Source organism: Peromyscus maniculatus, chromosome 17, assembly GCF_049852395.1.
Source record: "Peromyscus maniculatus bairdii isolate BWxNUB_F1_BW_parent chromosome 17, HU_Pman_BW_mat_3.1, whole genome shotgun sequence".
Lineage (NCBI taxonomy): Eukaryota > Metazoa > Chordata > Mammalia > Rodentia > Cricetidae > Peromyscus > Peromyscus maniculatus.
In genome coordinates, this window is record NC_134868.1 from 4,153,591 (window position 1) to 4,223,377 (window position 69,787).

The 69,787-nt window shown below is 51.4% G+C and overlaps 3 protein-coding genes across 4 annotated transcripts in view; 1 reads left to right on the forward strand and 2 right to left on the reverse strand.

Annotated features, from left to right (window-relative positions):
* Positions 1-15,104: 15,104 nt before the first annotated feature.
* On the reverse strand, positions 15,105-37,495 carry Ap1m1 (adaptor related protein complex 1 subunit mu 1). 2 transcript variants are annotated; one of them, XM_006989886.4, is made up of 12 exons: positions 37,222-37,495; positions 29,883-30,039; positions 25,845-25,912; positions 24,657-24,787; positions 24,277-24,424; positions 19,870-19,996; positions 18,641-18,783; positions 18,308-18,379; positions 17,861-18,019; positions 16,280-16,405; positions 15,954-16,029; positions 15,105-15,697 (listed from the first exon to the last, which is right to left on the reverse strand). In XM_006989886.4, the coding sequence occupies exons 1-12, from the start codon at positions 37,261-37,263 to the stop codon at positions 15,675-15,677; spliced, it is 1,272 nt and encodes a 423-aa protein (XP_006989948.1). In that variant the 5' UTR covers positions 37,264-37,495; the 3' UTR covers positions 15,105-15,674. The 2 variants fall into 2 exon arrangements, with proteins under 2 accessions (XP_006989948.1, XP_076409348.1); XM_076553233.1 differs by lacking the exon at positions 37,222-37,495 and adding an exon at positions 34,126-34,248.
* Positions 37,496-39,748: 2,253 nt separating this feature from the next.
* Positions 39,749-46,108, reverse strand: Fam32a (family with sequence similarity 32 member A). Its single transcript, XM_006989885.4, has 4 exons — positions 45,959-46,108; positions 45,738-45,879; positions 40,813-40,866; positions 39,749-40,603 (listed from the first exon to the last, which is right to left on the reverse strand). The coding sequence occupies exons 1-4, from the start codon at positions 46,030-46,032 to the stop codon at positions 40,535-40,537; spliced, it is 339 nt and encodes a 112-aa protein (XP_006989947.1). The 5' UTR covers positions 46,033-46,108; the 3' UTR covers positions 39,749-40,534.
* Positions 46,109-68,848: 22,740 nt separating this feature from the next.
* Positions 68,849-69,787, forward strand: part of Cib3 (calcium and integrin binding family member 3) — a 9,122-nt gene continuing 8,183 nt past the window's right edge. The window contains exon 1 of the mRNA XM_006989883.4: positions 68,849-68,935. Within this exon, the coding sequence (XP_006989945.2) occupies positions 68,856-68,935 (80 nt within the window). The 5' untranslated portion in view covers positions 68,849-68,855. The remainder of the gene's footprint in view (positions 68,936-69,787) is intronic.

Here is a 69,787-nt window from a genome sequence, read left to right on the forward strand (position 1 = left end):
CACACACACACACACACACACACACACACACACACGAGGCAGCGGACATTTAACCAGAGGGCACTGCAGGTCCAAGCGTCCCGCTTGTGGAGCACTCTGACCTCGGCAGCAACTTTCTCCAGCCCAAGTTTCAGAGGCGCACGCCCGGCTCCCTGGCTGGTGCGGGGCCTCGCATCCCGACACGGAGCCCAGCCCAGAGGAAGGAGCTCGGGCCTGCAGCGCTTTGGCTCTGTGGCCTCAGACGAGAGAAGGCCTGGCCCCGATTCCTCGCCAAGGCTTAAGGACATTGAGGGACACGTGGTCACACAGACTGTTCTTGGGGTACAGAAACTGAGGCCTGGCCCGGATAAGAACCCACTAAGACTCTTTGGCTCAAAGTGGCTTTTCAGGCACAGCGCCCAGAGCTGTGCTCTGGGTGGGGTCTGGCCGGTTATATCTGGCTCAGCCGTTCCCTTTGGGTGGCTGCAGCTGCCCAGGCGGGGGCCACTGTGCCCGCTCCAGCACTCGCCCTGGCAGGTGCCGGGGGCCGCTTTACATAGCCACGCTTGGCGAAGCTCGCCCCCTCTCCCCGGCTTTGAGCAGGGGCCGCACAGACGCAGACAGCTCAAGTCTCTGTCTCACTTCTACTTTTCACTTTTACTAGCCTGGGGAGAAAGCGCTTGTCAAAAGGACCTGGGAGCTGGCGTTTGTGCTCCACCTGGCTGCAGTAGTGAAGGTGGAACTGAGTTCAAATCCCAGCTCTGCTTCTGGCCGGGGTCAGCCTAGGGTGGTGGCCAAGGCTTCTGGACTGCTGTGTGGCCTCGGGCTAATGCCTTCCCTTCTCTGAGCATCCATTTGCAACTCTAGAAGATGAAGATAATTACAGCAGTGTCTTTATAATCCGCCAGTCCACTTCAGCTAGCGTTCGGTGGCCTTTTGGCCTGGAACTCACAGAGATTCCCCCGGCTTCTGCCTCCTGAGTGTGCAGGAATTAAAGGTGTTCACCACCATGCCTAGATCTTTTTCCTTCCTCTTTTTAAAAAATACTTCAGAATCACATGTGTTTATTTACTTTATGATATTGTCTTTGTATAGGTCAGTGGACAGCCTGCAGGACACAGGTCCTGGAGATCAAACTCAGGTTGTCAGTGACAAGCAGGTGCCTTTCTTCACGGATCTGTTTTGTTACCGCCTTTCTGTTGGAGGGTGTGTTTCTTTCTTTTCTGAGATAGGGTTTGTCTCTGTAGCCCAAGCTGGCCTGGATTTCACTATGTAGCCAAAGCTGGTCTCGAATGTTTTGCAATCCCCTGCCTCAGCCTCCCAAATGCTGAGATAACAGATGTCAGCCAACATACCTGTTCCTTTTTTTTTCTGTTTTCATGAAACAGTCGGATGTAGTTCCCGCTAGCCCCCAACTCTGTATGTAACTAAGGATTGCCTTGAACTCCCGATAAACCCGCTTCCACATCTGAAATGCTGGAGGTGGGATTCGGCTTTCATACACGCTAGGCGAGCGCTCTATCAGCTGAGCCATAGCACCAGGCCCTATGATTTTTATTCACTTATTTGAATTTTCAATTCTGTGTGTGTGTGTGTGTGTGTGTGTGTGTGTGTGTGCACGCAGGCACCTTCATAGGTCAGAGATGCTGGCGCCCCAGGAGCTAGAGTTACAGGTGGTTGGGAGCCCCTTGACGTTGGTTCTGAGAACCAAAATCCCTTCACACATGCTCTTGACCACTGCACCATCCCCCCACACCCCTACTTTTATTTATTTATTTTAGATTATAAATTTAGATTTAGAATTTAATTATATTATGTAATTTAATTATACAAGTCAATATATTTAGATTATATTTGTGTGTGTGTATGTATGTATTTGCTGCATGTATGTATGTGCACTGCATATACCTTCTGCCTGCACAGCTCAGAGGGCGTCAGATGCCCTGGAGCTGGAGTTACAACCTGCTTGGGTTGTCCAGTGGCCACAGAGGAGGTTTTTGCCTCCGGAGACGGTTTGTGTGATCTGGTCCTCGTGTCCCTGCAGCCTCAGGCTTGTGAGGGACGTGGAGACAGAGCCTTCCCCCCGGGAACAGTCCGGCTCGGAGCAGGAGCGGAGTCCGGCTTAAATAGTGGCTCCCAAAATATCAGGCCAAGGATAGGCTGAGCCCCGCGCGGGCGCGGTTGGCTCATGTCGTGGTTTCCTGCTTGCTAAGATGTTTCCTGCTGATAGTCCACTGGCAGCCTTATCTGTGACCCGGGGGACACTCAGGGGACAGGCTGTCCTGGCCCTGGCAGGGGCCGCGAGGATGGAGAGGGGGCAGGGCCCAGGTGGCTGTGGCTGGGCACCTGGGTGCACACATGTTTTGGGAAAAAGCACTGTATTGGGAGTCCTGCTGTCCGCCTGCTGTCCGCACGTCTCTGTTTTTACCACCTTCCAGCCCTCTGTGTCCCTCAAGGAGCTCCAATCTGGGGGGACACAGATGTCCTTGGCCATGCAGCCTCAGGGCTCTGCTGCAGGGAAGGTGAGAACACAAAAACGTCTGTCTGCAGGAGGGGCATGGCACAGGAGATGTGAAAAACATAGGAGTTCACCAGGAAGATGGCGTGGAAAGGGGGACCAGGCAAAGGGAACAGTGTGTGCAAGGCTTAGAGTCTCAGGACGAGCGTCTGCTGTCCCCGCTTCCCGGGGAGGAAATGCAGCTTACCAGATGGATAACTAAAAAGTTACTAAAAGTCTGCCTCTTTAAAGTTCTCCTCCTCCTCCTCCTCCTCCTCCTCCTCCTCCTCCTCCTCCTCCTCCTCCTCCTTCTTTTGTGTTTATATGTGTCTGTGTGAGCGTATGCCACGGTGGACATGGAGAAGACAGAGGACAACTTGGGGGAGTAGGCTCTCTCCTTCTACCATGTGGGTCCCTGGGGATCGAACTCAGGTCCCAAGGCTTGGCAGCAAGCACCTTCACCTGCTGAGCCCTCTCACCCCCTGGAAATCTGACTCTTTCTCTGCCCTCACTGACCAAGACACAGACTTCTGGAGAATTCTTTTGCTATTGTTGTGGTTGTGGTTTTAAAATAGGGTCTTGTTCTGTGGCCCAAGCTGGCGTGGAGCGCATGTCTTCTGCGGCACCTGACCTGTCACCAGGCTCAAAATACTCTTCTTTACTTTAAAGGGTTTTTATTTGGTGTGTGTGTGGGGGGGGGTTGTTTTGACACAGGGTTTCTCTATGTAACAGCCCTGGCTGTCCTGGAACTCACTCTGTAGACCAGGCTGGCCTTGAACTCACAGAGATCCGCCTGCCTCTGCCTCCCAAGTGCTGGGATTAAAGGTGTGCACCCCCACTGCCTGGTTTAAAAAGTGTTTTTATTGCAAACTTACATTTATGTTCATTTATGCAAATATGTAAATGACACCCAATACATACATCTGCCTGTACATCTATGCATGTATGTACATTTGTATGTGTGGGTGGTCAAAAAGGAAGTTTATTGCTATGAATTCACCAAAACACTGAAGTCACACACAAGTGACGTAGGGACATCCTTTACTTAGGATAAGAACATCCCATTTTCTCACCGTCCTCACCAAAATCCTGGCACCCATATACATTGCCTTCAAAACGGGACAGGACGAGGCAGGTAGGATGGCTTATTGGGTAAAGACCCTTGCCATCAAGGCTGAGGATTTGAGTGCATGGTACACACATTGTCGTTTTTAAAAATTAATAAAAAGGTAAATGTTCAGACAAGTGTGTGGTGTGTGTGGTATATGTGGTATATGCAGTATGTGTGTAGGTTCATGGCTAGCACAATGCACTCCATCTACACTGTGGAATATTACTCAGCCTTGAAAAGGGGCAGAACTCTGGCACACATTACCACAAGGACAGACCTTGAGAACAAGACCCTGAGTGAAGAGCCAGGCACAGAAGGCTGGCCCCACAGCGTGTGACCCCACCACCACACAGTATCCAAATCAAGTCAGTGGTGGTGGTGGTGGTGGTGGTGGTGGTGGCGGCGGCGGCGGCGGCGGCGGCGGCGGCGGCGGCGGCGGCAGTGCATGCTGGTAGGATTTGCTGAAGGAGGCGGAGGCAGGAGGATCACAATATCCAAATCAAACCAGTTAACTGACATAGGCCGCCAGGGGCTGGGGTAGGTGCTCTTGAGGATGGGATGGGGTTTCCTTCAGGGTAAATGGAATGTTCTGGAAGCAGATGGAAGTGATAATTGTACTACATTTACTGCTGAGCTGTACATTCTACAGATGCATGTTATGTGGATTTAAGTTCAATTAAAATGTGTTTAGGGCCTGGGGATCTATCTTGGTTGTTGGGTGCTTGGAGCTCAGTCGGCAGCCTGGTTGCCTAGCAGGCAAGAAGCTGCGGGTTCCATTCCCAGCAGAGACCAGATGTGGTGGCTGTCCACGTGGTGTCGCGTCAGCACGGGGGATGTGAAGGCGGGGAGTTCATGCCAACCTCTGCTACCCCGCAGGTTATTCTCAAAACAAAATGAAGTAAAATAAAGCTGGGTTTGGTGGTGCGCACCTGTAATTCCAGCACTCAGACACCGCGGCAACAAGATCCATTCAAGTTTGTGGCCAACCTGGGCTAGTTTGTCTCTGTTCCCCAAAACTACACACAAGTGTTTGTGTATTTCTTAGTTTATTTAAAAATCCTTTTGTGCATGCATGTGTGAGTGGTGTGTGCACACGGGAGCCACGGTCCTGCTGTGTCACATGCATGTGTGAGTGGTGTGTGCACACGGGAGCCACGGTCCTGCTGTGTCACGTGCATGTGTGAGTGGTGTGTGCACACGGGAGCCACGGCCTGCTGTGTCACGTGCAGGTGTGAGTGGTGTGTGCGCACAGGAGCCACGGTCCTGCTGTGTCGCTCTGCACCTTCCCCCCTGAGTCAGGGTCTCACCAGACCTGGGACCAGGCTGGCAGTCAGCGAGCCCAGCATCCTCCATGTCCACCCCTACAGTGCTGGGGTTACAGGCTCGCCGCCAGCTTTTCACACGGGCGCCAGGGTCCGAACTCAGATCCGCACGCTTGCGCAGAAAGTGCTCTTCCCACCGCGCCGTCCCAGGCCACCAAGTCCAGATTTCCTAGTGCGTGAGAGGGGTGAACCCGGGGCGGAATGCGACACTGTCATGGAGGGATTCTGGGGTTCTTCCTTGTCTCGAGACCTTGACCATGACACCACTGGCTCCCTGCATGCATCCCCCAACCCCACACAGACTCACCCGAGGGTCCAGGCCCTGCTGAGCCCTTTTCCCATGTGAGGCACCGAGGCTCAGATGTCGGCAAGGGTGGCATCAGGGTTGGTGGCTCCAGCGCCCTGGGGCCCAGCCCTGTGCATCACCTATGCAGCAGGTGCGGTGGGCATGGCCACGTGACAACACCCCCCCCCAACCCTTCACATGGTTCTCCTGCCGCCGCCAGGCCTGCTGGGAAGCTATCCCAGGTGCAGCCTGTTTCTCTTGGAAGCAGCTTGGGTGGGAAGCAGCTGGGTGAGTGGAGCGGAAGTGCAGTTTCTGCAGGAAAGGGCTGCCTGCTGTGTCTCCTGCTCCGCTCCCTGGACTCTGTGCTTCTGTGGGGCATGCAGCTCCAGGGCCACTGCCTGCCCACTCGGCGTCTGTGTGTGAGTGGGGGGCATGTGAGTATGTGGAGTGTGTGGAGTGTGCGTGTGTAGTATGCATGTGTGTGTGATGTGAGTGTGTGTGTGGACTGTGTGTGTGTAGTGTGCATGTGTGTGTGACATGTGGAGTGTGTGTGGTGTGTGAGTGTATGGCATGTGAATGTGTGGCATGTGAGTGTGTGTGTGTGTGGAATGTGTGTGAGTGAGTGTGTGGACTGTGTGCGTGTGTCGTGTGCATGTGTGTGTGACATGTGGAGTGTGTGTGGTGTGTGAATGTGTGGCATGTGAGTGTGTGTGGTCTATGAGTGTGTGGAGTGTGTGTGTGTGTGGCCTGTGTGTGTGGAGTGCAGCATGTGAGTGTGCTCAGATTCGTGCAACTGCGTGCACACCGAGGCCACAGAAGTACGTCAAGCATCATCCTCTATCACCCTCTGGCTTACTCCTCTGAGGCAGAGGCTCTTCCTGAACTTAGACTGTCTTTTGGTGGCTGTCATCCTACTGACCCTTTTGCCCCTCTCAGTGTTGGGGTTACAGGCATTTGTGGGGCTCCTAGCTCGTTGCATGGATGCTCAGATCAGATCTGGTGCTCACGCTCGCATAGCAAGTGTTTGTAACTGCTGACCCATCTCACCTCTCCCACCCCTTGGGAGAGACCTTTTCTCCAGTGTGCGCTGGGAGCACCTGTGTGCTCCTGTAGGCAGTCATCATGAAAGTCATGGGTGACCAAGAGGAGGAGCAGGGGGAGGAGGAGCAGGAGGAGGAGGGGGAGCAGGAGGAGGGGGAGCAGGAGGAGGAGGGGGAGCAGGAGGAGGAGGGGGAGCAGGAGGAGGAGGAGCAGGAGGAGGAGGGGGAGCAGGAGGAGGAGGAGCAGGAGGAGGAGGGGGAGCAGGAGGAGGAGGGAGAGGAAGAGGAGCAGGAGGAGGAGGGGGAGCAAGAGGAGGGGGAGGAGCAGGAGGAGGAGGGGGAGCAGGAGGAGGAGCAGGAGGAGGAGGGGGAGCAGGAGGAGGAGCAGGAAGAGGGGGAGCAGGAGGAGGAGGAGCAGGAGGAGGGGGAGCAGGAGGAGGAGGAACAGGAGGAGGAGGGGGAGCAGGAGGAGGAGGAGCAGGAGGAGGAGGAGCAGGAGGAGGAGGAGGGGGAGGAAGAGGAGCAGGAGGAGGAGGGGGAGCAGGAGGAGGGGGAGGAGCAGGAGGAGGAGGAGGGGGAGCAGGAGGAGGAGCAGGAGGAGGAGGGGGAGCAGGAGGAGGAGGAGCAGGAAGAGGGGGAGCAGGAGGAGGAGGAGCAGGAGGAGGGGGAGCAGGAGGAGGAGGAGCAGGAGGAGGAGGAGCAGGAGGAGGAGGAGCAGGAGGAGGGGGAGCAGGAGGAGGAGCAGGAGGAGCAGGAGGAGCAGGAGGAGGAGGAGGGGGAGCTGGAGGAGGAGCAGGAGGAGGAGGGGGAGCAGGAGGAGGAGGAGCAGGAAGAGGGGGAGCAGGAGGAGGAGGAGCAGGAGGAGGGGGAGCAGGAGGAGGAGGGGGAGGAGCAGGAAGAGGGGAGCAGGAGGAGGAGGAGCAGGAGGAGGGGGAGCAGGAGGAGGAGGAGGAGGAGCAGGAGGAGGAGGGGAGCAGGAGGAGGAGGAGCAGGAGGAGGAGGGGGAGCAGGAGGAGGAGGAGGAGCAGGAGGAGGGGAGCAGGAGGAGGAGGAGCAGGAGGAGGAGGGGGAGCAGGAGGAGGAGGAGGAGCAGGAGGAGCAGGAGGAGGAGGGGGAGCTGGAGGAGGAACAGGAGGAGGAGGAGCAGGAGGAGGAGGGGGAGCAGGAGGAGGAGCAGGAGGAGGGGGAGCAGGAGGGGGAGGAGGAGCAGGAGGAGGAGGGGGAGCAGGAGGAGGAGCAGGAGGGGGAGGGGGAGCAGGAGGAGGAGGGGGGAGCAGGAGGAGGAGGAGGAGCAGGAGGAGCAGGAGGAGGAGGAGGAGCAGGAGGAGGAGGAACAGGAGGAGGAGGGGGAGCAGGAGGAGGAGGGGGAGCAGGAGGAGGAGCAGGAGGAGCAGGAGGAGGAGGAGCAGGAGGAGCAGGAGGAGGAGGAGCAGGAGGAGCAGGAGGAGGAGGAGCAGGAGGAGGAGGGGGAGGAGGAGCAGGAGGAGCAGGAGGAGGAGGAGGAACAGGAGGAGGGGGAGCAGGAGGAGCAGGAGGAGCAGGAGGAGGAGGAGGAACAGGAGGAGGGGGAGCAGGAGGAGCAGGAGGAGGAGGAGGAGCAGGAGGAGGAGGAGGAGCAGGAGGAGCAGGAGGAGGAGGAGGACCAGGAGGAGGAGGAGGGGGAGCTGGAGGAGGAGGAACAGGAGGAGGAGGAGCAGGAGGAGGAGGGGGAGCAAGAGGAGGAGCAGGAGGAGGGGGAGCAGGAGGGGAAGGAGGAGCAGGAGGAGGAGGGGTAGCGGGAGGAGGAGCAGGACGGGGAGGAGGAGCAGGAGGAGGAGGGGGAGCAGGAGGAGGAGCAGGAGGAGGAGGGGGAGCAGGAGGAGGAGGGGGAGCAGGAGGGGGAGGGGGAGCAGGAGGAGCAGGAGGAGGGGAGCAGGAGGGGGAGGGGGAGCAGGAGCAGGAGGAGCAGGAGGAGGAGGAACAGGAGGAGGAGGAACAGGAGGAGGAGGGGGAGCAGGAGGAGGAGCAGGAGGAGCAGGAGGAGGAGGAGCAGGAGGAGCAGGAGGAGGAGGGGGAGCAGGAGGGGGAGGGGGAGCAGGAGGAGGAGGAGCAGGAGGAGGAGGAGCAGGAGGAGGAGGAGCAGGAGGAGGAGGAGCAGGAGGAGGAGGAGCAGGAGGAGCAGGAGGAGGAGGAGGAGCAGGAGGAGGAGGAGGAGCAGGAGGAGCAGGAGGAGCAGGAGGAGGATCAGTTGGGAAGAGAGGGGATCAGTGGGTGTCGGAGGGGGACAGGAGGGTTAATACAGTCAAATTACATCATGTGTGTGTGGAAACATAAGAATGCAATTCAATATGCATAGTTCATATATGTGAATTAAAAACTCCAGGGCACAGAGGTAAAGGGAGTTGTTGGGCCTCTGGAATTGGCATGGCTCAAAAAGGTAGATGTGGTCAGTTCCCACTGAGTTCCTGCCCTCAGGTCCGGCAGTGAGCACAGAGCCTGGATTGCAAAGTGGTTGTAACCTCCATGAGCCACTCCGGCTGGCAGGGCTGCAACCAGAGCCTGATATCACTAAGTGTTGGCATGGATACAGAGCAACTGGAACATTCTCTCTTGCTGCCGTGGAAGAAAAGAGATTTAGCAGCTCAGAAAACTTCAGCATCCATTACGCCGAGCTCAGATTTCGCCTATAATCCAAACATTCTCTCCTGGGCACTAGCCACACATCTGCCACAGTGAGACAGGCATGCTTGGAATAGCTTCATGCCTTAGAGCTCACGATGGAACAGTATGCAGTAAGGACAAAAAGGGACGAGGCCGCCGGGCGGTGGTGGCGCACCCCTTTAATCCCAGTACTCGGGAGGCAGAACCAGGCGAATGTCTGTGAGTTCCGATAAAGGCCAAATTTTCGCACAAAAGCAGTTAGGTAGAAAACAGCGACTGAAGAGTCTGCTGATATGACACCGTTCAAAGACAGAAGTCACAAGAGAAACTGGCAGCGACTGCAGACATGGATCACCAGTTAAGAGTGCATACTGCCACTGCAGAGGACCCAATGACTTCCCAGCACCCATGCAGGACAGCTCGCAACTGTCTGGAAGTCCAGCTCCAAGAATCTGACACAATCTCTTGGCCCCCCGTGGGCTCTTATGTGTATGTGTATACAAACAAATAATAAAGTAAAATCTTAAATCAACTGAAACTAACTAGTGATTTTAGTTGACATTTTTCTCTAGGAAGCAGGATGATCAATCACAAGGGCATTCAGGAAGGCTATACGAATTAGGATACACATTTAAGGTGTACTTGAGCTTGGGTGTGGCTCAGGCAGTAGAGCCTCGGCCCAGAATCCACCAGTGAGGGGCTGAAGGCGTGGCTCAGGGGTGGAGCCCCGTCTAGAATCCCCAGTGAGGGGCTGGGGGCGTGGTCAGGGTGGAGCCCCCGCCTAGAATCCCCAGTGAGGGGCTGGGGGTGTGGTCAGGGTGGAGCCCTGCCTAGAATTCCCCAGTGAGGGGCTGGGGGCGTGGCTCAGGGCGGAGCCCCGCCTAGGATCCCCAGTGAGGGGATGGGGGCGTGGCTCAGGGCGGAGCCCCGCCTAGAATCCCCAGTGAGGGGCTGGGGGCGTGGTCAGGGTGGAGCCCCTGCCTAGAATCCCCCAGTGAGGGGCTGGGGGCGTGGTCAGGGTGGAGCCCCTGCCTAGAATCCCCAGTGAGGGGCTGGGGGCGTGGCTCAGGGGTGGAGCCCCGCCTAGAATCCCCAGTGAGGGGCTGGGGGCGTGGTCAGGGTGGAGTCCCCGCCTAGAATCCCCAGTGAGGGGCTGGGGGCGTGGCTCAGGGTGGAGCCCCTGCCTAGAATCCCCCAGTGAGGGGCTGGGGGCGTGGCTCAGGGGTGGAGTCCCCGCCTGGAATCCCCCAGTGAGGGGCTGGGAGACAATGGGATTCCACTCCAGGTTGGTGGAGGATGGAGGTTGGGTAGTGTGGGGCAGTGTGCAAAGGAGGGTATGGCTGCCAAGCGCATGGAGCTGGCGCTGCAGTTCATGGCAGGTGGTAGAAGCAGCATGTGTGCCTTGCAAGAAACTTGCAAGAAATTTCAAGACACCACCTTCCTACCTTCCAAAAACAAGGGTTTTACAGAGAAAAAAATGAATTCCGCTCCTGGGAAACCCACTTAAAAGAACTGAAGGCTGATGTCCAGACTGATCTTTGTGCATAGGGTTCAAAGTGTGAGCGCAGCATCTCCAGGGGCAGCAACCCACACACCCGCCGTCAGCTGAGCAGTGAGACTGGTCCAGCTGTGTGGTATTAGTTCGTACTCAGCCACAAAAAGGAGTGAAGCAGTTACCTGCGCAGTTACGGTGAGACGAAACTGAACAGTGTTGCTGAGTGACAGCAGACGGGTACGGCCCCATAGTGTGAGAGCTCACTGACGTGCCGCATCCAGACAGGCTCATCCACACAGAGGCAGCAGATCAGGGGCTTGCATGGCTCGGGGGAAGCTCGTGGGGATGATGGTAGGAGACATGGTAGGATCAGAGGCCGCACAATATTGCCAGTGGTTTGAATGCCCCCCGAATTGCTCATTTCAAAACCCTCAGGAGCCTGGGGAGACTGCTTAGTGAATAAGTGCTTTCCATGTGACACATGACCAGAGCCTGGCCCCAGGGACCCAAGTGACAGCAGCACTGTGTCTCTAATCCTAGCACTCCTGGGGCCAGATGTGAACACAGGCAGAGCAGTCATCAGAGTGACCGAGAAACCCTGCCATGAATGGGGTGGAAGGCGAGGCCGGTTATCTCCGGTATCCATATGCACGCAACGTAATGTACATGATCCCCTAAAGCAGCCGTTCCCTTTGGCAAACCTCTGCCTCCAAAAATATTTACAGTATGATTTTTTTTAACATTTATTTATTTATTATGTATACAGCAGGCCAGAAGAGGGCACCAGATCACATTACAGACGGTTGGGAGCCACCATGTGGGTGCTGGGAATTGAACTCAGGACCTCTGGAAGAGCAGCCAGTGCCTTTAACCTCTGAGCCATCTCTCCAGCCCTACAGTATGGCTTGTAACAGTAGTAAAATTACAGTTATGTGCCAGGCGGCGGCGCACGCCTTTAATCCCAGCACTCAGGAGGCAGAGGCAGGGGAATCTCTGAGTTCGCAGCCAACCTGATCTACAGAGTGAGTTCCAGGACAGCCAGGGAAATCCTGTCTTGAAAAATCAAAAGTCAAAACAAAACGAAAACATGTCAGGCATGTCTTTCACACACTCTATTTTGAAAGAACAAACCAGGGCTAAGCTGTGCTTCACTTGGCAGAGCGTCTGCCTGGCTTGCGTGGAGCCCAGGGTTCAATTCCAAGCACTGGGTAAACTGGGTATGGTGGCACATGCCTACAGCTCCAGCCCGTGGGAGGTGGAGGCAGGAGGATCCTGAGTTCAAGGTCATTCTTGGCTACATCAAAAATTTGAGGCCAACCTGGGCTACACGAGACCCTGGCTGTTCTTGCAGTGGGTGGAGGTTGGGCGCCCAGCACCACACGATGGCTTGCACGTGATGCACAAACACACATGGAGACGGAACACTCACAAGAACATCCAACCCAGTGTGCAGGTCGCGGATCCTCAACCTGCCCTGCCCCCTTGTCTGTGGACCGCTATTTCTAACCCGTGGGAGCCCTCTAGTGGCTATAATTGGAAGAGTCTGCACATCGCAAGGATAGAGTATGCCTTTCTCCCCGGGGACAGAGCAGGGACAACCAGGCCTTGGGGACACAAGCAGGAACCGGGGGACAGCTGTGTGTGTGTGTGTGTGTGTGTCTGTGCACGCGCGCATGTGCATGCATGCATGTGTGACAAACTGGAGTGACAAGAAAGGTTGGGTACGATTTCTGCCATGCATGTGAAGACATGGCTAACAACAGAGCAGGCTGTGTCTCAGGAGCAAAGGATGGGAGGGGCAGGGGCCATGTGGGGACAGAGGGGACCAGCAGGGTGGAGAGTGAGGGTTTTCTCTGAGGGCACTGGGGAGCCATGGTAGGCTTTTGAGCAGGGGAGAGAGATCGCAATTACAATCTTACATCATTTTGTGCCTGGGGGGGGGGGGCGGTTCTCGTGTGATGTGTGATCTGGACACCTGGCCATGCTTACTGATGTTATTTTCATGGTCCTGATGCTGCAGCCCAGAGCCCTGTGCATGCTGGGTGGTGCCCACCCCAGGGCTGCCCCATTTGAGGTCAATGTCTGAGGAATGTGGTTCAACCTTTGAGGACACTTAAGTGTGTAACTGGGGTCGGGGCTTTCCCTATTTGGCTAGAAATGTCACTCAGATATCCCACCTCTTTGAAAAGCCTGTCTGTCTGGTTTTTGAAGGTCGTGTATATTTTTCTCTGGCTGCCTTAAAGATTCTTTTTTTTTTTTTTCTTTACCTTTTATCGTTTTTCTCACTTTGTGTTTTACCAAAGCGTAGCTGTAAAGATGAGTAAATAAATACATGTAGTAACTTTTTTTTTTTCCAGACAGGGTTTCTCTGTGTAGCCCTGGCTGTCCTGGAACTCACTCTGTAGACCAGGCTGGCCCTAAACTCACAGAGATCCGCCTGCCTCTGCCTCCCAGTGCTGGGGTTAAAGGTGTGCGCCACCACCACTCCTGGCTTATGTAATAACTATCTTTAAGAGAACCAAGAAGATGGTACAGTGGGTAAGGGTGTCACCTAGCCTGAACCGTGAGTTCAACCCCGGGACACACATGGTGGAGGAGAGACCGCCTCCTAAAAGCTGTCCTCTGACCTAGTCACCAAATAAATTAATAAAAAGACAAACTCCAAACCAGAGAGTGAGCCAGGTGGTGGGGTACGCCGTTAATGCCAGCACTCGGGTGCAGAGGCAGGTGGATCTACACGTAGACTGGCTTGGTTACATCTCAATATCTCAATAAACAAGGCAACCTGCTCTCCCAGTGGTTGATGACGATTCACTCACAAGGGAGCCCTCCACACAGCCCAGTCCAGACCCGGCTCCATTTCATGGCGCCGCTGTGACTGGCCACGGCAGGCTGGGCACAGGCACACCTCAGAGGCTCGAACCTTTAAACCCAGCACCCAGGAGGCAGAAGCAGGATAGCTCAGAGAAACCCTGTTTCAAAACAACCCAACCACCACCCACAAAAACAACAGAAGTCTATCTTCAGAGTTCTAGAGGCTGCCATGTTTTCTGGCACCTTCTCATGTCATCCCAGGGCACGAGGGCAAAATGAGGCAAACTCCCTCCCTTGGGAACATTTTTTTTTCTTTGTAGTGTGGCAACAGAGTCTAGAGCCTTATGTGTGCCAAACCATTTTTTTTTTTTTTTTTTTTTTGGTTTTTCGAGACAGGGTTTCTCTGTGTAGCTTTGGAGCCTTTCCTGGATCATGCTCTGTAGACCAGGCTGGCCTCGAACTCACAGAGATCTGCCTGGCTCTGCCTCCCGAGTGCTGGGATTAAAGGCATGCGCCACCACTGCCTGGCCCCAACTTTTTTTTTAAAGGATTTATTTTTATGGGTCCGGGGAGCTGGCTCAGTAGTTAAGAGCATATGCTGTTCTCACAGTGACCTGAATTTGGTTCCCAGTACCCATGCTGGCTTATAACCCCTGTAACTCCAGTTGCATGGGACATCCAGTGCCCTCTTCTGGCCTCTCTGGGCATCCATACACATATGTACTCACCACACTCACAAATAAGGAAGCACATAACAAAGATCTTTAAATCTCTGTTTTACGTTTATGGGTATGGGTGGTTTATCTGTATGTATGGATAAATGCCAAGTGCATGCAGTGCCCCCAAGGCCAGAAGAGGGCACTGGGTCCCTGTGAACTGGGGTTGTGAGCCTCCCTGTGGGTGCCAGGGTGGAACTCGGGTCCTTTGCAGGACAGCCGCCCACTTGTTATTTGCCGAGACAGGGTATTAGGATCCTCCTGCCTCAACCTCTAAAGTGCTGGAGTCATGGGCCACCATACCTGACTCAGTTGCTTTTTGTTGTGAGCATGTATGCCAGCTCACGTGGAGGTCAGAGGGCAACTTTTGGGAGTTGATCATCTCCGTCTTACATGTGAGTCCTGAGGATTGAACTTAAATCCTCAGACCAGGCAGTAAGCTGGCATTGGTCCTCACATTGGCTAGCAGGTTGCAGATCAGCGTTCCTCTGCCTCCTGGTGTCGGAGACACTGTGCTGGACCTTGCTGCCTGCTTGGAGTTGGGCATCCTGTACCCTCTGATGGATGACCCAGCCAGGCTCTCTGCCTTTCAGCTGCCGTCTCTTCTTGTTGGTGCGCAGGGTGGAACCAGAACCCTGCACACCTCTGTCCGTCACATGTGCGGGTCAGCGGTGGGTGGGTGTGGGGTGGTGGACTCGAACAGAATGCATACAGCCACGGCCTGCAGTGCTGCGGACCCGTGGAGGATGACAGGGTGGCAGACAGTCTGGACTGGGCCGGGAGCTGGCCTTGTTGCTCTGGGAGGTGAGATGCGCATGCCACACCCCAAGCAGGCGTGCAGTGACAAGAGGCAGGAGAGCAGAGGCTGCAGGGCGAGAGGGCTCTGGGAGGGCAGAGCCCTCAGACCACGGAGACACAACTTCCAAGCCCTTCGGAACTTGGTAACCAGTCTGGTGGCAGAGTCCAAGCCACCACGGGGAACGTGGGACCGTGGGCGTCTCCAACCAGACCACCAGAGGAAGGCTACCACCATCCACCAGAGACAGCAGGCTAGAGACCAGCAAGGATAACCCACCCTGTGTCCCTCAGAGGGCTCCAGCTACCCAAGGGAGGGGCCAGGAGTTCCCTCACTGCTAGGCCTATCTGCCGCAACCCAGGGTGCCCAGGCGGGCCTGACCCACAGCACAGAGAAAGGATGGGCGGCAACTGTAACAAATGGACTTTAATGTAACTGTCACACAGTGGGGGGGAGGGCAAGGTGGCTTTGTACAGTGACAGAAGCCCGTGCCTGGCCAGGGACCCTCTCGGGGAAACACTGATGCGGCCAAGGGCTGGCATGGGAGCACAGCCAGTCAGGCAACTATCCTGGACGTGGGCCAGCGTGGAGGGGCAGGTGCTCCAAGTGCTGCGTGGTGACTGCACAGGACACAGGTAGACAGGGGATGGACAGCGACAAGTGACACCATCAACATGCTCAAATGGCAACCGAACGAGTGCCTGGTGGTGGGTGAGGATGGCGCCCACAGGCGAGTGGCGGGCATGTGGCACCAGGAGCCGAGGCTCAAGCTGGCTTGTCTCTGGGGGAGGCTGGCCGGCCCTTCCTTCCGCCCTGGATCAGAATGGGACCAGGGAGGGGGTTCTGCGTGGGTCCACGCAGGACTGAGGGGAGGAGGGTTGTTGCTGTGTCCAGAGCCACCTTCCAGCTTCGGTTCCAGTGCGTGTGGCAAGTGCGTCATCCTGAGGCCGGGTGGGCTGGGCTGGTTGCAGGGGCCCCTCACTGGGTCCGGAGCTGGTAATCTAGAAACATGGGGCACCCACCCTCAGCTCCACACGGGGTCCCGGGGCACCCACCCTCAGCTCCACACGGGGTCACAGGGCACCCACCCCCAGCTCCACATGGGGTCACAGGGCACCCACCCCCAGCTCCACACGGGGTCACGGGGCACCCACCCTCAGCTCCACACGGGGTCACGGGGCACCCACCCTCAGCTCCACACAGGAAGCCCCGCCCAGAAAGACCTGTGCAGGTCCTGCCCAGCGGGCAGTGGCTCACCTCCGTTCTGGGTGATATAGCGAACCCAGGGCAGGGCCTGGTAGCCGCTCTTCTCAATGATCTTCAGGTAGCGCACCTGGACACAAAGGCCCTGAGTCTGCCGCACCCCACTATCACCCTCATCCAAGGGGGCAGGCCTGGCACAGCATGAGGGGCTGTCAGAAGTGGCCAAGACCCAGCTTTTCAGGGGACCAGAATGTGTCCCTTACCCACACACCTTCTGAGAGGCCCCAAGGAAATAGACCCCATGCCAGGATGGGGGGCTGGGTTTCTGCTGTGACTCTGGGCTCAAGCGTCCCAGGCAGCCGGCCCTGACGCACTCATACCTGGATGCCAGAGGTAGTGAAATAGGGGATCTCGAACTTGACACTGATGGGAGGCTTGCCCTCCTTGTCTTCGGCCTCCACACTGGGAAGACCAAAGTGGGCCCGCATGAGGTACTCCTTGCCACCCTGGGGAGCCAACGCAGGAGGCAGTTAGGCAGCTACCCAGCTGCCCGGCCCCAGGCTGGCCCATGGCTCCCAGGAGCCGAAGCTGGGCAGGCTGTGAAGGGCTCCACCAGCTCCTAGGGAGAGACAGGGCGCTGCCAAGCCAGAGCGGCCAGACTGGCCATGGTGGGAAAGGGAGCGGGGGGGGGGGGGGGGGGGGGGGGGGGACACGACACGGGGGAGCGTGGTGCGTTCCCTTGCACGGCCCTCCCACTTGCTCTCAGAACAGGGTAAGACAAAAGCAAAGGGTCCCAGGGGACTCTGAACAGGCAGAGTGACAGCAGAGAGCGATGGATGGGTGGGCTAGGTTTCCAGAAGCCCAGCAATAAAAGGAGGCGGTTTGAGAGTGGGGCCCATCAGGACTGGCTGGGACCCTTGCCTGCCCTGGGCAGGCCGAGCTTCAGGCCTAGGCCTGGCTGTCCTCTGTGCCTGGCACCCCGGCTCTAGCTCTATCTGGGACAACATGGCCTTTGGTCCCGAGCTCAGGCTGAGGGGTGCAGAAGTAGCTGTGAGTAGGGCCCTGCTTAGGAGCTGGGGTGCGGCAGGACTGAGCCGTGGCTCCGGCACAGGTTCTCCGCATCAGCTCCCAGCCATAAAGGACACCGTTTCATCTCCATGGGAGATGGTGAAATAACATTCTAACTCCTGGCATCCAAAAAAGTGAGGAGGAAATGGAGAGAGGATCTACCCATAGGAAAACACAGGCAGATGAGTGTAAGCTGGGTCTGGTGACATGGCATGCAGGAGACAGAGGCAGGAGGATGGTGGCAAGTTCAAGGCCAGTCTGGGATATGTGGTGAGTTTGAGGTCAGCCTGAGCTACATGGTAACTTTTGGGCCAAACTAGGATACATGATGAATTTCAGGCCAGCCTGGGCTACAGTTAGGAGGTCAGTTTGGGCTACATAGTGAGCTGCAGATCACTGAGGCTACCCAAGGAGACCCTGTTTCAAACAAAGTCCCCACCAAACAAAACTACGAAACAACTTCCATGTGAAAAGAGGATCTGTAGAAAATGCCACACATGTTGCCGTGGCTGTGCTGGAGCACCAAGAGAAAGCTCTCCTGGGATGGATCTGCGGCCCGCCCTCCCCCAGCCCTGCTGGGGTGCAGAGGGGCGCTGTACCCGTGTTCAGGATGCCACTCCCCGGGGCTGCTCCTTGCTCCCAAAAACGCCCTCCCAGAGGTGGAACAGGGGTGGTATGGGGGGGGGGTGTTTATTTTTATGTGCATCGGTGTTTTGTCTGCATGTGTCTGTGTGAGGGTGTCAGATCTTGTGAGCTGCCCTGTGGAACTGAACCTGGGTCCTCTGGAAGAGCTCTTAACTGCTCTCTCTCAGTGCTCTTAACTGCTGAGCCATCGCTCCAGCCCCATGGGGGGTGGGGCGTGTTTAGGGGCATGTGGCAAATATGGGGCTCACCGGGAAGGACTTGATGGACCACACGATCTCGCTGTTCTCAGGGACCCACTTGACACTCCCCACCGTAGTCTTGAACTTGGGCGAGTCGGCATCATTGGGGACTGGTATGTGGATCTCTACGTTGTTGGCTGTGGACCGCCGCTTGAACTGGCTCTTGGCCTGCAAGGAGGCCCCGGGTAGAGGCTCTGGAGGATGCAGGGAAGGGAGTCTAGCCACCCCCCACCCAGGCACCTACCAGGGCGACACAGTCCCTGCCTGGCAGTGGGTTCCCACTTTCTACCCCTAGGCTTTTCCAGGCAGTGCCCACACCTGACTCTCCTCCTGTCCCAGGCCTCCACGGCACCCGTCCCTCCCTCCAGGACAAGGTGAGTGTCTGCAGGACGAGTCTCTCCTGCTTCCTGTTGCTGCACCAGCACCAGGTGACAGGCTGCCCACCCTCCCACTGACCTTGATCATGTACTCGATTCGGCTGTGGGAATGCTTCTCAATCACGGACTCGATCCAGATCAAAGGCTTTACCTGTGCGGAAGGAGGAAGTGCTCACATCAAGTCCCACTTCCTGAGGGGAAACTGAGGCCTGTTCTTTTCAGGCAAGCGGTGGGGCAGCCTCCTGGGCCCCCATGAAGGAGGAGCAGCTATCACACTGCCCAGCGTCTGCCCAAGAAGTCCAGCACTGATGGTTAAGGCTTCCGCTCCCCTACAGGGCTGGAAGGTGGCCCAGAGGGTGTGCCAGAACTGACACTGAGCTTCCCTGGGAACCTGCAAGTGGGAGGCACTCACGTGGGTGTTGAGGCGGTAGGACATGAGTTCGAACTCTCCGTCGGGTGGGATGAAGGAGATGGTGCGGTCGTTCTCAAATCGCGACAGCCGCACGCACTGGTGGAACTTCACGTCCTCCAGCTCCACTGACTTGCTCTTCCCTCCTGTGTGAGGCAGGGGTGAAGCCGGCACAGGCTGAGGTCCCCGTGTCTGCTCTGGCTCCTACTGCTACGACCACCTCGGCAGACCAGAGTCTGCCCCGTGCCCACAAGACAGGCCTTTGTATACACAAGGGACCAGTTCCTAGACAACTGCCTGTCATCCTCCTGCCTCCACATCTCAGCCTGACACCGGCATGGAGTCCTGGGGTCTGGGCTCCCTGTGCCATGCTGTGTCTTCAGCAGCCACACAGCAGCTGGTCAGGACATATTTGCCAAGTGGCCGTGGGCGGCACTACGATGTCCCACCCACTTCAGAGGGCCCAGGCGGAGCTAGCAAGTCTGGGAGGCTGTGAGGGGCCAGGAACCTCAACTAGGGCCTCCGTGATGTGGCCAATGAAGGCCCACAGAAGCCTAGGCACGCCCAGCTGTGGAAGCCTCACCTTAGAAAGAGCCCGCGGACAAAGGGAAGGGGACGAGGGTGGGGCCAGGCTCTACTCCAGGCTCTGACTGTGGGGCAGGCTGGGCCTCACTGAGACGTCTGAGTACCGGACCTTAGCTCTCTGTCACCCTTGACAGTTTCACACTGTCATCCAGGCTGGCCTCGAACTCACTCTTCCCACCTCAGTTTCCTGAGTGATGGATGACAGGCACTTCCAGCACGCCAGCCTGGATCTTTGTCTTTTTGGTGCTGGTGGGTATTGAACCCAGGTCTGCTGGGTCAGTGCTGACCGCTGACTGGTCTGCAGCCCTAGTCTGAGGTTTCTGAGCAGTGTGCAGTCTCCGTTACATCTTCTTTGCTGTGTGTGGGAAGGCTGTGTGCTGCGTGGGCACTGAAGTGGGAGGACAACTTACAGGAACTGGCTCAGCTCTCCTCCAGCACACGGGCTCGAGAGATCACACTAAGGGCGTGGGGCTTGGCGGCGAGCACCTTTACCTACTGTGCCACCTCAGCGACCCAAGGCATTTTCTTAAACCTGGCACTTGAAAGCAGTGGCCCGTCCTACTGGGCAAGCATGCCCTTGGGATCAGGTGAGGCCACCTCCCCGGGGCAAGACTGATCCAGCCTCTGCACTGTTCTCGGGTACTCACGGCCTGTGTTGTCGAAGAGGACCTTGTCATTGAGGCCCAGGCGCAGCTCAGGCATGCCCGAGAGGAAGACCCGCATCTTGATGGAGCCCACAATCTCACTGCGCAGCACATTGCCATTGGCACTGACCTGGGGACAGTGGGAACCATGTAAGGTGTGACCTCCATCACTGCTGGCTCAATTGCAAACCCACTTTCTCCCTAGAGTTTGTCCTGAGAAGAACAAGCAGATGAGCTGGCTGCAGGTGTGAGGATCCCAAAGCACTGAGGGCTGGGGATACCCCACTTCCAGAGGGAGAGCACTCGCCTAAGCAGATGGGAACCCAAGCCCAGTTTTACACGCACAGCACTGACTATGTGTTTGGTGATGTCGTCGTCGTGACAGCACCACAGGGCCCCTTGAACCTGGACCAGCCACAGGCCACCAGCAGACCCCACCTCTGGGTGGCACCAAGGCATGGAGACTGCCAAGTGACAGCGCAAACACGGCCGCTGCTTCCCGGCACGTTTGCCAAAGCTGCAGCCCAATGCTGGAAGGACGGCGCAGGAAAGGTGGGTGCAGGGCACACCAGCACGACCCCAAGCATCTCGGCAGGTTTACGCCAGCATTCACTGCACTGGGTGACGACAGGGGAGCCTCAGGGACTTCCCAGGTCCTTGGCGGTCCTCGAGGGAGCACCGTCTTGAGTGTGATTCATCATCTCTAACACGCAGCTCTTGGTGCTTTGCAGAAGCCACGAAGATAAGCACAGCACGAGACAAGGGCAGAAGCACAGGAGAAACAACGGAACCCTCAGACGTCTCCGTGACCCACAGGAGAGGAGGAGGGAGAACAGGACCAGACAAGAAGGCAGAAAGCAGACCTCAGTCCAGAAACTCACAGAGCGAGGCGGTCTAAACACACCAATGACAAGTCGGAGGCGGGCCGGGAGGGTGGCGCAGTGAGTGAAGTGCTTGCCGTGCAAGCACAAGGACCTCGGTTCAAGTCCCCAGAGCCCAGGAAGCCGGCGCTTAGGTCAGCACCTGCAGTGGAGGTGGGACGCACGCCTGGGCCTCCAGGCCTGCTGTGTACAGCAACCAACAAGCAAAGGGCCACCTCAGACAGGGGGGAAGGTCAGGACTGACCCCAAAACTGTCGGCCTCTGCCCTCCACTGTAGCACTCACACACCTGCATTCACATGCACGCACGCATGCACGCACGCACGCACGCGTCAAAATGGATTGTCCTTTGGGGATGACGTCTCGCTATGGAACTCAGACTGGCCTCAACATTCTGACTTTCTTGCTTCAGTCTCCCACTTACCGGGAGAGATGGGCACTACCAGACACCATCTCAGATTAGGGTTTTAAAAATGAGGTTCCTACCAGAACTCACTCTGAATAAGCTGTAGGCAATTCAAAGCAGAAGGATTAGGTGTGGTGGTCTGACGAGAAACGCCCTGCTAGCCTGGGGCATTTGACCGTCCCCCGGTTGGTGCTGTTCGGGAGGCTCAGGAGGTGCGGCCTGGCTGGAGAACGGATGTCACTGGAGGTGGCCCTTCAGGTTTCCAAGCCTCAGGCCATTCCGTTTACTCTGTTTCACGCTTGCGGCTGGAGCTCAGCTTCCAGCTCCAGACACCGTGTCTGCCACTCGCTGCCCTGCTGTTCCTGCCATCATGGACCCTAACCCTGGAAACCATAAGCCCAATACACACTCTCTTTCGTAAGGCGCCCTGGCCATGGTGTTTACCACAGCAAGAGAAAGCAACTAACACATGGGGGAAGCCTAAGTGAGGGATGAAGAGCCGGCCAGGCGTGGGGGTGCACTGGGGAGGCTGAGGCAGGCAGACATCTGTGCGTTCAAGGACGGTACTGCTGTCTGTCTTACTGGGTGCGGGCTCACTGCACACCTAGTGCCAGACGTTCCAAGGCCAGGCCGATCCTTTACTGACTTCTCACATCTGCTCAGATCACTCACAGGAGGAAAAGACTGTCAGCACCAGAATCTAGCAGCATGTCCAATTCTTTTGCTTTGAATAAAAAGGCAGGGCCAGCTGGGCGGTGGTGGCGCACGCCTTTAATCCCAGCACTCGGGAGGCAGAGGCAGGCGGATCTCTGTGAGTTCAAGGTCAGCCTGGTCTCCAAAGCGAGTTCCAGGAAAGGCGCAAAGCTACACAGAGAAACCCTGTCTCGAAAAACCAAAAAAAAAAAAAAAAAAAGGCAGGGCCATTTTATCTAGCCCAGAGATTTCCATGAGTTCCAGGCTAGCCAGGAACTAAATAGAGAGACCTTGTATTAGAACAAAACAAAACCAAGACCAGGTATGGAGGTGCACAGCTTTAACCCCAGCACTTTGGGGGCAAAAGCAAACAGATCTCTGAGAATCCCAGGCCAGCCAGGGCTATATAGTGAGACTCTCTGACAAGAAACAAACTACAACAAACACAAACCAAACCAAAGGAAACAGGTTTTAAGAGCATATACTAGGTCTGGAGAGATGGCTCAGCGGTTAAGAGCACTGGCTGTTCTTCCATGGGACCTAGGTTCAATTCCCAGCACCACATGGTAGCTCATAGCAGTATGTAACTCTAGTTCCAGGGGATCTGACATCCTCACACAGACATATATGCAGGAAAAACACCAATGCACATAAAGTAAAAATAAATAAATAATTTTTAAAAAGAGCATACACTATGCAAAAACTAATAAAAAGCACTGGGATCTGGGTGTATGGAACACACCTGTCATCCCAGCACCTGGGAGGTGGCGTTTCTGCTCTTGGTTCCCGGCACTCATGTCAGGTGTCTCACAACTGCCTCTAACTGCAACTTCAGTGGATCCTTGTCCTTTCCCGGCCTCTGTGGGCATCTGCACTCTCAGGTACACATCCCCCAAATGCATACACACACAAATACACACGCATACACACAGATACACACATATTCACACACGTAATGAAAATTATTGCCTGATGTAACTCCGGATTATTAACCTGGCAGGCTCTAGTCACCCAGGAGACAGGCCTCTGGGCAGAGGCAGTCCAGGAGTTTCTAGATTGGGTTAACTGAGGTATGAAGACCCCCCGCCCCCAGAATGGGAGGGCCCCATCCCACGAGCTGGCGTTCTGGATGAGTGAAAAGGCGGAAGGAAGCCAGTACCACTGCAGCCGCCATGGCTCTGCTTCCTACTGTGGACACCGTGTGACAGCTGTCCACACTCCTGCCACCACGGCTTCCCAACCATGACGGGCTGTGATGTCCAGGGGACGCTTCCTCCCTTAAGATGTCAGGTATTCTGTAACAGTTAGACAAGTAACCAACACAGCCTGTGTGCAGAGGTCCTGGGGTCCACACCCACGACTACAAAACCCAAACACCAAGCAAGGAACACAGAAGCCAAAAGCTCAAGCCACCCATGATCTCAGCATTCTAGAAGAGTAGCAGTCTTGGGGGGTGCGGTCTTCTGGCGTGGCAATAAGACTCCCGGTCTCCTGGTGACAGAGCTGGCTTCCCAACGGTCTACGTTTTATGGGTTCGGTCTGTCACATGTGTGCACATGCCTATGTGTGAGCATGTGAAGGCCAGAGTTCCACGTCAGGTACCTTGCCCTCTGGTTCCCCAGCCTTTGTTTGAGGCATCCTTTGTCTCTCCTGAGCTGGACCTCTCATGTTGGCTGGGCTAATCCTCCTGGCCCCGCCCCCTCAGGGTGCACGCCACCACACCCAGCTTCCACTCATGTGTTGGGATCTGAACTTGGGTCCTCACCCTTGAACACAAGCACTCTGCTGGTATACCTATTTTTCACTATGTAGGAGTGTACATGACTGGGTCAGGGGGCCCCCACCTCTCTGGAGATCAGAAGACAACTTTGTGGTGTTCTCTCCTTTCACTTCTGAGGCCTCTGGAGTGGGACTCGGGTCATTAGGCTTGAGAAGTAACTTGGCTCACTGAGCCATTTCCTTGGCCCTGTTATTTCTTTAAATTGTAATTATTTATTATTTGTGTGTGCGTGTACGTGTGTGTGCAAGCGTATGCACAACTGCGCACACAAGGTCAGAGGATAACCTGCAGGAGTCACTTCTCTCTTCCCACCGTAGGTCCTAGCATGGACCCAGATGGGCAGGCTTTGTGGGAGCCCCTTCCTTACCTGATGAGTCATCTCGGTGCCCCTTCTATCTTTGTTTTCTGAGACAGTGTGACCCAGGAAGGTCTGGAACTTGGGGTCCCCCTACCTCACTGTCCTGAGAACCACCACAATGTTGGCCCTACAGCTTCTAAGTGAGAGGAGGGCTGGCAGAGGGAGCCCTGCGCCTGCTGCAGGCGGGTAAGGTTACCACCTACACACCCAGGGCTCTGCTGGTTGTCAGTTTCCTCTCTCACTTCCACCCTGGAAGACGGCAAGTTAGGAAAAGAAGAGAGGAGGCGGCTCACCAAGAGGTTAACGGCCTCAATGACGTCCAGGAACACTTCGTTCTTCCGGTACTTGATGCCCTCTGAGCGCCAGGACACAGCATTGGTGACGGTGGCCGGGGGCCGAGGGGCCCCCGTTTCCAGCTTGTGGCCTTCCTGAGTGATGTACCTATGGGGCCACCCGCTCAGTTACAGAGGTGACATGAAATGCTGGGCTTTGACACTGGGGTGGGGCTAGGGGACAGGGGAGCCCAACCACCGGAAGTCCCTGCATCAGCCCAGCACTGCAGAGGCAGAGGCAGAGGACCAGGACCCTGTCTCAAAATAACCAAAAAACAGCAGGGGCAGGCAGAGCAACCTGCCTGCCCTGCGGGGCTGGCAATTGAGAACACAGCACTCACTCCTGCAGGATCTTGCTGTCTGTCGTCTGTGGGTAGCCAAAGTCCATGAGCTCGTCCAGCAGCTCATAGATGATGACGAAGTTGTCTCGGATGCTCTCCTCCTCCAGCTCTTTAAAATACTCGGAGAAAACCTGGGCAGGGCGCAGCACAGCAGGCCTCAGCCCAGACCCGAGGGCCATTCTGGCCCTCCCTGTGGGTGACACTCCCCGTGTGTGATGACACATGCCCTGAACGCAAGGGTCTGAACAGGGACCACAGACACTGGCCGGAAGAGTGACCCTGTATCAGCACTGCAGCTGTGAGGCCTCTGCAGTTAATCCTGACAGTGTCTATCTGACTCAAGGCTGCTGCTCACCTCCCTAAGGTGTTGGCTGTCTGGCTACATGTAGGCAAGCATCTCCATTTTTGTGGGTAGCGGGAGGCTATGGAGGGACCCAGAGGGGCACCATAGGGACACTGTCTTCATAGGGACACTGCAGCAAGCCGGTTATAGAACAAGCGGGAAAGGCCAGCACCGGGGAAGATACAGCCCACGGCCCTGTTCACCCCAGCACCCCAATCACATCCTGCACGCCAGAGGTGGCAAAGCTAGGCTGTTCACAGTGGGCCTGCTCAGAAGGGAGCCACGTGGGGACTCTCCCAGCGGGCTCCTTGCTCCATCCTTAGCCCTCGGCTAAGAGGAGCCCAAGAAGGGAGGGAGGAGAGACAGGGAGAGGGTTCCTGACCCCCAGAGGCACTCAGTGGAAACTCAATGCCAGCCCTGGAGCCCTTGCTCAATCCCAGCAGCAATAAAGCCAGATGGCCCATAGCTCTGCTGCCTTCAGCCCAGTTGACTCAGCAGCCAGAGGCTGCTTTAAATCCAAAGGTGTCCCGGGCAAAGCTGTGCACACACCAGCATCAGACTGCACACTCCACACGTCCCCAAGGCCCAGTCCGTGCACCTAACTGACCCCAACCCCTATGTCAGGCACAGGGCCTGGATCACACTGCACACCCTCCTGTCCCTGTACATCTGCACAGCCATGATGTCTCCCCATCTTGATCACTTTCTTGGGGATGCAATGACGGCCAAAGGCCTCACCTGCAAGGAGGCTGAGGCTTCCCAGCCTAGGATCACCTGGGTATACAATGCTACAACCCCTCACTCAAAGCCCTTCCCAGGAGGAAGTCCCACTGCTGGGGCCTTACCTGCACCACCTTGTAAAGGAAGGAGAATACCAGCGACACACAAGCGTTCTTTTTTGAAGTGGCGACCACTGCATGGTGGCAGAGTCAAGGAGCCTTCTGGGGCTGGGATATCACACTATAGAACCCCCAAGTCTCCCTGCCCCAGCTGCACCCCAGCCATCCACTGGGCCCAGGATTAGGACTAAGCCCCCAGTCTGAGCCAGGCCAGGGACAAATGGTAAGCAGTCAGCAGAGCCTTGGGGGACACAGGCAGTAGAAGGTTTAAGGGGTGGCTTCTGGATGCTGCATTTAGGGGCAAGACTGGAAGAGCCCAGCTGGGTAAGGAAGCAACCAGGGTCAGGCCTGTGTCTTTCTACTGTGCAGCAACACTCTCCCTGGGGAGACACTACACAGTTCTACTCCCCCAGAGAGGGAGCTCAGGGCAGACCACAGTATGGGCCATTCCCTTCAGGTACCCTTGGAAGCTACCCACTGGTCCATATAAAGTCTGGTCACAGGGAAATCAACACAGGTTGGAAAATAGCTCCATCTGCTGGCATTCCTGAGAAATATCCTACTATTTTGTATGCTCTCTAAACACATGAGGCCTGTTCTTAAATATGGCCTGGGCAAATGGATGGGACACATACATCCATACATACATCAACCTGTCCCCTGAGAAATTGGCAGATAGATTTCACAGGGCCTATGTCTATCAGTAAGGGATGCAAATATTTCCTCACCAGTGTGGAGACAGTCACAAATCTCTTATAAGCATTTTCGTACAAGTTGAAGGGACTCTAGCCAGCCCAAGCATGGCAAACATGGCTCTGCCTTGCTAAACATCGTTCGATTACATTCCTAAAGCTGCCTCCAATGTCTATCCCCTTATTTGGCCCACTGCCTCCTCCTGAGAGTAACTATCAAGGTCCAGCTATCGAAAGTATTGAAGTCCAGCAATCAGAAGCCCCCTTTGGCTCACCTAATTAACATGCCCAATTAAAATGAAACACGCCACCCTAACACAAGGCTTCTCCCCCTTCACCTTTATAAACTGCTATTTGCCTATGTGCCACGTCCATCTCCTATCCAAAGGCACAAATACACCTTCCCCTTCTCCCCCATCCCCTCTCTCCTTTACTACAGCATCTGAGTCCATTCTATCACAGACCTCCCCTCCTATCCTCGTTAAAATTACACTGCAAGGTCATTTCCTGCTGTTTTCTGCCTGAGTCAGAAAGCGGTCCTTTTAACTTTTCTTCCCTGTTTAATAAAGGATCTCTCTGTGAAGACAGGTGTTTGAGTGTGGTTTGTACCTCATACAGGGTCCAGGAGGAAGCCCCTGCTGTGTGTGGGTCTCCTTCTCTACCTCCCTGTGACTTGCTAGCCAGGGAATCCCGAGGCCCCACAAACCATAAAGGCTATTGATATTGCTGTTGGTTGTATGCCAGAACTAGAGGAAAGACAATATTGCTTAAGACACTGCATACTTTGACTGCAGGCCATGGAGAAATAAAGTTGGGACTGAACTGGAAATCCCCACCCCGCTGGCTGGCTTTTACAAGTGCCAGAGGGGCTATGCACGATGCTGGTGAACTGTCACCAACATTCGTGCTCAGCTATGAACCCCACATGCTAAAATACCCACACGATGGGCAACACTTGCCTGACTGGGAAGTAGTGGCTTGGTGATCATGGATAAGACCAAGTCTTTCTATTGGCTTTCAGGTCTGCTCCACAAGAGGAAGTTCACATCTGATACTATCTGTCAGGACAAAAACCTGTGGCTGGGGAGGTTCCGGGTCCTAATGAGAAAGCAACTTGTACTGTTTTACCAGGTTGATGTGATGTGCCTGTCAAACTACCTTCTAAACATTTGTGTTTACCAATCACCAACATTGTCAGCCTCAACTCATACATAACTGGTGAAACTCCTTGTTAGAACTCCCGGCCACTCCCCCAGCTGCATGACTGCACATGCACAGTTCAGTAGCCAAGCAAGGGGGCTTACGTCTTACGTCATCTGTGCGCAATGTGGTCACACAATCTGCGCATGCGTGGTGTAGCTCCATAAGCCCACATGGGCATGTGCAGGGAAATCCTTAAAAAGCCAGTCACAGACTCCTCCCCTCTCTTCCTTCTCCTCATGTGTCTTTCCAACAGGCCTGGCCACACTCTCTTCTGTCCCCTACCCCCAGTAAAGCTGACACTGGGTTTTGTTGTGCCTCGTAACCTTTCCTCACAGAGTAAAAGCGCCTCATTTAAAACCAACATTCCTCACAATGGCTTAATTTTTAGCTGTAAGTGGACATTTGTAGTTATCCCTCCAATGTCAGGGACCACAGTGGAACGGGGTGGGAAGAACGTTAAAGCTGGGGGAAGGAGTGGAGTGTTGTATGCAGTTTCCATCCTGCAGGAAGCTCCTTAAGCAGTAAACAACTCCAAACAGCTTCAGGAAGTCCCTGAAACTGAGCAGATTCACTAGGCCTCTTCTTCCCAAGAGTAAACAAGCAAAGTTGCAAAGAAGACTCTGAGACCAGATCAGCTACCTGGAAGAGCAGAGCCCAGCAGAGGTAGCTGCCTGGCAGAAGTTTAGACCAGAGGCACTTGGAAGGGACACTCTAACCTGCTGAGCTGCCTGTAGACTGTGCAGGGACTCAGGTTCCCAGCTTTCTTGAGTTGTCACCTATGCTGGGGTGGGCTTTGGAGATGCATTTGTCTTTGAGTCATCTCTGCCCCTGTAAGTGACCCATAATCCTGTATGTAACTGTGGTAAACGCATTGGTTCACCAAGTTGGACTCTGCTGGTATCCATACTTTGGTGTGTCTTGAGCTACCGATGTCATGTCTCCCCAGCAGAAGGTCTGTCATACAGCACCTTCCTAGCCTTGCAGACCGCACTAGGCCAGTCACACTTTTTACAGAAACCTCCAGATCTCCCCAGCTGGCTGAGGCTGCTAGATTCACAACTGTGCCGGCGAAACGTGCCTGCCAGCCCTCAGGAGCTTCGTGCTTCCCTTTCTCATCAGCCTGAGCTATCGGGGAGGCCTGTGGCCAGTCTCCAAGTCCCTGTTTATGCCACACCCACGCCCTGGGTAGGAAGGCCCAGGAAGGAGGGGGAAGGCCCGGGAAAGAGGGGGAAGGCCGTGTCCACTTGAGCCTTGCCCCAGTTATAAGCTGGGAACTCACAGGGCCACAGTTGGGGGGGGGCAGTGGTGGGGGATGCCCCAGTGCAGTGCGTGCGTGCGTGCGTGCGTGCGTGCGTGCGTGCGTGCGTGTGTGTGTGTGTGTGTGGTGTAGCCCTCTTATGCCCCTGCTGCCACACTGTGTACTATAGTGGCAGGGACCCATCTGCTGGTCCACAAGCACCTCACCTGTTCCTGCAACTGGGTAGCCACAGCCTAGAGTGTGGCTTCAAGTGACAACCATCTTTCTCTTAGGGGTTCTAGGCCATCTATATCCTCTCCAGAGCTATCCTCAGGGCTTCTAGAGATGGGGATGTCTCTGGGACCCACCTTGGGGGGGCGCTTATCACTACAGCTAACCTGTGGCTCCAGGAGCATGCCTGGGTGGGAAGGCGGGGCAGGAGCTGCAAGGCCAGCAGTGTCCATAGGAGGGGGCAGCCTCTGCCTCTGTTGGGGGCACACACACATTTACTTACTGACCCTGAGGGGCCTGCAGCTGCAGAGCTGGTGCTCCCCACTGCTCACTGCACAGCCCAAGCCCCGAGTGGTGGTGCACTCATTTCATGCTTGGTTTGAGGCTGAAGACGGGCTGGGGATGCAGGGCACATGAGAACTCCCCACTCCTACTCCGACCCCACTTCCCTCACTTCTCCACCCCTGCCTCTGACAATCAGGCCACCCCGTCCAAAGACGAACCCTGTTAACATGACACGTCTCCAACCAAAGCCACCCTTGGGCCCGGCTGTCCCCCACTCTTGCTCAGCAGCTCTGGAATACTTAGCATTCCCTAAACTTGTGCCCTCTGGCTGCCCAGCTGTCCTGTGCCAGTGGGCAGGCATGTCACCCCCAAGCCCCTGCCCCGCAGCAGGGATACGGTACAGGTTGTTGTGCTTAATCCACATGAAGCGAACGCCGCCATGGGCCAAGATAGGTGACAGCATGCCCTCCTCCTCCTTCTCCATCAGGATTGGCATGAAGTGCTCCACCTCTGACATGTCCACATCCCCACGGTAGTTCCGGCAGATGAGTACCTGCAACAGGAAGGAAAGAAGGGGTGGCTTCCACTCTTTTTTTTTTCTCTAACACAGCAACAAGACAAAATTCATTTGGACATTAATGGTTTTATGCAATTTGAATGGAATACAGTAAAGACTGCGTATCAACAAAAGAAAGCAATGATTGGCTTCTGCAGGACCATCTCAAGGGCATTACTTGCTTTGGTGAGTTTACCATGATCCACACACACCAGGGCCTTCAGTCCTAGAAGTCTACAACCCGATCTTGCCCACGTCCTAAATTCATCCAAATTCTGGAGGTGAAATCACAGTCATTATATCATAATACTTTAGCTCTTTTAAATCTGGTATTTCATGTCCAAAAATGAATTATAAGCAGGGTGTGGTGGTGACACATGACTGGAATCCTAGCACAAACTGGTTTATGGCTTTAGTGGGTGACTTAGACATCTTAATTTTGCAGTATGGGCACCTGGTACAATGTCTCAGTTTGTAAATACGATCTCCCGGTAGCACAGTCAAATAGTGAAATGGTCCATGGGGCAGAAAATATAAGATGAGCCTTTAGCATCACAACTTCCAGGTGCAGGACACCAGCAAAAGCAGGGCAGCACTGGAAAGAGTCACGGTCTTCAGTGGGTGAAGTATTTTACAGATGCACCAAGGAAATGACGTCATACTGCAACCTGTCCAAGACTGACTTCGGCTGGGAAATCTATTTCACTACTTCTCCGGAGGAGGAGGAGGAGGGTGTGACTTCAGTCCAGCAGATGCAGGAGGAGGCGCCGAGGGGAGAGTGGTGCCACCTCCACTGGAGTCCCTTCTGGATAACCCCACCGCGGAGCCAGGACACAGTGCTTTTTTGGAGGCTTGGGGTCCCGCATATTGCCTGGTGGGAGCGTGCATCTCCCGGAGGCACCAGGTTGGTCCCCATAGGTATGACCATACCAGAGCGTCAGTTTTCTCTGGTGGGCTCTGGCAAGGCCGAGAGTGGTTTCCACTCTTGAGTGCCTGGGTCGGGGTGGGAACCATCTGTGAAGGGACAGGACCTCAGGCCAATTTGACTTCCACCCCAGGCAAGTTCCACCACAAGGCTCTCCTGCAGTCAGAGGGCAGGAGAGGGGAGGGACCGAATCCCTCAGACCCCAGGGCAAGCCCTGCTCCATGAACACTCCATGCAGACTGCTGGTGCACTTGCCTCTCCTGACAGCATCAGACACCCAATCTCCAAGGAGTCCAAGTTCATGGAACTCACTGAGGCCTGCACAAGCGTAGCCCTGCCCTGTCTTCCTCCTCACTGCCCACCGCCAAGAGACTGTGCAATGAGGACGACCATATCGCAAGGACAGTGGCTCCTCAGCAAGTGACCCCAGAGTTAAACATGACCCAGGGGCTCCTCCTGGGGACACTTACAGCAGAGAAGAAGCTATGTGTGTCAGGACATTCAAAGGAGAGCAGAATTGGACCTAATGAGCCCAGGCTAGTCTCAAATCCACTATGTAGCCAATGATGACCCTGAAATCCTGTTCCTCCTGCTGCTACCTCCTGAGTGCTGGGATGACAGGCGTGAGCTACCACCCCTAGCCCTCATATATGAGTGGCTGAATTTTAAACAGACCTGGACTAGAGGCAAGGACGTGTCTTTCAACAGATGCACAGAGCATCTGGGTCTGTAACGTTCCAAAGCACTCCACAGCTAGGTTTCAGGACCCCAGGATTCCAGAATCTGAGGGCCCTCCAATCTCTACACAGTGCCTGGGTATCTGTGGACAGCCTGCTCTGACAAGAAAGACGCCTGTAGCTTTTGCTTTGTCGAAATGATTTCACTGTGTAGCCCAGGCTAGCCTCAAACTCATGGCAATCCTGAGTGCTGAGATTATAGGCATGAGTCACCAAAGCCAGTTCACATGCAACACCTTTGTGTGTGTGTGTGTGTGTGTGTGTGTGTGTGTGTGTGTGTGTGTGTGTGTAGTACAAGAGTCTGAGTGTGGAGGCCAGGGGATGGCATGGGGTGTTTTCCTCAACCTTACATACTGAGCAGGGTCTCTCACTTGAGGTCAGAGCTTGCCACCTTGGCTAGCCAGCATGCTCCTGGGATCCTGGGGCACTGTACCCACCTGGCATTTATGTGGGTTCTGGGGATCTGAACTCAGATCATTATAGTTATACAGCAAGCACTTGCCCTGCTGAAAATACTCCGCCAACCATGGTGACACACACTTCTAATCCTAGTGCTTGGGGGCAGAGGGAGGGGATTCCTGTTAGATTACAGAGTAAGCTTCAGACCAGACAGAGTGAGGACCTGTCTTTAAAAAAATCCCAGAGTTGCTGGGTGGCGGCGGCATATGAGCCTGGAGGTGGTGGCAGCGGCGGCGGCGCACGCCTTTAATCCCAGCACTTGGGAGGCAGAGGCAGGCAGATCTCTGAGTTTGAGGGTTTGAGGCCAGTGTGATCAACAAAGTGAGTTCCAGAACAGCCAAGGCTACACAGAGAAACCCTGTCTTAGAAAAACCAAAACTAACTAACTAACTAACTAACTAACTAACTAACTAAATAAATAAATAAATAAATCCCAGGGTTGCCAGGCATAGTGGTATACTTGGAAGGCAGAGGCAGATAGATCTGTGAGTTCAAGGCCAGCCTGGTCTACAGAGTGAGTTCCAGGATAGCCAGGGTTACAACAGAGAAACCCTGTCTCAAAAAACAAGCAAACAAACAAACAAACAAACAAATCAATCCTAGAGGTTGGAGAAATAGCTCATCGCTTAGGTCCAATGCTGTTCAGAGGCCCAGGTCCAGTTCCCAGCATCTACATCAAGTAACTCACAACTGCTTATAACTCTAGCTCCAGGGGATCTGATTTCTTTTGACCTCCACAGCACCTGCACTCTTCACACCCAATCTCTCTCTCTCTCTCTCTCTCTCTCTCTCTCTCTCTCTCTCTCTCTCTCTCTCACACACACACACACACACACACACACACACACACACACACACACACACACACACAGAGTTAGCTGAGCACAGATATAGAACACGGATCCAGGCCTCGGGACTCTGAGATGCCCAGGGTCGGCTCTGCCCTCAGAGTCACTGTGCACCCTGAAAGAACAGACAGAAGTGCACCCTGGAGGACCCCGAGGAAATGGGATGGAAACGTGAGCGGCAGCTGTGGGTGAGGGCGGAGGAGGGCCTGGGTACTCAGGGTCCAGCACCCGTCTTGTCACACCGCCTGCTGTCGCATGGCCGGCCGGCTGTGGCAGTGCGGCAGCGCTCCCGAGCTGCCCTGCTGTAAGGCACCGCCCACCTCAGAAGCTGTCATTTCAGAAAACATTCTGTCTGCTGCTTACGGCCAGGGCAGTGAGGTGAAAGTGGTTCCCTTCCTAACCTGGGCCCGTGGAGACACAGCACCCACGGGTGAGCTCTGGGTCTGATGCCCTGGCCGAGGGCCTCCCCTTTGCCCACTCCTAGTCCTCTTGCTATCTCTTACAGGGTAGGCTGGTCTGACAGGGAGATGCCAGTGCCCAGAGAGGTGGAGCAGCCTGCCTGAGGTAACACAGCAGGCAGAGCAGCGTCAGGCTCTAAGTGACACCCTCACTTCCATCCACTTCCTGTGCTCACTGGGAACTGCTGTCCTGGGCAGCTCTGAGCCCACTTCCCCCAGGTGTCCAGGGACTGACGGGCCTGGTTAGAGTCAGCCAGGAGTACCTGACAGGTCACCTCACCAGGGCTGCCCAGGGGCTTGCTTGGTCAGCAAATGTGCGCCATGTGCCCATATGGTTGCTACCACCGTGGCAGCCACGGAGGACGTGGTTCCTGTAGTCACAGCTGTCTGGACATAAACATGGGGAAACCTTTCCGCTCGCCCCACCTTCTCAAAGTCTGATGAGATGGCAGGGGGTGTTAGGAGACCCCTAGGGACTCGGGGAGGGAATTCGCCTCTGAGCTGGTGTGGCACTGAGGGGGGCAGGTGAGACACTGAGGCCACAGCTCCTCTCTGCCATCCTCTCACCCCACGGTCCTTCCTCTCCCTGCTGCCTGTCCCCAGGGGAGGGGTGATGGTCACATTCCTACTATTTGCCCCGCAGCGGCACCACTTACCTCTGAGACCCATGGCCTCCAGGATGCCCTATGGCCCCATGGCAGCTGCACTCTGGACATCTTCCAGGTACACCCTGTCATTCACAGTCCCTCCCTCTCCACCAGAGCAGGTGACACGCTGTCTTTCCCATGGCTCCTCTCCTTCTTAGCACAGCACCCGTACTGAGTTCGGTCTGACAGCCTGGTTTTGCTCTGGGCATCGAAAGCCAGTGTTGAATGGGTTGGGAGTATCTGCTCTTCTCATGAATGTCCCAGGATAAGGAACAGACAGATAAACATGCTTGTGACGCAGTGAGCAGCCTGGGCCAGAAGATGAAGTGTGGTCAGGGTAGGAAGGGCTGGAACATGATCTCAGCCAGGGCAAGCAGGAAAGGCTTCCTGGAGGAAGTGCTGTTTGAGTTGAAGCCAGGCCACACAGCTCTCCACAGGACCAAGTACAAAGGCCCCAAGGCAGAAGCAGACAGATCGTCCAGGGACCTGCTTGGAGTCCCCACTGGCTGAAGTGGAATGAGCCAGGACCACGTGTACAGAAAGGCACTGTGCTGGGGGGCTATGAGAACTGGACTACAAAGGTCCTTGTGAATAACAGGGGGCAGCCTGGGGCTTTGTTTTCAGTGTCCAGAAGAACAGCATTGAGAAGGAGGGGAAACCAAGAGCTCAGCACCCCAGGCCTAGGGTCCCCAGGGCCACGCTGCCAAGCAGGGAAGCTGCAGGGCAGCTGGGGAAGCAACAAACAGCAGTCAGGCGCTCTTGGAAGACCTCCTGCTGTCCAGAGGCGGCCACGTGAGCTCCCTCGGTGATCAGGCTCAGCCTGGCACATTGTCAGGAGGTTGTCTTCATTTTTGGAAGGAGGCGGAGAGATCTACAGCCTCCCTGGGAAGCTTTCCAGAGACAGGTCTGCTCACACCACATCCTGGGGCCTCCTTCCTGGAACTGCAGTGGCCCTGGGGCCTCCTCCCATTGGAGCCCTAAGGTGCCACCACTAGTCTGTGGCTGCCTCATACCTTGCATGCTAATTGGGACACCTGTCACCTCTTCAGAACCAGCTCAGGTGCCCAGTTCTGCCTGGAAGTCTTTTGTAACTTTGTCTGATTGCCAAACAGAAGGCAAGCACCCCTTAAGCTGCTGGTCCAACTGTTTCCTGCTAGGCCACAAGAAACCTGTGGAGTCTAAATAACATGCTCTGTGGGCCTAGTGCAGCGTTAGGCCTGTCTCACCTTATAATAACCCAGATAAGACTCTTTGGACCAGCCAGGAAGGCAAAGCTCAGAGAGGTCACGGGTTTGTCTATGGTCACATACCTCAGCTGCAGAGATGGGTTGAGTCCACACATTAATCTAGCTCTATAGCTTGAGTCCAGGATGGGGCACCTGCTAGGTGCCAATGGGGTGCTGGCTAAAGGAACAAGCAAGCCCTGACAGGCAGCCCATTGTACCTCCAGGCCAGGGCAGAAGGCAGAGCATGTGCCATAGGCCTAGGGAACATTGCGCCTACCAGGTTCCCAGAAGGCTGTGGAGGAAGCCCAGATCTGGGACTCACCAGTTGTTGACCTTGGGTGGCATCCAAGGCAGGCACATACTCAAGGGACTAAGGAAAACATGGGGCACTCCACCTCTTTACTTCTGACCACCTCCAGCTCTTCCATGTGGGGTGGACACCAGTGTTCTTTCACTGATGAATGTTGGACGTGTTTACTACGGCCAGACCTGTTCTGGTAGCTTCCCAACATTAGAGGCTGGCCACCTGCCTTCGACCTTGATGGACTGAGGGAAAGTGACAGCCATTTCTGAAGGCTGAACAAACATTCCTGTAAGAGGCTTTTGTACTGAGCACACTGTGGCTCCCCGACACAGCAGTCCTTGAACAGACGTGAGGCACTGGGTTATATCCTTAGCATTACAAAACCATAAATTAGTCGTACCCAGATCCCATGTAAAAGAGTCAGGTGGTGGTGGTGGTGGTGGTGGTGGTGGTGGTGGTGGTGGTGGTGGTGGTGCACACCTTTAATTCCAGCATTCCTGAGGGAGAGCAAGCCTATCTGAGGTCAAGGCCAGCCTGGTCTACAGAGTGTGCTCAGGACAGCCTGGGCTACACAGAGAAACCTTGTCTTATAAAACCAAGGGGTGAGGGTTAGCTAGGTGCTGCTGGGAAGTACAGACAGGGAGATCCAAGTGACTTAGAAGGCCAGGCAGCCTCGATGAATCAGTCTAGAGACTGAGTTTGATAACAAGAGCCCATGTAGGGGTAGCAGGCTCTCCTTCCTCCACACACACGTGCAAACCCGCACAAACACACACAAATGAGGTTTTCTTCCACAGACACTCCTGGGGAAGATGCCCGAGTCCTGTTTCTGTCCAGGGCCTTCGTGTCTCAGCAGTCTCGTTTTCCCCCAGACAGGAAAGCTCTTTCTGACTCCCGGCTGGGGCTGCCGGTCCGTTACGAACACACGGCCTCAACAGTTATTCCTTTATCGGTGCCTTTTCAAGTGACTGAGCTTATGTGTCGGGCTCTGCCCACCCACCCACGCTGGCCCGGGGCTTAGCACCCTGCTGGCTTCTCGGACAGCATCAGCTGGAAGCAAGGACGCCTGGGGTGGGGCTTTCAGACCGCTACTTCCCAGTCATCAGGGCGACTCTGGGCAGTCGGTCTCCCCCTCGGTAAAAACCGCCTTTCTGTCGCCCTCCTCTCTAAACTCAGTGTCACAGGACGCGCAGCTGCTCTAGGAAGAGAGCGCTGGAGCCTGCAGGCTGCGGAGGGAGGGCGGCCCCGAGGACACAGTCCCCACCACGCCTCCGGCCAAGGGTCGCGCGGGGTCCTCGGCTTCCGGCCGGACCCGGGCGCACGCGGCGGGAAAGGAGCCAAGCGGGCGGTTTCCTAGCAACCACAGCCCACCAAGTTAGCCAGAGACGGGGCGGGACTCGCAAAAGACCACCGGCCGTCTCCTAGCAACAGGGCGGGCCGGCAACTGAGGCTGCCCCGCCTGCCTGACGCCCAGGCAGGGCCGGCCGGCCGGTTACCTAGCAACAGGGTGGGTCCCGACAGGGCGAGGGCTCCGCTGTTGCCTGGCAACGTGGAGGGGGGCGAGCCCTTCAGTACCTTGCCTTTCAGGTCCAGTACGTAGACGGCGCTGGCGGACATGGCGGCTTTGGAAGGCCTCGGCAATAGCCGAGGGCGGCGGCAACGGCAGGAACTGCCGGCGTTCAGCAAGGCCCGGCGCGCCCCGCGACACTTCCCCTCCACTTCCGGTCCATGAAGCAGCGCGTGGACCGTTATGTCCGGTCTGAGGGGAAAGCCGCGAGTGCGCAGGTGCGCAACGGACTAAGGGCAGGCGCAGTGCGAACTTCGCGGCAGTACTTTTCGCCCACAGCCCGAGCGGGCCGGAAGTAAGTCCCAGTGGGCGGGCCCTCCCGGTGGGCGGGGCCTGGAGGGCCTGGGCAGGGCAGCTTCCCTTCTGTGGCTGGCGACTGGCGGTGCAGGAGGGTGGACGCTTTCCAACCCGCTGCCGTGGAGAGACTCTGAAAGCGGAACCGATTTGGGTCAGCCTTGCATTCGGCAGAAGTCTAGTAAACTAATGTCCGGTCACCAGCTGTGATTCGCTGTAAGGTGGCGATTAAAGGAAGTCAGTCTCTGAATGGCAATCAAACCTTATCAGTAGTTACCTGTCACCTGTCGGTGTCACCTGTCAGTGACTGCCCCACCCCGGCTTGCCCCAATGGACCCAGGCGACTAGCACGTGTTACTTAGCCACTGTGCCTAATGTAAAGTGTGGCCGATTACCCTTCTCTGAATTCTGTCATTCTTAACCGTCCCTCCCCCATCAGATCAAACCAGCACCTCAACACCCGCCCCCATGTTTTTTTGTTTGTTTTTCCTTTCTTTGTGTCTGTGTTCCTGTACACACAGGGAGGTCATCGGACAACTTGCAGGGGTCAGTTCTCTCCTTTTACCATATGGATCCCACAGATCAAACTTAGGTCATCAGTTTTGGCAGCAGGAGCCTTTACTTGCAGGGTTTTGTTTTTTTTTTTTTGCCCCTTTTTCAGTTTTTAAAAAGTAATTTTAGGACTGGAGAGGTATTCACTCTTAACTATCAAGAGGTGGTTCCCAACAGAGAGGTCTGTTCCCAATACCCACGTGTGGTGCCTCACAACTACCTGTAACTCCAGTTCCAGGTGATCTGATGCCTCTGGACACCTGCACTCATGTACACACACCTGAACACGGACACATAACTTGTCTTTTTTTTTTTTTAAGTAGTAAGTTTTAGTGAAGGATGGTAATGTGTGCCTTCAATCCCAGCTCTTGGAAAGCAGAGGCAGGCAGATCTGTGTGTTCTAGGTCAGCCAGGGTTACATAGTAAGACCCAGTTTAAAATTTTTTAACTTACCCTTTGTCAATTTCATACATGTATATAGTTTATATTTTGATCATATTAGCCCATTTCCCTCCACTATTTTTTTTTAACATTTATTGTGTGTGTTATAATGTGGAGTTCAGGTGACACCTTGTAGAAATTGGTTCTCTCCTACCATGTGGATCCTGGGACTCAGACTGAGGTCTTCAGGCTTGGCAGCCAGACCCTTACCTGCTGCGCCATCTTGGCAGACTCCTGGTAGCACTGCAGGTTTGGGGCTATAGAACCTTGGTAAAACAATCAAAAAAAAGGGTGTGGTGGTGAACACCTTCCATCCTAGCACTCCAGAGGGAGAAGCAGAGGGATCTAACAGCCCGGTCTACATAGAGTATTTCAGGCAAGCCAGGGTTGCACAGTGAGACCCAGTCTCAACTTCTGCCCCTCATAGACCAAAAACAAAACAAAACAAAAAACAAACAAAAACTCCAAATAACTAATCTCATTTCACTGAACTGTCTCATTTTGTCTCACAAAATTCTTCAAGATTGTGTATTTTGTATACTATGTTCGAAGGAAGAAAAAATTCACATAAATGACCTTGGGCTATGTGCACAGGCACAAATAAAATAGAAATGAAATGTATGCAAACTTGTGACAATCATTGCAACATCTAATTACATATGACAAAATTAATCTGTTGCCCAAATCTGGAAAAATTCCCAAATCCAAAATGGTCCTAACAGTTGAGACAAGGCACGCACATCCCACCTGCCACCTCTCTCAGGCAGGAACACAAGTGGAATAAATGTGTCACCTGGACGATAACTCAGTGGGTGAAGGCACTTACAGCTAAGTCTCACAACCTGACTTAGATCCAATCCCCCCAGTATTCACACGGTGGAAGGAGAGAGCCAATCCTTCAAGCTGTCCTCTATACATCGTACATGTACACACACAACACATACTGTATAACACACACACACACACACACACACACACACCATTAAGAAACAAAAGCAGCCGGGCGTGGTGGCGCACGCCTTTAATCCCAGCACTCGGGAGGCAGAGCCAGGCGGATCTCTGTGAGTTCGAGGCCAGCCTGGTCTACCAAGTGAGCTCCAGGAAAGGCGCAAAGCTATACAGAGAAACCCTGTCTCGAAAAAACCAAAAAAAAAAAAAAAGAAACAAAAGCATCTGATTTCCCCGAGTAGTTTTGTGCTGTGCACTCTTCATGGGATGGACAGCATACACAGACAACTCAGACTCTAATTCATGACTGGCACTTGCTTTATTCTACATGTCAGCTCCAAGGATTCCTGGCATTCTTTCAGTATCCATGACAACAGAAGCTGCTTCTCAACAGTGTGTGCACACAGGTTCTCCACGTAGTCCACCTAGACTCTGAGATGCCGAAGCTCTGCAGCATCTGCACCAGGGCCCTCCCACCACACCAGGTCTGTTGGCACTTTGCCCTGGCATTGTCTGGCATTTGGTGTCCTTAAGCCAGCAATGGCAAGCAGGCTCATGATACATGCCATATGCTTACAGCACCAGGTGCCATCATTGAGAACTGGATTGATTAGTAATGTCTGCAATGGCAGCCACCAGGTGGACAGAATATGTGCTGAAGACCTGTGTCCCATCCTTGCTTCAGGTGGCTGTGGCTAGATGTAGGCTGTAGGCTGTGTGGTCTGATGTCCAGGTGGCCCAAAAGAAGCAGTACTATGGGAACTTCTATGGTGGTCCACAGGCAGGAGCATCGTGTCCTGGTATTGTGGTGCAGGTGAAGACAGATGCTGCAGTCGGGTAGGAAGGGTACCCTCCTTCCATGGCCTTCACCCAGAAATGACCCCAGCCTGTCAATCCACAATGTTGCAGTCCAAATAGGAAAGGGTACTACCCAGAAACCAAAACCCAGTGAAAGTACAGCCTGACTTTAATCAAGTTTCAGAAAACCTGGTCTCAGCAGATGCACCAGGCAGCTGTAGAACATTCTAGAAAACACCGAGGGGAACAACACAGCCAACCTGGCCTGTCTTTTGTACCAGGGGAGAGTTACTTGGTCCAGCTGACTTTAGGAATGTCATAGTGCTCGGTGAGTGTGTCCAGGTGTCGGTTGAAGTCCTGTGGAAGAGAGGCCACATCAGTGCGAACCAGGTGGGCAGTGCCCCCATCTGTGCCCAGCCCATCTCTCACACTCAACTACAGGTCTCACAGCACCCCAAATGAGCCTGGGGGGCACCATGCCTGAGGGTGTGCTCCAACAGTCCAAGCGGCCCTGCCCTAGGCTCTGGGCACCCCATGGCTCAGGCTCCCCACAGTGCAGGACTCACCTCCACTCTCTGCTTGTGGGTTTTGGACGCCTTCTTCAGGATTCTTTCCATTTGCTGGAGAGAGAGAAGCCTGGGGTGAGTCCCCATGCCCCACACAGCCCATAGGTACCCAAAGCAGCTGTGGACGCACAGCTGTCTCTCTCCCGCCACCCCACTCAGAAGGGGCGCCTGCTTAGTCTCCCTGCAACCCCTGCACTCCTCATGGTCAGATGCTGCCAGAAGCTGGGCATTGGCTGTGCTGCCTGGGGCCATGGTGAAAGCCTGGGGCTGGGAGGAAAGAAACCACGCCCCACCGAAGGAGAGCGCACAGAGCAAGAGGCCCCAGGGAGGAGGGGCTAAGGGGACAGGACCCAAATGAATGTTCAGTGTCCTAGTTTTCATTTGTTACCAAGACAGAATACCCAGGCAAAAAAGCAACTTGGGGAGAAGGGGTTATGTGGCTTACTGTTTCAGGTCACAGTCCACCATGGAGGGAATGTCAAGGCAGTCTTAGGGCCACGACTCGGGCAGAACATAGAGAAATGGGTATGAGCATGCTTCGTACTCAGTCTTCTCTGCTCGTACACAGCTCAAGACCCAAACCCTGGGGCTACAGAGCTTCAGCTCAGTGGTTAAGGGTACCTGCTGCTCTTTCAGAGTCAGCACCAAGTTGGTGGCTCACAATTTTCTGTAACTCCAGGTTCAGGGATACTACACCCTTTTCCAGTCTCCTTTGGCAGCATGACACATATATGCATATGTCTGTACATATATACAGGCAAACAAAACATTTGTACATATAAATAAAATTTCAAAAGTCTTACACCTAGGGATTGGTGATGCCCACAACTGGCAAGGATGGCAGGTCTTCCCATCCCAGCGCAATCAAGACAGTCCCTCACTGAGACTCTCCTCCCAAGTGATCTTAGCTTGTGTCAAGTTGTCAGTTAGGGTGCCCAGGAGGGTCACAAGACCATAGCCAGTCAGCCCATGTCTTCATTCAGTTGCAGATGCTAAAAAAGTGACTCCACTCAAGTATAGGCTAGACCAGGGAACACTACTGGCTAGGAGACAGAGAGGATGGGGCTAGCAAAGGGGCAGTGTGTCCCGAGTGTCACAGCACAGTGGAGCGACCAGAACTCGTGGATTACTACACATCCCAGAAACTCTGTGGGCCAGCTGGAGGAGTCCCAACACTAATCAATACCCTTCATCAGATGGAGATGGTGCCCTCCCAGGTTTGCTCAGCACAGTGTCACGTTATAAGACTACACCCCACAAGTTCAAAGACTGCAGGTTATTTTTTTTTTTTTTTTTTTTTTTTTTTTTTTGGTTTTTTTTCGAGACAGGGTTTCTCTGTGTAGCTTTGCGCCTTTCCTGGAACTCACTTGGTAGTCCAGGCTGGCCTCGAACTCACAGAGATCCGCCTGCCTCTGCCTCCCGAGTGCTGGGATTAAAGGCGTGCGCCACCACCGCCCGGCTGCAGGTTATTTTCAAAAAAAGAGGAAAAGAAAGACCTATGCTAGGTGTGATGGAACACACCTAGCATCCCCATACTGGGCAGGCTGAAGCAGGAGGATCAGAGGATCCCATCTCAAAGATGAGGATGAGGGCAAGGCGCTTGTGAGTTCAATCCCTGGGACCCCCCACGTGATGGGAGGGGAGAACCAACTTCTCCAAGTTGTCTTCTGATCGTCACACACAATGCATGCTTGAGCAAACAAGCACAGGGACTTGCACACGAAACAGAATGTTTTAGAAAGATGAAGACGGGGACGGGAGTGAATGCCCAGTGGTTAAAAGCACCGGCAGGTTTTCCAGAGGACCAGTTCAGTGCCCAGCACCACACAGCAGCTCAGAACCACCCGTAATTCCAGACCTAGGGTACCTGCTGCCGCCTTCTTCTGGCCTCCTTGTGCACTGCATTCACATGGTGCACTTAACCATACAATGTGTGTGTGTGTGTTTGCTGGGGGTTGTTTTTGGTTTTAGTGAAGATGAGGACCAGACTGCAGAACTGGGAACAGGGCAGAAAAGGCAGAGCCTGGGTCCCTCCACCTGATGCCCCCACTGTCTGCAGCTGACCCACTCTACCCAAAGGGGCTCTGGCAGGAGGCTGGGAGCGGTCTGGCAACCTCATCACCTTGGTCCACACCCTTCTCTCGCCTCTCGTCACAATCACCTGCAATTTGAAATAACAAGCTCCTTGCCCTGAGGTCCAATCCTCTTCAGTTTTTTGTTTATTTGTTTTGTTTTTGTTTTTTCAAGACAGGGTTTCTCTGTGTAGCCCTGGCTGTCCTGGATCTCACTCTGTAGACCAGGCTGGCCTCAAGTGAGATCTACCTGCCTCTGCCTCCCAAGAGCTGAGATTAAGGTGTGGGACACCTCCACCCAGTCGTCCTTTTCTGTTAGATCTTCATCTAACACAGGTGGCTCAGAGACTCTCCAGCACCTGTTCACCAGCCCTCCTATTCCACTTCACCCATGTCTGTCCGTCTGCGGTCTGTCCTGGTCCTATCCCCCACTTGTCCTCAGGCCCCAACACTGAATACAAATGCTTGAGTCTTGGGTTGAAGATTAAGAAGCAGACTGTGGATTGAGATGGATCAGTGGGTAAAGGTGTTTGTCACCAAAACTGACGACTGAGTTTGATTCTGGGACCCACATGGTGGAAGGAGTGAACAGATTCCCACAAGTTGTCTTCTGACCTCCACAAATATACTGTGGCATTCAAGTCCATACGCTGGTAACAATAAATAAAATTTAAAAAAAGACAGTGGTATGACTGGATCTTATAACAAAATATGTGGCAACCGATTAGTGATGTCTGAGGTAGCAACACAATGTAGATGTGTCTGGAAGGATCACATGCTGCCTGGACACCCATGTCTTCCAAAGAGCCACTGCTTTTTGCTTTTTGAAAAAGGGTCTCATCCTGCAGCCCAGACTGGCCTGGAACTCACAATGCCCACCACTCCTGGCTCAAAAACGCTTTTCCATTCCTCGTCTCCACCTTCATCTTTGTCCCCAGACAGGATCTAACCAGCCATCCTTCCTCCTCAGGCCAACTGCGGTCATTACCATCACCCTTGGCTGCATCAACTGCTCACCCTGACTGGTGGTTGAATGTCAGCCCTAGCTGTGACCTCCAGGTGACAAGGGACAGAGCAGTCACTTGTTAATTCTCATCACACCCCTGCAAGAGTGACTTCAGTCCTCCTCTTCTAACGGAAATAGGCTATCCCTCTGAGAAGCGGCAGAGACAGCACTGGACCCAGGTGTGCCCAGGTGTGCCGCAAGCACGAAGAAACTAGATCCAAGTGATAGCACACACGTTGCCCAGGGCCCCAGCACAGGTACACCAGGCGATGGAGCCGAGCCTCAGCCTGATATTCGGGGGAAATCACTTCTTTCTCTGTACGAGTGTAGCAGTGGCCTGGCCTCTTCCCCCTAGATGCTAGTGGCACTCTCTGCTTCAGAGGGGGTCCAAACACCTCAGACCCTCATCTGGGAGAGAGGGACTGCCTTCAGAGGGGAAACACAGACCTGGGAGGGGTGTGGCTCGGCTGAGGCATGCCCTGGGTCCTGGGTACAATCCCCCTACACTGCAAAAAGTAAGCCACAAACACAGGCTTACTTCCCGTCTGCAGCCTGGCAGGTGAGCCTCGGTCTCACTCAGACCTCTCCTCTGCCTCGTGATTCTAATACCGAGAGAATAACGTAAGGAGGCACTAAGACCCATGGTTAAAGCAGACAGGGTGTTGAGTACCTGTCATCCCAACCAGCAGGAAGATTACAAGCCTAAGGTCATCCTGGCTACAGAGTGAGTTTGAGGCCAGCCTGGGCTACACTGACAAATGGTACCTCAAAAACAAAAGAAAGCAAAAACACCCAAAATAACTAGCATGGCCTTGTGGGCCACAAAAGTCATTCCAGGAACCAGGAAACTGAGGCAGGAGTTCAAGGCCAACCGAAGCTAGTTACACACACACCCCGCCAAACAAAACCCATCTGAAGCTTCTGAAGCAAGTTGTTACGGAAACATACTTCGTGGTAACTTAAGAGCAATGAACGTGATTATCAACAGCAGTCGGAAGGTGGTGACACCCGCCTGTCATCCTAGCACACCGGAAGGCTAGGTTAGGCAGGACTACAAGCCCAGGCTACAGGGAGAGTCGAGGGAAGGCCTAGGCTACTCGGGGAGTTGGGGGAAAGCCTGAACTACACCGGGAGTTGGGGGAAGGCCTGGGCTACGTCGGGAGTTGGGGGAAGGCCTGGGCTACGCCGGGAGTTGGGGGAAGGCCTGGGCTACGCCGGGAGCTGGGGGGAAGGCCTGGGCTACGCCGGGAGCTGGGGGGAAGGCCTGAGCTACCCAGGGAGCTGGGGGAAGGCCTGGGCTACGCCGGGAGCTGGGGGGAAGGCCTGGGCTACGCCGGGAGCTGGGGGGAAGGCCTGGGCTACGCCGGGAGCCGGGGGAAGGCCTGGGCTACGTCGGGAGCCGGGGGAAGGCCTGGGCTACCCCGGGAGCCGGGGGAAGGCCTGGGCTACGTCGGGAGCCGGGGGAAGGCCTGGGCTACACCGGGAGCTGGGGGAAGGCCTGGGCTACCCCGGGAGCTGGGGGAAGGCCTGGGCTACCCCGGGAGCTGGGGGAAGGCCTGGGCTACCCCGGGAGCTGGGGGAAGGCCTGGGCTACCCCGGGAGCTGGGGGAAGGCCTGGGCTGCGCCGGGAGCTGGGGGAAGGCCTGGGCTACGCCGGGAGCTGGGGGAAGGCCTGGGCTACGCCGGGAGCTGGGGGAAGGCCTGGGCTACCCCGGGAGCTGGGGGAAGGCCTGGGCTACGCCGGGAGCTGGGGGAAGGCCTGGGCTACCCCGGGAGCTGGGGGAAGGCCTGGGCTACGCCGGGAGCTGGGGGAAGGCCGCCCTCCGCGGTGCCGCCCCCCGCCTCACCCGCTTCTCCTGCATCTTCTCGAAGGCCGCCTGCGCCGGCGTCCGCTTGTCCAGGCAGCGCCTCTTCTCCTCCTCGCTCTTCTTGCTCGTCCCCATGGCCTCCAGCAGCTTGGCCTTGTCTTTGTCCTTCTTCTTCTTCTTCCTGGGGGAGAAGGGGCCGGTGAGCGGGGCCGGAGCCCGGGGTCGGCCCTCGGGGACAGACCGCGGGCCCCGGGCCTCACCGCTTCGTCACGCCGAGCTCCGCGACACCTTTCAGCTTCAGGGGCCCCTTCTGGACCTGCTCGTACGCCTCCATGGTGCGCAGGACCCCGCCACACTTCCTGTTTGTAAACGGCACTTCCGCCCGACCCCCCGCCTCGCTCCCTTTTGATTGGTCGGCTAGGCGCGACCTAGGCATACGCAGGTCTCATAGCTCTAGCGCACTTCCGGTCTCACACTCGGTGGGAACGGGCCCCAGCCGTACTTCCCGTGTGGGCATCCACTTCCGGCTTTGTGGTCATCGCCTTGGCTTTGTGGCCTTTGAAGTCGTAATTATCAATTTAAAAAATTACATTTACCCAGCACTCCAGAAACAGAGGCAGGAGGATCTCTGAATTCGAGGCCAGCCTGGTTTACATAGTGACTTCCAGGACAGCCAGGGCTATGAAGAGAGACCCTGTCTCGAAATAAATAAACAGAAGAAAGGTTAAATCTTAAGAATTACATTACACGTTATTCACCTGTATGTGTGTATGTGAGGGTGTGTACACACAGAGAACACCTTGCAGGAGTCTGGTCTCGTTTTCCACCCTTTGGGTTCCCGGGAAGAGAACTATGTGGTCAGACTACCTGCTGAGATACCTCACTGGCCCACAGCTCCTGATGTTGCGTGGGTTTGAGGTCAGAGGGTCATGCTAAATGAGCCTGGTTAACCTTGGATTTGCTGCAGAGACGGACCTCTCTGGGCTCTGCCTCAGCATCTTGTGAACTGGGACTTTAGGTGTGTCCACTGCGGCTTGTTTTGTTGGTTTTTATGGAGGCCACGCTGGCCTCAAACTTACCAATGTAGCCAATGACCTTGAACTGTTTCGTTGTTGTTTTGAGACAAAGTCTCACTATGTAGCCTTGGCTCTGTAGACCAGGCTGGCTTTGAATTCAGGGAGAAACACCTGCCTCTGCCTCCCGCGTGCTGGAATTAAAGGTGTGTGCCACCACACCTAACAACCTTACTTCTCAACGACAGGCATCACAAATGTGCTGGGATTTTTTGTTTTCTTTAGCAGTGGTTTTGGAGGTTACATTTATCTGTGTGCTGTGTCAAGCAAGCAGAGGTCGGAGGGCAACTGCGGTTTCCTCCTTCCACAGTGTGTCCAGGAAATCGGCCTTCTGATGCTGCTCTGGGACAGGGTCTCCCTATGCATCCCATGATGACTAGTGACTCCTGCTTCTGCCTCCCTTAGTGCTGAGTGACAGACTGAACCCCCGTTCCCAGCCCACTGATTATGCTATGTAATGGCTATTCTTGGTTGTCAACTTGACTCCACTTAGAATTAACTAAAACCCAACTGGGCACACCTGTGAGGGATTTTTTCTTTTAATCCAGATCATTTGAGATGGAAGATCCACTTCTAATCTGGGCCACACCTTCTGCTGGCAGACTGTATAAAGCCCGTGGAAGAAAGAAGCACTGAAGGGAACCCCTGAACAGCAGGGGCTGCCTCCCGGACACCAGATTAGGCGCAAACCACACCCAAACACCTGTCTTCACAGAGAGGTTCTTTATTAAGCAGGGAAGAAGAGTTAAAGTGGCTGCTTTCTGACTCAAGCAGAAAACAGCAGCAAGTGACCTTGCAGTGTAATTTTAACGAGGATAGGAGGGGGAGGTCTGTGATAGAATGGACCCGGATGCTGTAGTAAAGGAGAGAGGGGGTGGGGGAGAAGGGGAAGGGAACAAGGGAAAGGAGGAAGGGGTATTTGTCCCAGAAGGACAAAGGACTGCCTCTGGATAGAAGGGAGACAGGTGTGGCACATAGGCAACTGGCAGTTTATAAAGGTAAAATGAGAAACCCTGCGTTAGGATGAGGTGCTTCATTTTATTTTATTTTATTTATTTATTTTTTTTTTGGTTTTTCAAGACAGGGTTTCTCTCTGTAGCTTTGCGCCTTTCCTGGAACTCACTTGGTAGCCCAGGCTGGCCTTGAACTCACGGAGATCCGCCTGCCTCTGCCTCCCGAGTGCTGGGATTAAAGGCGTGCGCCACCACCGCCCGGCTGGTGCTTCATTTTAATTGGGGATGTTAATTATGATAGCCAACGTGGGCTTCTGATTGCTGGACTTTGGTAGTCAGCCTCAGGAGAAAGAAATGGCCAAATGAGGGAATGGACTTTTGTAGTTAGCTTTAGGAATGTAATCTAACCGTTTTTAGCAAGGCAGAGGGAATGGGGAGAAGGGCAAGTGTAGCATGAATCCTAATTGGTCTGAATAATAAAAACCTGGAGCTACATATCAGGCTAAATGCTGAAAGATCAGTAAAGGAACCATCCACGAGAGAGACTTCTAACCTCTACTGAATCCTCAGCCTGAAAGGGCCGAGTTCCTGTCTCCATCCTGCCTTATCACTTCCTCTCTCCACCCAGCCATATCACTTCCTCTTTCCCCGCTCCCAAGTGCTGGGATTAAAGGTATGTGCCACCACTGCCTGGCCTCTAGTGATTAGCTCCGCACTCTGAACTCCAGGCAAGCTTTATTTGTAAGAGCACAAACAAAATACCACCACAATTTTCCTTTTTTGTCTAAAATAAAAAAGAACATTATAACTAATATAAGAAAAACTATATACAAAAAGTATAATAATATATACAATATATATATGCAATAAATCCATCAACAATATCTGGTCCATAAACATTGACAAATTCAAAGAAATACTCCATTATCTATCCTATCTTGGTGAGTCTGAAAGGTTGTACCTAATTCATTTTCTATTCTAACTTGCATTACCAAAACTATCTCTTAATGTCTCTCAACCTTATATACTTTACACCTGTTTAGTGAATTTCTTTTATGAATCTGGTAACAAGGAAAACTATAACAATAAGTATAAAGTCTTCAACTGCACCAGAGACCCAAGAAGGGAATAATATTACCCGAGTAAGCAGGAAGTGCAAGCAAACAACTTCCAAAAAATGTGAGAAATGACAGAAATAGCTGGCTGCCTGTATAATCACTCAAGTTTACTTTGTAACATTGGGGCACTCATCTTTGGCCTACAGGCCTAGCCTATCTGACAGACTTTTCTGTGAAGCAGGATATTTGAAGGGCTGTCCTACTTTGTCTTGGCAAAGTTTGGTAGTCCTTTCTTTTTGTGTCCTGTTTGTCCTATTTGCATGCTCTCAGCAGTTGAGGTAAGAGCATTTTCTTGCCCAGTGGCTAACTTTTGCCACAGAGAATGTAAACTCTATATGGAGTTTCTTCAGTGTCCATCATCTTCTCCAAAGTAGATTGGTGCTGCCAGGAGCAGACATGTCTCATTGTCATTAAAAAAAAAAAAAAAAGAACCTATGTTATTACAACATCTTAAATGTCATATTCTGTAGATCTCTGAAGTGTTTGAAAATGACTGGTTTATATAAAATATATCTCTGTTTGACCTTGAAAACACACCTAACATGACTACAATTGTGATTGTAATAGCTGACTAACTACTAACCTGCATTTCCTTATTATCCTAAATAGTTGGTGATAAGTCTATGTACTCTGAAGGCCTCTCTGCCAACTCAGCAATCCAAATTAAACTGAATCAGACCAAATTGGAAAAGCCCAGGTTTAATGGGTGAAGCATTCCTGAGTGATTCCCCAGCCCCTCAGAGAGTAGACTGAGATGAAAGACAAGAAGAACCACGTGTCTGTTATCTGGGATGCAGCTTATATGCCCTGTGGGAGTGGTCTTGAGACTCTGGGGGAGGAGCTGTGTTGGCGGGGTTTGAAGGGGCGGGTTTGGGGAGAGAGATGGGGGAGGGGAGTTGAGGTGGATCTTCAACCAGAACATTCCAGATTCTTTGGGTATAGGGATGCCAGGATGCCAGGGGTTGGGGTAGAGCTCCCACCCCAAACAGTTGGTAATAATACTTTTCAAGAACTTGAAATTGGCATTACATTGTTAAATGAGTTGTATAGGTACAATACCTCGAACAAGAGTAGAAATGTACATACAGTATGTTCTAACAAAAATAATCTCAAATTTGTATCAATATACAAAGATCCATATTAATGTAAAATATTTAAAACTAGTAGTTGCTTTTTTGGTTTAAAAGTAGATTCAATAATCTATCTTTTTATTTTATTTCTATATCCTTCCTGTTTCTTTTCAGAATAATCTACCCTTATATCCTATCATATCAATATCCCCCTTTCTTCTTTTCAAAACAAGAATCCTGAATCTAAACTCCTTTGTTCAGCTTTTTTCCTGACCATTACGAATGACAATTTGTAACCAACCACCCTAAATGATGACAAATATCCATAACCCATTGAAAGACCAAAATCTACCACCCCACCTCTTGGGAATGTGGGTGTCATGTTCTTAAGTTTACTTCCTGCTGTCTGGGGGTGATGGCATCTTTGGGGGATCCTGAAAAGAAAAATTGGGGATACTTGTCAAGTCCTGAGAGAGGTAGCTGTATCATTTGTTGTCCAGTCTCTGTGCAATGGGAAAGCGCAGGGCTTGTCTCAAGTTCTGGCTAGAGTAGTCTGTGAGGCTGTATTATCTCAGCTAGCCACCTTGAGACTGTCCTGAGCAGTTTGTAGTCCAAGCTGATCTTTGGGTGTTGTTTGCCAGCTTAGTGGCATTATCATTGTCCTGATGGGATTGTTGTTGTGGGGCTCCATTATCCTTTTGGAGACTTCAAAGGCTGCTGTTAGGTGTGGTCATGGTTCATTGCAGAAAACTAAAACATTTTAAATGTCATATGTAGCAGATCTCAAAGAGGTTAAAGGATCAATATTTGATATGTACATCCAGAGTACAAAAAATTAATTCCTAGTTACCTGATAAAGACTCAAACCTGAAATCATGTACAGGAAGCTAGATGAAGCCTTTCTCTAGAATTAATTAGTGCTCTGTATGACCATTAATATCATGACAAAAAGTTTAAAATATATGTATATATATTAATCTTTTAAGTTTTGGGATAATATTTATACTTTAAGAAAAGTTCTAAAGAGTTAAAATGAAGCCAAAGGATTATGAAATTAGTGGCAATAAAATAGTCCTTTAATTTCAGTTTTTCTTCTGTCCCATATCAGGTGGCTCTTCTGACATAAGACAAAGATTTTGGATTTTACTTTCAACAAGCATACTTGGGTTCAGAGAAGGAGAGAGCCACACTCCAACTCCAAAGCCAGCTTTAATTTTTTAGTTGGACTGGGACTACAAAAGACCATTTGCATTATGTGTCTATAGAGAATAGCAGAAATGAACTTTTGGGAAAATTTATGAAATTTCCTGTTAAAGATGTGATATACCAATAGGCCAATTTACTCTTTTTCTTGGGACATTATCTTTGGATGATTCATCCTTTTTCTTCAGATGTCTCATTTGTCCAGTGTTCTTCAGATTCCTTAGCTGGATGCCTTCATTTTCCTGAAAAGACAAAAACAAAAACCCTTTACCAACCCTAATTTTGTGGAGGTTCCTTTTTGGCAAGTTATATCTGATCAAGTGAAAAGCGTTTGTTAGTCTTAAAGTTTTAGATATAATGCTCATGCTAGTTGATGAACTATTACTTATTCTAATTAAGAGTTTGTAGATGAATTTCTAAATGGTCTTATTAAATAAAAAAAACAAGGAGCCAGATATAGGGGTTAAAGCCTGAGAGAGATCAGAGGAATAGGAACAGCCACAAGCTAACCTTACCTCACCAACTCTGCAGCTTCCAAATGTGAGATACTTCCTGTCTACCCATGCCTATATGCCTTGCTGTTCTGCCATCTGATTTGCTTTCTCGGTCCAGCTACATCACTTCCTCTTCCTGCCCAGCTCTGTCACTTCCTGTTTGACCTCCAGACTTCCATGGTTAACTAGTGTTGGAATTTAAGGCATGTGCCACCACACAGTGGCTGTTTCCAGTGTGGCTTTGAACTCACAGAGATCCAGACAGATCCCTGCCTGCCAAGTGATAGGATTAAAGGCATGTACTACTCTTGCCTGACTTCTTTGTTTACTTAGGCCTTCACCCACAAGCAGCAGGAAGCAATTTTAATAACATGACGCCCATATTCCCTAGAGGTGTGGGGTGGGTGGTTTTTTGTCTTTCAGTGGGCTTTGGATAATTGCCATTGTTTAGGATGGTTGGTTACAAATTGTTATTGTTAATGGTCAGGAAAAAGGCTAAACAAAGTGTTCCAGCCAGCGGGATCTTCAGCGGAGACCCTAGAAGGGGGAATGGCGAATAAAAGGGACAAGAGACACAAAGAATTGACAGCAAGACAGGTATTCTGATCAAGCTGCAAAACTTTATTTTTCTCAGGCAGATTTTATAGCAAGCAGACCAGAAAACTTTCTTTGGGAAAAGAGCAGGGGACTGTTGGGTTGCCAACCACAAAACATTGTTACTATTGGTCAGTGTAGCAGAAAGATAAGGACATGTTAAGTTATTTTCTAATAACTCAGGCCTTGTCCAGGCATGTCACAAGTTTCTGGTAAGTGGCTCAGTACTGGAGAACAGAAACTTAATTTAGGCAGGCAATATGGCATGGCTCTTATAATTGTCCCAGGCAACAAAGGAGATTAGATTTAAGGTTCTTGTCTGAGGAGAAAAAAAAAAGAGGATGTAGATAAGAGGTAGATTATTGAATCCACTCTGAAGAAAAAAAGATATAGAAATGATAGAATAAAGGGTTGATTATTGAATCTACTCTGAAAAGAAAAGAGAAAGGAGAGGCAGAGAGATGCCAGCCAGCTACCCAGGAAGTAAGATGCTAGCAAACTGGTAAAGCCGTGAAACATAGATTAATAGAAATGGGTTAATTTAAGATATAAGAGCTAGCTAGTGAGAAGCCATCTACAACTGATAATTAATATAAGCCTCTGAATGATTATTTTATAAGTGGTTTCGGGACCCTAGGCAGGCAGAAACTTCTGGCTACAAGAGTTCTCTCTTGTTCAAATTGAACCTTTATCAATTTTGATGGTATTCATAGCTTTTCTTTTCCTGAGGAAACAAAAACAAAACCTCTTCTCCAACATAACACATATCCTGGTTTCCATTCTGAGGTCAACACATCTTTAAAGTAAACAAGCTGACTTAATTCTATAGTTTTTTTCTATTATCCAATGTCTCCCTGCAGCTGTTGTTTCTTTCTCATTGGCATTGAGAAAATTCAAAGTTAATAGAGCATTATGTAATCTATTTCTGGGGGGTTTTGTTACCCCTTTCTGTTAGGTTAGCATATCCTTTAGAGTTTGATTTGATCTTTCTATACCTGCTTGGCCTATAGGATTATGTGGTATACCTGTAATACACTTTATATTGTAATAAGCAAAAACTGTTACATTTTAACAGAGACATATGCTGGAGCATTGTCAGTCTTAATTTGTGCAGGTATACCCATGATGGCCATAACTTCTAACAGGTGTGTAATTACAGAATCAGCCTTTTCAGAACTCAGAGCAGTTGTCTATTGAAATCCTGAATATGTATCTATGGTATGGTGTACATATTTTAATTTTCTAAATTCTACAAAATGAAACACATCCATCTGCCAGATTTTATTCCTTTGCGTACCCTTTGGGTTACTTCCTACAGGTAGTGGAGTTTGGTTATATAGAAAACAAGTAGGACATAGCAAGGATGGAAAAATCCTTTTTCAAGCCCTTGCTATTGACATGATTTTTTTTAATGAAATTTAGAGGCCTCCAGCATATTTCCTATCAATAGTTGACCAATCTCACCATTACCATGGGCTAGAAGTCCTGGCAGACCTGTATGGGATCAGATGTGTTTTATATATAAGGGATGATTCATAGTCATGATTATTTCTTATAACTGAATAAATAATAAAGTTAATCCTGATTCGTCAAGAATAAATCCAGCAGTTTCAATGTGTAAAACAACTCTTTCTGCATACTGAGAGTCAGTAACTATGTTAAGAGGTTCTGTAAAATCCATTAATACCACCAGAATAGCACATAATTCTGACTTTTGGACAGAATCATAAGGACAGAATCATGAGCCACTTTACTTAAATTTTCTGATTTTTTTTTTTTTTTTGGTTTTTCGAGACAGGGTTTCTCTGTGTAGCTTTGTGCCTTTCCTGGAACTCACTTGGTAGCCCAGGCTGGCCTTGAACTCAGAGATCCGCCTGGCTCTGCCTCCCAAGTGCTGGGATTAAAGGCGTGCGCCACCACCGCCCACAAATTTTCTGATTTGTAACCTGCCTTTCCTGATTTATTTGCATCAGTATAGAAATTAGGAGCTCCAGATATTGGTGTTCCCCATACAATGGGAGGAAGGATTCAGTGAGTTCTCTTTATAAATTGAATTCTCTTGCTTTTGGAATATTTGTTGTTAACCTCTCCCAAAAAAAATTACTGTGAACTCTTTGCCAAAGTTCACTTTTTGCCCATAATTTGTCAGTTTCATCATTAGTAAAAGGTACTACAATTCCTGCTGGGTCTATTCCTGCTAATTGATGATTTATTTCTGCTAATTTTCCTTTTAGAATCAACTCAGAGACATTTTCCACATAAGTTTTTAATTTTTTACTCTGTTTATGTGGTAAAAAGATCCATTCTAAGATAATATCTTCCCTCTGCATTAATAATCCTGTAGGAGAATGTGAACAGGGTAAAATAACCAGAATGCAATCAAGCTATGGATTCAAATGATCCACATGTGCATACTGTAATTTCTTTTCTACCAAAACCAATTCTCACAGCTTCAGCTGGTAATTCTCTTGGACTATTTAAGTTCTTGTCACAATTTAAGGTTTTGAACAAATTAATCAGTTCTTGATTTTCTACTCCAATAGTGGGCTGTGGAAATGTCTACCAGCAATCTTTGGAAGTCATTAAGAGTCCACTATCAATATTTCCTAATTTGTACCTTTTGGGGTCTAATTTTTTTGTAGACTTATTTTAGATCTTAAATAATTAATAGAATCTCCTCTTTGTATTCTTTCAGGAGCAATTTATAATCCCCCAACAGGGCAAAATTTTCTTTACTTCTTCAAACATTTTCTCTAAAGTATCCACATTTGAATCAGCTAGTAAGATGGCATCCATATAATGGTAAACTATAGATTGAGGAAATTGCTTATGTATCATTTCCAGTAGATGACTTACAAAATTTAACATTATCTGTGGGAGAACCTTCCATTGATATCTCTTAACAGGCTGAGAATTATTTTTTTATTTTTATTTATTTTATTTTATTTTTTATTTTTTTATTTTTTGTTTTTCGAGACAGGGTTTCTCTGTGTAGCTTTGTGCCTTTCCTGGAACTTGCTTTGGAGACCAGGCTGGCCTCAAACTCACAGAGATCCACCTGCCTCTGCCTCCCGAGTGCTGGGATTAAAGGCGTGCGCTACCACCGCTGGGCAGGCTGAGAATTATTAAAAGTAGGTACCATGAAGGCAAATTTTTCTGTCTTTTTCTTGTAAAGGTATTGAAAAGAAACAGTCTTTTAAATTAATAACTATAAGAGGCCATTCTTTAGGTAACAGAGAAGGCAAAGGAATTTCAGACTGTAGAGAGCCCATTGGCTGAATCATCTCACTAACAGCTCTTAGATCTGTTACCATTCTCCATTTTCCAGATTTTTTTAAAATAACAAATACAGGAGAGTTCCAAGGGCTGGTTGATTCTTTGATATGCTGAGCATTTAACTGTTCCTGTACCAGCTGTTCTAAGGCATGCAATTTCTCTGATGTTAAAGGCCATTGCTCAACTCATACAGATTTTTCCTGTTAACCATTTTAAAGGTAGGGCTGTTGGTGCCTTTGAAAGATCAGCAGCTCTTGTGCCCTGTTCTTGTACAGCCTGAATGGTCAGTGACTGTTCTTTATAATACCTTATAATATTTCCCCAGGAACATACATTAATTTTTGGTTTGTTTCTGAGATTGGAAGAATGTTAATCTAAGTATTCCATTGCTGTAACAAGTCACATCCTCATAAATTCATTGCTATGTTAGCCACATGTGGCTTTAATTTTCCTCTCTGTCCTTCTGGCCCTATATATTCACATGTCTTGCACTCTGTTTTAACTGAGATAATGTTCCCGTCCCTAAAAGCTGAACATTTACCTCCTGAAGAGGCCAGTCTGGTGCAATTATTGTTACATCCCCACCTGAGTCTACAAGACCTTCAAAGATGATGTCATTTATTAATATTTTTAATTTTGGTCTTTGTTCATTTATAGAAGTTTGCCAAAATATTCCCTTTATGGTTTCTCCTGAATTTTTTGTTCTCTCTTCTATAGCTGTTCTATCATCCAGAGCAGTATGGTTTCTTACAATGGGCATTAGGTTCTTTAATTGCTCTGGGAAGGAGTTTCCTCCAAAATGACAGGAAATGACTGAACCGGAATTTAACACGGAGGCTGCAAGAGGTCCCTCAAGGCATTTCCCAATGGCAAAAGGTTATCTTGACTGTCCCTTGTTGATCTACATTCATTAGTCCAATGTCTGCCTTTGCCACATCTTCTGCATAATCCAGAAGGGAGGGACATTCTGTTAGAATTATTCTTAGAAAAAACTGTGTTTCTAAGATGCCCTGTTTACAATCCCTTTTTAGGTGACCTTGTTTACTGCAGTTGAAACACTTGACATTTTGATTTTTCTTCAAACCACTGGAAATCATCTCTCCTATTCAAGCATCATATGGTTATGAGATTCAACATTGATCATATCTTGGATCCATTCCTCCAAGGGTACTAATCTTGCCTTTAATGGCCTAATTACCCTTTTGCATTGTGCATTAGCATTTCCAAAAGCCAGAGATTCAATTATTATTTGTCTAGCATTTGAATTTGGTATCATTCTATGCACTGATAAAGTCAATCTTTGTAAAAAAAAAAAAAACAAAAAAACAAAAAAACAAAAACAAACAAACAAAAAAACCTGTGAAGGTTTCTTTTGGGCCCTGCATAACTTTTGTAAATGACTCAGTTTCTTTCCTACTTCTTCAATTCTGTCTCAAGTATTCAAGGCTGCCACAAAGCATAAAGCCAGGGTGTGGTCATTATATAGAGATTACCTTTCTACATTAGCATAATTTCCCTCTCCAAGAAATTGGTCTTGGGAGATTTCCATACCTCTAGCCTTACTTCATTGTCCAATGGTCTTAGCCTCATCTTTCCACCAGGTCTTCCATTGTAATTGAGGACCAGTCTCCAAAACTGCTGTAACCAAGTCTCTCCTGTCTTGAGGGATAATTCTATTACAAGTTGACCACCAGTTTAACATCTGCTTCACCAAAGGTGAATGCATGCCATTTGAGACTTTCACTTCTTTGAATCTCCTCAAATCTAACATTTGCACAGGAGTCCATTCAGCTCTTATACAGCCTTGGGGATATCTATCATTTGGCAGTTCCTGTAAGGTTACTGGATAAATTAAGGGTGACTGTTTGAAATCCTTAGGCTGATCCTCTGTAACCTTATAATGCAAAGCTGAGATTGGTTCTCCTTTAAATTCCTCTGTCTGGGTCTGAATATCTCTATGATATGTTTTAATAAGTTTTTCTAAATTATTAACCAACTTTTTTATTGATAAAACAAAAATGATCAAACAGATAATATTTATAATTGACATTACATAAATCCCATCTAAATTAATTATCCTCTCATTTAATTGCTCCATTTTCAAACTGTCCAGCGTATTATCATACAGAGACCTAACTCTCTCCATTGTAATAGTGTTTCCCATTTTTTTAATGTGGGGAGAAAAAACTCTCTCTTTTAACTAATTCCTCCCTTTAAGAATTCCCTGTTGTCTCACCAGATCTGCTGACTATGATGATTCAGATGTGAGGTTGACTGCTTCTGTATAGAACAGTAGAAGCCCAAGTGGGTTTCAAGGCAGCTACCTAGTGTGGTAGCAGTCTGAAGAGGGGGTCCAGGGAGAGCCCACATCCCACCAGGAGAGAAGAAGCCAAAGAGCCGGCCGTCTGATGGGAACCCTGCGGAAGTGGCTCACTCCTGCGGTTTTCGGAGCCCCAAAGCCTAAGGAGTTTGCTGTAGATGGGCAGCAACAGAAACGTAGCCAGCGGGGTAGGGACTCCAGCCTTTGCAGCCACCGGCAGGAGGCTTTTTTGTGAATTTGTGCCTCACATGATAGACGCCAGATGTAGCACGAATTCTAAGTGGTCTTAATAACAAAATCCCAGAGCCAGATATTGGGGTAAATGCTGAAAGATCAGTAAAGGAGCCATCCACGAGAGAGACTTCTCACCTCTACTGAATCCTCGGCCTGAGAGGGATGAGCTCCTGGCTCCACCCAACCTTATCACTTCCGCTCTCTGCCCAGCCATATCACTTCCTATTTCCTCCTCCCAAGTGCTGGGATTAAAGGTGTGTGCTACCACTGCCTGGTCTCTAGCTCTGCACTCTGAACTCCAGACAAGCTTTATTTGTGAGAGCACAAACAAAATATCCACACAGGCAAGGCCTGCCCGAACCATGTTTGCCCTGCTGGGACTAGCTAGAGTCCCTCCAAGCACTCTCTTTGTCTGCCTGCCCTCTTGCAGGCAAGTCCATCCCTTCCCTGGTAACAGAGTCTAGTTCTTCAGGGTTCTGGAGTATGCTGAAGACCAGCTGAGACATCCAGCCTTGTGGACTGAACAACTACTGGATCCTTGGACTTTCAGCTGGCAGACTGCCTGCCATTCTTGGATCAGCTGGGCCACAGCCTGTGAGCTAGTCTAATAATTCCCCTTTTATATATTCATTCTATCAGTTCTGACTAGCAGGCCCCCAGATCTTAGCACAACTGACACCGTGTGAAAAGCATCATTCTGACCTTACAGCACAGACCCCAACACCTGGCAAAACAGGAACATAGTCCAGACAGAACCCACCAACCACGGGTCCACAGCCCAGGGTCCAGGAAAGCCCCTGAGTGCTGACCTTGCTGTTTCATTTCTGTCATTTTAACCGAAGTGTGTCAACCAGGGGGTGTGTTTTGGGGCATAAAAGAAAAAGAACTTGAGCCACACTTTTCATCCCATCACGGGGGAGGCAGGGGCAAGTGGAATTTACTCTGAGTTTGAGGCCAGCCTGGTCTACAGAGGGAGTTCCAGGTTAGCCAGGGCTACAACAGAGAAACCCTGTCTTGAAAAAACAAAAAACAAAACAACAGACAAAGAGCCATGAGTCTTGGGGCTGTGTAATGTGGGCAAATTTACCATGCAGGCTCTGGCCAGCAACAAAGACTTTCTTTTCAGCTTTAAGAGTGTCAGGGTTTGCCGGGCAGTGGTGGTACACGCCTTTAATCCAGGCACTTGGGAGGCAGAGTCAGGCGGATCTCTGTGAGTTTGAGGCCAGCCTGGGCTACAGAATGAGTTCCAGGACAGGCTCCAAAGCTACACAGAGAAACCCTGTCTCGAACCCCCCCCCAAAAAAGTGTCAGGGTTTATATATAAAATATATATGCTATGTATGAGTGTTTTGCTTGTATGTATATGTATATATCAAGTAAGTGTACCGTGTATATGCCTGCTGTGGAATAATCCTTTTGATCTATCTATCTATATCTATATCTATTGCTCTCATTGTTAATAAAAAGCTGATTGGCTGATAGCTCGGCAGGAAGAGATTGGGTGAGGCACCCTGAGACAGACAGAATGCTGGAATGAAGAAGGGTGGAATCAGAGAAGTTGCCAGTAAGACAGAGGATGAGTCGGACACACAAAATGGGATAGAGGTAAAAGCCACGAGCCGGGGGACAGCCCATAGATGAATAGAAATGGGTTAAATTATAAAGCTGGTAAGCAAGAAGCCTGAGCTATTGACTGAGCATTTATAAGTAACCTTAAGTCTTTGTGTTGGTTGTTTGGGAGCAGGTGGTCGGGACAGGAAAACTCCACCTATATATGCCTGGTGTCCAGGGAAGGCAGAAGAGGGCATTGGATTTCCTGGAACTGAAGGAACAAGTGCTTGTGAGCTGCCATTGGTGCTGGGAATGGAACCCAGATCCTACTGAGCCATCTCTTCATCCCCATACAGTGTGTGTGTGTGTGTGTGTGCGCGCGCGCGCGCTGAGAACACTTAAAATCTCTTTAAAAAATTTAAGGGTAGGGGCTGGACAGTTGGCTCAGCAGTTAAGAGCACTTGCTTGTCTTGTGGAGGACTTGGGTTCAGTTCCCAGCACCCGCATGGTGGCTCACAACCATCCATAGGCACACAAGTGATGCACATCAGACAAACAGGGAAAACACAGCACATTTTAAAAAGTAAAATAAATCCAATAATATAAAATAAAAAACATGTCAGAACTAGCCAGGTGTGGTTGTTCAAGCCTGCAATCCTAGTATTCAGAGGAGCAGGAGGAGGCAGGAGAATCAAAACAAGTGTGCCAGCCTGGTCTACATAACAAGTTCCAGGCTAGCCTGGTCTATATACGTAGATGAGTACAAAGGAGACCCTATCTCAAAACAACAACAGCAGAAACAATCCATGTGTGGTGGTGCACACCTTTAATTCCAGCACTCCAGATGTAGAAGCAATAGATACCCCTACAAATCTAAGGCCAGCCTGGTCTACATAGCAAGTTCTAGATCAGCCAGGGATTACATAGTAAGACTCTGTCTCAAAAACAGAACAACAGCTAACCATTTGTTGTTATCAGTTATAATCACATGCTGTACCACAGATCGCTTGAACTTATTCCTCCTACTTGCAACTTTTGCATTTAGCCTCTCTCCAAATCCCTGGAAGTCACTCTTCTATTTTCTGCTTAGATGAGTTCAATTCTACCCTCCCCCAACCTTCTTTTTCTCTTAATTCAACATGTTGGGGCCAGAGAGAAGGTTCAGCAGTTGATTCTGTTCCCAACACCAATATGGTGGCTCACAGCCACCTGTATCACTAGTGTCAGGGGATCCAACACACTCTCCTGGCCTTTGCAGTCACCTGTACACACACACACACACACACACACACACACACTTAAAAATAAACCTTTAAGGAATGCTCATATCTAGACTCTTAAGAGAAACTGCAGTGCAGCATAAATTAAGGAACTGTTCTGTTGATTTGGTCTGAGTTGTGCCCTCAGGCTCAGAAAGACCCAGCTTCTCACAGGGTTCCAGCAAGTGAAGGCAGGAACCACAGATGAGGAAGTGGGCTGTGTGCGGCATTGACAACAGGTGTTTTGTAAGAACAGTGGGGTCATTTAAGGCATATGTGTAAAGCAGTTTTCAGAAGTGGGGTGGGGAAGGAATAGGGCATATTTGTGGTGCCTGCTCATAATCCTAGCACTGAGAAAGCAGAGGCAGGAGATTTTGGAAAGTTCTAGGCCAGCCGGGGCTACAAAGTGAGACCCTGTCTCAAAAACCAAAACCAATGAAAGAAGGACTGGGTGGGCCTGGGGTTTGTTGGTAGAGTGTACCACATAAAACTGGAGGTAGAGGCAGAAGGATCAGGAATCAAGGTTATTCCTGGCTACATAGTGCATTTGAGGTTAGCCTGTGCACCTGGTGTGTGTGTGTGTGTGTGTGTGTGTGTGTGTGTGTGTGTGTGTGTGTGTGTTCATAAGAAGTCCATGTTAGGTAGTTTGTTACAGTGTAGGAAACTGACTAAATACTGTGGGGTGGGGATGGAGAGATGGCTCAGAGGCCACGAGAGCTGGGTGCTCATGCCGCAGACCCAGGTTTGGTTCCTAGAACCCACATGGAAGCTCACAACCATCTGTAACTCCAGTTTTGAGGGATCCAGCGCCCTCTTCTGGCTTCTATGGGCATTACATGCACGTGGTGCACACACACACAGGCAGGCAAAGCACCCATAAAGTAAAGAAAAAAATCTTTAAAAAAGCAAAATACATGCTGTGAGAGGGAATGCCACTAATATCCTCTATGTCACCCTTTCTTCTCCCTTTCTTTTTCTCACTCTTCCTCATCATGATCATGATCATGTGTTTGCAGTGCTGGAGACTGAATTTAGAGCTTCTTGCATGCCAGACATGCAACTGTATCACTTGATTATATTCTTAGGTCTCTCAAAAAAAGAAGAAGATTTAGTCCTTACTATTGTGTGTGTGAGAGCATGTGTGTGTGAGAGAGAGCATGTGGGTGTGTGAGAGTATGTGGGTGTGTGGGAACATGTGGGTGTGTGAGAGAGCATGTGGGTGTGTGAGAGCATGTGGGTGTGTGGGAACATGTGGGTGTGTGAGAGAGCATGTGTGTGTGTGAGAGAGCATGTGGGTGTGAGAGAGCATGTGTGTGTGTGAGAGCATGTGGGTGTGAGAGAGCATGTGAGTGTGTGAGAGAGCATGTGTGTGTGAGAGCATGTGGGTGTGAGAGAGCATGTGAGTGTGTGAGAGAGCATGTGTGTGTGAGAGAGCATGCGTGTGTGTGAGAGCATGTGTGTGTGAGAGAGCATGTGTGTGTGAGAGAGCATGTGTGTGTGAGAGAGCATGTGTGTGTGTGAGAGCATGTGTGTGTGAGAGAGCATGTGTGTGTGTGAGAGCATGTGGGTGTGAGAGAGCATGTGTGTGTGTGAGAGCATGTGTGTGTGTGAGAGCATGTGTGTGTGAGAGCATGTGTGTGTGAGAGAGCATGTGTGTGTGAGAGAGCATGTGGGTGTGAGAGAGCATGTGTGTGTGAGAGAGCATGTGTGTGTGAGAGAGCATGTGTGTGTGAGAGAGCATGTGTGTGTGAGAGAGCATGTGTGTGTGTGTGAGAGCATGTGTGTGTGTGAGAGAGCATGTGTGTGTGTGAGAGCATGTGGGTGTGTGAGTTGGTTCTCGGCTCTTACCTTTATGTATGTCCTAGGGATGTAACTCATGTTGCCACAGCTGGCAGCACCTTACCGGCTGGGCCACCGGGCTGGCCTCTTTCGTGCCTTTTTTCTTTAAACAGTGCTGTGAGCTGCAGAAATATGAAGTAGGAATTCAGCTATGACAAGGGCCATTACCTGGAAGAGTCAAGGAGTCTTCCAGAGGATAAAGCCAAGACTCAAGGAGTCTTCGTGATACTGGCTTTTGAATACATTAGCTGTTTCCTGCAGTGAATTTCCTGTGTGCTATTGTAGTTTTCCCATTTAATTCTTTTCCCAAGAACTTCTAACAGTCTGGTTGAATCATTCATTGGACACAGTTTCCCCTACACATTTGGAGTATTGGGATAACGTCCCCCAACTGTGCTGACAGCAGTCACACAGTCAAGACCCCTGACCCAGGACTTTCTGTAATTATCGCCATTAGCAACATCCGGCCAGGACCATCTCTGGACAAAAGTATTTTATCTGAGATACTTCCCAGACTTTCTAAGAACAGACTGCAGATAAATAAGCATCCAGACTATCTGTTAGTTCCTGAAAGAAGGTAAAAATTTACAGAGACAACTGCCCAGGCCAGGTGGATGTACTAATTAAGATTAACCCTCCTTTTCCCAAGTGCTATCTCTAGTTCTAGATCTCCCTTTAACAATTAACTCAGAACTAAAGGGTTTTTACTTACCAGGTACATCTAGCTGTGATGCAGGTTGCCTAGTTACTGAGTACACTTCCCCTGCCCTGCCAGAAAATGGCGCAACCAAGATAAGTTTGAACGGATATGGCACCAAAGGACAAAAAGGCAGTTTTATTTTCACTCACAACTTAGTGACTTATAGAATCCTAACACCTTACCTAACCACTTCTAAGAATATAGTTTGAGCACATAAATTCCCCTTTTAGATCTATTAACTGAATTTGTCCCTCGGCTGATTCATTCCCCGTTAGTCACTTCCCTTTTGGGTTGCAAATGACAGCTGACAATCACTCCTCTTTGTGTGGATCTTATCACACCCCCCCCCACTTTTGACCCTGAAAGAATTCAAGTCTGGGGGACTTGCCTTGGCCAGAGTATTGTTGATTGCGTGGGTGTATAACTGAAAACCTCAGAGACTTGAGAAAAATTAAGATGGGGAAGAATTAAGATGGGAAGAACTAGATGGGAAAGAACTAAGATGGGAAGAACAAAGATGGGAAAAACTAAGACAAGGTATTAAGATAGACCTTAGAACAGCAGAAAAATATAGAGAGAACCAGGCAAGAAAGGAGCTAAGTGTGAGAGCAGAGAAGAAGCTATGTGGAGAGAGAATTGACTCAGAAGAATGATGTGAATGGACTAAGAGTTTCGTGTATGTGGATTCATTTGGTATCTTTAAGATTAGATTCCTCAGCTGGTTGTTAGATTCTTCCACAGACCCCTGGAAAAGGCTATCAAGGGGCTGGACCCCAGTAGTCTTTGATAAAACAGGTTCTCATTATGTAGCTCTGGTTGTTCTCTCTAAGTAGACCAGGCTGGCCTTGAACTCATAGAGAGTCACCAGCACCTGACTCCTGAGTGCTGGGATTAGAGGTGGGCACCACCATGCCCTACTCCCTTTCTTGGTTTTTGAGACAGCATCTCACTAAGTTGTTGCACCTGTACTTAATCTGTTCAGGCTGGCCATGAACCTGGAATCCCCCTGCCTCAGTATCCCCACTACTGCAATGACAGGCACGCACCCCCACACTCATCTTCCTTACCTAGGTAGGTTTGCATGGTGGGGAACAGAACACATCTGCAGGAGGGAGGCAATGGCACCTGTTTTTCCCAGTATCACCTGCAGGGGGCATCAGGCCACTGCCTGATGCCAAGTCACAGGCTGACTGGAACCTGGGGAAGACAGGATGAACTTGTGGGGGTGGTTCTTGAGGACTGCCAGCACCTGGGCACCTCACAAATTAGCAGAGATGTCTGAGTCTGTAAGACTGCTAAACAAGTAGAAGCCACTAAGTCTGAGGACCTGAGCTGCATCCTTGGGAGCCACAGGGTGGAAAGAGAGAACCGATTACCAAAAGTTGACTTCTGACATGGTGCTGGTTATTTTTTGTCAATTTGACACAAGCCAGAATCATCTGGGAAGAGGGAACCTCTATTAAGAAAATACTCCTGAGCCAGGTGGTGGCAAACACCTTTAATCCCAGCACTCAGGAGGCATAGGCAAGTGGATCTCTGTGAGTTCCAGGCCAGCCTGGGCTACAGGGCGAATTCAAGAATAGCCAGAGCTGTTACACAGAGAAACCCTGTCTCAAAACAAACAAACAAACAAGCAAAAACAAAAAAGAAAGAAAGTGTAGACGAAATTCTAAACAGTCTTAGTAAATAAGAAACACATAGCCAAGTACAGAGGAAATAGCCAAAGAGATCAGAGCAATAGCCACGACTAGCTTTAGCTTACCACCAGCAGTTGCTTCCCCAGAGAGAGTTTCTTCCTGTCTGACTTGTGTTTTCATTGCCTTCCTGTTTTGCTTTCTCATTGGCTCTAAGCCCAGCCACATGACTTCCTCAACACTGCCTGTCTATACAGACCTCCAGGTCTCTATGGTTGGTACTGGGATTAAAGGCTCACGTCACCACGCTTGACTGTGTCATTGACCACACAGAGACTCTGCCTGCATTATGCTACCACCAGCGGACATCTGCTTAATGGCTATTTGACCTCTGATCTCCAGGCAATTTTATTTATTAACATACAAATAAAATAGCACATTTCATCACAAATAAAATATCACCACGAGAAAGAAAGAAAAAGAAAAGAAAATACCTGTCAAATTGGCCTGTAAGGAAATCTGTGGGGTTGTGCCTTGATGGACTATTGACGTGGGAGGACCCAGCCAACTGTAGGTGGCATGAGCCCTGGGCAGATGGTCAGTGCTACAAGAAAGCAAACTGAGGGAACGCGGAGATGGCTCAGCAGTTAAGAGCGTTTGTTGCTCTTGCAGAGGATGGGGTTGAATTCCCAGCACCCACATGGTGGCTCATAGTCATCTGTAGCTCTAGTTTCAGGGAATCTGATGCCCTCTTCTGACCCCTATGGACACCAGGCACATACATACATACATATCATAAGATAAAATAAATCTAAAGAGAAAAGAGCAGGTTGAGCAAGCCATGAGCAGTGAGCCAGAAAGCTGCATTCCTCTACAGTCTCGGCTCTAGTTTCTGCCCTCGGGTTCCTGTCTTGAGTTCCTGCCATCACTTCCCATCATGGTGGATTATAAACTGTAAGATGAAATATGCCCTTTCCAAGTTGCTTTTGGTCATGGTATTTATCACAGTTTCAGAAAACAAACAAAGGTAGACCTGCATAAACAGACCCTGGCATTCACATACACACACTTGCTCCCTTTCTTGAAAGAAAGAAAGAAAGAAAGAAAGGAAGAAAGAAAGAAAGAAAGAAAGCAGGAGGGAGGGATGGAGGAAGGAAGGAAGGAAGGAAGGAAGGAAGGAAGAAAGAAAGAAAGAAAGAAAGAAAGAAAGAAAGAAAGAAAGAAAGAAAGAAAGAAAGAAATTCCTGCTCTTTCCAAGCCAAGCAGCTTGGCCTCAGAGGTGAGTGTGAGTGACTTTGGAGATCCTTACCTGAACACCTGAAGCTGTGTGTCCCTGAGGCAGTGTCTTGGCTTCTCTGAGCTCTGGTCCCTCCTTTATAAACTAGCAATGCTGACAAGATGACAGCAGCAGTAACTGGTCTCTGAACAGGTTTATTCAGATTGGTCTCCTTCATGCTCACAGACGTTCCTTTATGTGGAACATCCTCATTGTACGGATAGGGAAACTGAGGCACGGGTGTTATCCAGCCTCTGCTTAGTGATGCATTGTTGGTTCTGTCAGTGGCCTCATTAAAGTAGAGACTGAGCAATGACTAGGACGGAGTCAAAGGGAAAGAGAGGAGGGGAGAGGAAGGAGATGGGAGGAATGGGAGGAGGGGAAGAAGAGGAGAGACAGGAGGAAGAGGAGGAGAGGGAGGGAGAGGAGGGAGACAGGAGGAAGAGGGGGAGGGGGAGGGAAAGGAGGGGGAGAGGAGGGAGGAGAAGGAGGAGAGGAGGGGAGGACGGGAGGAAGGAGGGAGCAAGACCCACCCAGATCTCCACACAGCACTAACACTGAGCAGGCTGCATGTAGAAAGAAATGTCTACAACTACAGGCGGAACGTCCGACCTCTGCTCTGCACCCCAGTGTGACAAAGATAGCTTCTGACAGCTTCTCCCAGTTGTCCAGGGAAGGCAAGGAGGGCATCAAAGGGGTGGGGACGTGGGAACAACCACCCAAAATGAGCGATGGGTGAGCACTCCGAAAACTGCTACTTTGTAATCTCAAAGGGAGGAAAGAAAAATGACCTCTTTGACCTTTTACCACATCCCCCAATTTCAGTACAAAACACACCCAAACAGCCTCTTAGAAATGGCTTGTTGGTTACCCACGCCAGAATTAGAACACCAGCCCCTATCGCCGTGGAGACGGTCGGTGTGGGGAGCAGGCCCAGCAGTTTTTCTGAGCTTCGGATGCCGTGTGCTGCACTGCTGACCTTCTGGGCCAGATGTGCACTGCTGTAACGGTGGCGCAGATGTTAAGGCACAGCCGACCGCTTTCTGCTTGGCATTGTAAGTCGGGTCAAAAGCACACGGCAGCATCTTCTCAGTTGTGGGTCCCTCTTCCCAGATGACTCCGGCTTGTATCAAATTGACAGACAGTGACCGGCACGGCACAGTTTCTGAGCTTTAGGCTCTGGATCTCTTTCATCGTCGTCGTCGTCTCACTCAGCACTTAATACAAGGACTCTGGTGCTCACCTCACGCTTCCTCTAGCTTCGTCCATTCCTGCATTCCTAGGGCCCAGAACGGGCTTACGACCAATAGACAATCAACCACCCCTCCATCTCCTGTTTCCTTGTGTGACGCGTGTGTATCTTCCTTTATCGCTCACCGTCTTTCCTTTCTGAGACAGGGTCTCTCACTAAGCCCAGAGATCGCTGATTGGCCGGGCTGGCTGGCCTGTGAGTTTCAGGGACCCTCCTGTCTTCTTCCACCCTAACATCCCACCCCACCCACCCCTCACCACTGAGGTTACTGACGTGCACAGAAAGTCCTTTATTGGCCTAGCCATCTCTAGTCTTCTTCCCTCCCTCCCTACAACCTCCTCCTCCTCCTCCTCCTTCTCTTCTTTTCTTTTTTCCGAGACGGTTTCTCTGTGTAGCCCTGGCTGTTCAGGAACTCTGTGTAGACCAGGCTGGCCTCAAACTCACAAAGATCCGACTACCTTTGCCTCCCAAGAGTTGGTATTAAAAGCATGTGCCTCCATGACCTGGCTCTTCCTCCTCCTCCTCCTCCTCCTCCTCCTCCTCCTTCTTCTTCTCTCTCTCTCTCTCTCTCTCTCTCTCTCTCTCTCTCTCTCTCTCTCTCTCTCTGTCATGAGAGCTAACTATGCAGCTTCAAGCTGACCTTGAACTCATGACCTGCCTGCCTCAGCCACACCCACACCCACCATGATGTCTCTCCCCCTCAGACTGATGGTATGATATAGATGCTAATGTAGTTTCCATTTCACAAACCAAGTTCAGAGAGGTCAGACAGTTATCCAAGGCCACACAGCTATGGGATTTGAGCTGGTGTGTGTGTGTGTGTGTGTGTGTGTGTGTGTGTGTGTGTGTGTGTGGCCTTTCCCTGAAGGTGTCCTAGACCACCAGTCTCACCAGACGGTGATGAGCCTGGCTCCTCGGGGACCTCCCACGGGCCTCGTTCCTCACCTGTGGACACATTCAAACGGTTGCCCAGAGAGAGCCAGGCTGTAACCTGAGCCTCACTAAGCTTGGGGTGACTGGATGGGTGGGCAGGTGACAGCCAGGGCATCTGCTCAGACACTATGTGCCTGGGTGCCCCTGAGGAGCCACCTGGAATTTCAGTTCCCGGGGATTCAAGACTGCGGTCCCCAGCATGGGCAACAAGCAGACTGTGTTCACTCATGAGCAGCTGGAGGAATACCAGGTGGGTGTGGGTGGTGGGTTCTGCCCTCTGGCACAGCCTGGTGTGGGACATAGGCAGCCAAGAGTCTCCGCAGAGCCTTGTTTGTGACATCAGGCTGTCTGTGTGGGTTTGGAGTGACTGGAGGGGACATGGAGAGGGGCAGGTCCGGGCCAAGCCAGTTTCTCTCCCCACAGGACTGCACTTTCTTCACGAGGAAGGAGATCATGAGGTCAGTGGGGAGGCGACACCCCAAAACAACTTTCTAGTCACTGCTGAACCTTTGTGCAGTCTGTTGGTTGTTGTTCTGTTTGGTTTGAGAAGGAGCTCAGGCTAGCCTCAAACTTACCTCTCCTCTTGAGTCCTGGGGTCTCAGGTGTGTGCCACTGTAGCTGGCTGCAAGTTGTTTTTGAATTATTATTATTATTGTGGGGAGCATGATCTGTGAGTGTGCAAATGTGTGTGCACCTGTGCCAGGGTGCATGTGTAGATGTCAGATGACGTTTTGTGGGGTTGACTCTTTCCTACCTCCCTTGGGTGCTGGAGACAGAGTCCAGATGGTTCAGATGTTCTCTTTCTGCCATGTGGCTCTCAGGGGTCACACTCAGGTCACCAGGCTTGGCGGCACGTCAGCAAGGGCCTCTACCAGATGAGCCACTTCGTCATTTTGGTTCCCCTTGGTTTTTCGTTGGTGGTTTTTTGTTTTTGTTTTTGAAACAGGGTTTCTCTGTGTTGTTCTGGCTGTCCTGGAACTCGCTCTGTAGACCAAGGGGGCCTTGAACTCACAGAGATCTGCCTGCTTCTGCCTCCTGAGTGCTGGGATCACAAGCATACTCCACCATGCTCTGTGTCTTTTGCAATATGACGGGAGTCAAAATAGCACTGTCAGGTTAAAGCTTTGATGTGGGTGTTGCCTCCAGGTCAGTGGGCCGAGGCAGATGCGCTTGGCCGAGAAGTCACATCCTGTCACACTGGCAGAGTTTTTGTACTGAGGAATTTGTACTTTTACGCAGCGGTAGCAGGGAGCCACGGAAGGTGCTGGAGCCCTGGAGAGGCACATTGGCATTTTGAGGTTGGGAGGCCG

Bases quoted from the DNA above. Each gene is read 5' to 3' on its own strand.
- Ap1m1 (XM_076553233.1), bottom strand. From the start codon at position 34,206: ATGACAGGGTGTACCTGGAAGATGTCCAGAGTGCAGCTGCCATGGGGC. The intron at 19,997-24,276 runs GTGAGCCGCCTC...CACTGTCCCCAG, and splicing joins TTGAGGCCGTTAACCTCTTG to GTCAGTGCCAATGGCAATGT. The intron at 18,020-18,307 runs GTCAGTGGGAGG...GCCTCCTTGCAG, and splicing joins GAATCGAGTACATGATCAAG to GCCAAGAGCCAGTTCAAGCG.
- Fam32a (XM_006989885.4), bottom strand. From the start codon at position 46,032: ATGGAGGCGTACGAGCAGGTCCAGAAGGGGCCCCTGAAGCTGAAAGGT. The intron at 45,880-45,958 runs GTGAGGCCCGGG...CTTCTCCCCCAG, and splicing joins GAGCTCGGCGTGACGAAGCG to GAAGAAGAAGAAGAAGGACA. The intron at 40,604-40,812 runs GTGAGTCCTGCA...TCTCTTCCACAG, and splicing joins CCCACAAGCAGAGAGTGGAG to GACTTCAACCGACACCTGGA.